The sequence below is a fragment of the Seriola dumerili genome, unplaced genomic scaffold (genome assembly GCF_002260705.1).
Source record: "Seriola dumerili isolate Sdu_G_001 unplaced genomic scaffold, Sdu_1.0 BDQW01000242.1, whole genome shotgun sequence".
Classification (NCBI taxonomy): domain Eukaryota; kingdom Metazoa; phylum Chordata; class Actinopteri; order Carangiformes; family Carangidae; genus Seriola; species Seriola dumerili.
The window spans coordinates 8,470,419-8,540,606 of NW_019174497.1; the positions used below are offsets into that span (position 1 = coordinate 8,470,419).

The 70,188-nt window shown below is 41.2% G+C and overlaps 2 protein-coding genes across 4 annotated transcripts; one reads left to right on the forward strand and one right to left on the reverse strand.

Moving 5' to 3' along the window:
- Window positions 1–1,047: 1,047 nt before the first annotated feature.
- Window positions 1,048–23,155, reverse strand: LOC111229560 (cryptochrome-2-like). Of its 2 annotated transcripts, XM_022755919.1 has the most exons (13): window positions 22,867–23,155; window positions 18,848–18,956; window positions 12,673–12,815; window positions 10,529–10,713; window positions 9,790–9,878; window positions 8,583–8,723; window positions 8,341–8,466; window positions 7,488–7,673; window positions 7,207–7,358; window positions 6,832–7,034; window positions 5,432–5,512; window positions 4,732–5,297; window positions 1,048–3,733 (listed from the first exon to the last, which is right to left on the reverse strand). In XM_022755919.1, the coding sequence occupies exons 1-12, from the start codon at window positions 23,022–23,024 to the stop codon at window positions 4,738–4,740; spliced, it is 2,133 nt and encodes a 710-aa protein (XP_022611640.1). In that variant the 5' UTR covers window positions 23,025–23,155; the 3' UTR covers window positions 1,048–3,733; window positions 4,732–4,737. The 2 variants fall into 2 exon arrangements, with proteins under 2 accessions (XP_022611640.1, XP_022611641.1); XM_022755920.1 differs by lacking the exon at window positions 5,432–5,512.
- An 8,298-nt stretch (window positions 23,156–31,453) lies between these two features.
- On the forward strand, window positions 31,454–59,960 carry tango6 (transport and golgi organization 6 homolog). Of its 2 annotated transcripts, XM_022756447.1 has the most exons (18): window positions 31,454–31,617; window positions 32,465–33,123; window positions 33,222–33,344; window positions 34,242–34,383; window positions 34,675–34,781; window positions 36,153–36,309; window positions 36,828–36,895; window positions 37,756–37,868; window positions 39,289–39,462; window positions 39,701–39,827; window positions 40,093–40,296; window positions 42,335–42,478; window positions 44,231–44,767; window positions 48,912–48,969; window positions 49,124–49,282; window positions 55,067–55,218; window positions 55,985–56,098; window positions 59,577–59,960. In XM_022756447.1, the coding sequence occupies exons 1-18, from the start codon at window positions 31,566–31,568 to the stop codon at window positions 59,751–59,753; spliced, it is 3,267 nt and encodes a 1,088-aa protein (XP_022612168.1). In that variant the 5' UTR covers window positions 31,454–31,565; the 3' UTR covers window positions 59,754–59,960. The 2 variants fall into 2 exon arrangements, with proteins under 2 accessions (XP_022612168.1, XP_022612169.1); XM_022756448.1 differs by lacking the exon at window positions 55,985–56,098.
- Window positions 59,961–70,188: the final 10,228 nt, after the last annotated feature.

Sequence of the window (70,188 nt, forward strand, 5' to 3'; positions counted from 1 at the left end):
TCCAGATGAAGTGAGAGTTCATCTCCCACCTTCTTTTTAAACTGCATTTTAGCCAGTTTTATGTCATTTTTCAACAACTCGTAAATATCTCCTCATTGGTGAACGTCACTCTGGTGGAAAACTAGCTGTTTCTGATTGAGGATATTATTAACCCAGAACTTATTATTTGGTTAGGATGTAATTTTTTTGTGGGAATAATCCATTTGCTCTAAGAAAGCAATGTAACTCCTCACAGTGAAAGTCAGTTCATCTAAGTCAGTAGAGTCTTAAGAGTCTTTAGAGGCTTCTTAAGACTGCAAGTGTTAAAAAAGAATAGAGCGCTGTATTTCTGATGGACAATAAAGATCCACCTGTGTGAAATCTGGGATTGGTGTATCGTCAAAGGGAGGGGTGTTTTGTAACTAGCACGCACTTCTGCTCATAACCCTGCTGACTTGTGCAATTAACACTGCTCCAGACTAGTGGTACAATATGTGATATGCTCATTTAAATAGTTAGTTTTTTGTTTGTTTATCCAAACACTGGACAGCTCTTACCATATATGGAGGGAATTAGGAAACAGACATGTACATATATCTTTACTCACTGGATAAATGGCTGTGTTTTAATCTTGGCTTTTAAACCTTCCTTGTGTGTTATTTTTATTAGTTTTGTTATTTGTATTGTTCGTTATTTAAAATGTATTGTAAATTATTTTGGACTATCTGTTCATGAATTGCTTTTATTTATTTATTTTTTATGTACATTCAGGAGACTTCTATCTCAATGGGATAAGATTCACCTGAATAAATAAGAAAGTAAATAAATGAACAAAATTCATAAATTGAACATTTTTCATTTCTTAAGGTGATGTGGCTCCATCAGGTTAAACCTCTGTAATACAACCAAGTACGAATGTATTGAAATTATAGAGTTAAATTTTGGCAAAATTGAGTAGGGACTGCTTTTCTGATTTACATGAATTCATAATACAATTTGAATGTGTTATGCCGGAAGTGGTAATGTAGCACGAACAGAAAGAAAACACACCCTGAACTCCCATTTCAATCACAATTCCTTCGGCAATTTTAATGAAAATAAACTCTTTTTGTACAATACAAAACAAATAAATATCCATGTAGCCCACAGCTCGCAGACAGACCTCCGGCCCTGCGGGGCATCATACTGTTGTTAGTTGGAATGTGCAGTAAAACACAAGCATCTGATTAGGGCTTGTGTTGTGTTCAGGGTAAGTGGGAAGTGTGAGCTTTTCTGACCTGTGGTTAGGCCAGTGTAGAGGAAGAGGCTGGACTGATTTGTCCTTTCACCTTCATGTTTTCAAACCTCACAGCTCCCACTTGTCCTGAACACCAACAGTAAGACACGTCCCACTGGCTACGAGGTTTGCCTTTAAAAATCTATGATCCCTCTTTGGGGAAACTTTGACCCATCCAGGCAACAATGAGGGGGTTTCACAAAGTCAGGCTGTTACTATGGCTTACTGATTACTTTCTACTGAGAGTTAAAGTTGGATTTTAAAAAAATTGCATTTAAACATATAAAATCACATTTGTATCTTTTTTTTTTAGTGTCCAGTTTTGGTTTGAAGGGCATCAAAAACTGATGTTAAAACATGATCACACCAGAAAAAAAAAATATGTGGCTCCTCCAGAAATAACCTTATGTGGTTGGTATGATTCCATGTTTTGAACCTCAGTGAAAAACCCATTAACAAATGTACATCTTTCTTTTTGTAAAGGATAAAAATTCAGTATAAACTACTTTCACCCAATTTTATGACAAAATATGAAATATTTTATTTGTCAACATTATAATTTACTGCTAACAAGAGTGAATCTGTAGAATCTTGTGCATGTTATTGCTGAAACTAATAGTCAATTAATCAATTAGTTGGTTGACAGAGAATTAATCTGCAGATTTTGATAATTCGGGTGATTTTTCAAGCAAAAAAAGGAAAACATTTGCTTTCCTGAAGTGAGTTTTTACTGCTCCTCTCTTTTTATGACAGTAAACTGAATATCTTTGCCCCAGACTGTTGTATGGTGCTTAGAGTGACCCTGAGAAATGATAATGGCCAGATTTCACTATTTTGTGAAATGTTACTGAATAATTATTAGTAAATACATTTTTAAATAATTGGCAGTTTCAGAGAATATGAAAATACTCTTTAATTTGCAGCCCTAGTAAATTTACCATGTACAGAATTTCCTGCATCTACCGCCCTCTAGTGGATGCTTCCAGTAAGAAACTTCCAGGCAGAAACAAGGTACAAGCCTTTATGAAACCCCCTAAATCACACCATTAGTAAACAGACAGGTTATGGTTTTTACATGTTTTATCACAAACTCTGTTACACGTATGGGGAGAACAACACGTGAGTTTTTCTCTACATTCTTTCCACACAAGCAGCATTTTCAATTGCCAGAGAAAAATATGGCAAATGCAAAAAAAACAACTTTTTTTTGGTCTCGCAGACTTACCTTCATTATCCCCTGTGCCACAGCTACAGTGTCTGTTATAATTAATTTGTCTCATTAAATTTACATGATTTCAATTAGCAATCTGCTATACCTTTAGAGATGTGTGACCCTCCAAAACAGACAGGGTATTTATGATTTAGGGTGGACTACAAAAAAAAGTTCCCTAATTCACCTCATCGCTGCTGCTAGCAAAAAGAAATTTTCCAAAACATTCACATCGGGCATTTACATATTAACATGTAGCTTTCTGTTTGTTTAAATGTGGTAAAGTCAGAACATGAAGAGAAATACCCTCCATCTCCCTGGAGCTAGACATAAACAAGAGCATTCTCCATCACTGTTCTCAATATAAATTATTGTCTCCTAAAGCAGGCCCAAAATGAACACAACTGTACAGTGAGGGGAACTACAACATAAAATGATGATTTAATACAGTTCACTGAAGGTCAGTAAATCCGTCTGAAGCTCTAGCAGTGCTCCTGCCTGCCTCTAAATAAGAACCATAGTCAGGTTTTGGCCTGGACAGGACCCAGGATCTGGTTCTGACCCTCACTCTGGGACTCTGTTATTAACCCACCACTTATTAAATCCCACAAACCACTACTATACAAAATCATTACAGCAGTATGCCAAAATACACTGCTTTATCAAATGACTTCATGAGTTAGTTTTCCTTCCCAGATCGTAGAACAGAGCGCAGAGCGAGTCTGCTGTACAGACAGGAGACAGTGTGACGTTCAGACTCCTGCACTACCTTTTTCTAAGAAGAGGACAGTTGTAGAAGCGGCAGGACAAGCAGAGGTGCTACTGCGGACAGCCACACTATGTCGTCTGGGTTCAACTTGGATATGTATATAAAGATTTGCAGTACATTACGTTGCTCCTTATTAGCTGTGTGTGTGTCAGAGATGGAACTGTACAAGAGAAGATTACTCATCACTCATCTTGAGAACTTTAGGATTATAACCTTCATTTCCTCAAATAAGAATTATTTTTTAATCATTTACAGTCACTGTGGACTGGTTCTGTTCTAACATGTCAAAATTAGTCTTTTTCCATGAGCTTATTTAATTGCTTGTCCAGACAATATTTTCTTTTGACTGGAGAAAATGTGAGTAAGATGCTTTTGTACTGCTTCCACTTGTGTTGGATATATGCTTATGCATGTACAGTATGTATGCTGTCCGCATGTTCATGTCACTGTTCCTTGTATGTCGTTATGTGTCCAGTTGTCCAGCGTGGATGTGAGACACCTGAAAGAGACACCAGAGCAGAAAACACTGTGTTAGCCTCTAACACAGAACCAGCTCTGATAATCCAGCAATTACACTACATGTCATCTATCAGGCAATGCACCAAACGCATCCCTCACTCTGAACTCTCACGTGTGACTGAGATTTGTTGAGATACTTTAGAGTTTAGGAACTGTAGCCTTTTTATTTGCTGACTTAACGCCTGGTCACAACAGAAAACGCAACCTGCGGGGCTTGATGGTGAGCCACTATGTACAGTATTGTGAGCTATCTGCTCACTTATACCATGCTTGCCCGTCAAGCTAGTTTGTAGACTGCCAGTTAGCTAGCTTTTTAAATGGTTTCAGTTATATAGACATATAAAAAAAAAAGCTAGCAAGCAGACTATCTATTTTCTGATTACGATCATATTCTAAAAGATGTGGATGCTACACAGCAGAATATTCCTCTTGTAACCACGGTGATAAGATGGCGTTCACAGTGAATCTTCGGGAGAAATGAATGCTTTCAAAAGGACAAAACTCTTAAATTTCCTCCATGGTGAATATCAAGGAAGAGAGAGCTGTACAATTGACGCAGTAAACGCCATGTTGGTGAAATTTTATGGATGATACTCTGATGTCCCGTTCCCATGAAGGCAGCATGGAGCTGACAGAAACACTGAAGTAAATAGTCGTTGCTCGGGAAATAAATAACCTAGTCACACTGGTATAAACTGGTTTTTATGTTGCAGACCACAGAGTTTCAACTCTTCTCATCGTGAATCTTTGGTGTAAAGTCACATTAAGCCTTTTTTTTAGCAGCCAGCAACAGTTTAGTATCAGCTTTTCCAGAAACCAGTAACCCCACTAAAATGAGTTTATATTATCAGGTACTGTATGTCCAAAGACATACCATAAACCTGGCAATGTTGCCATAGTAACAATCACACCCTGTAGAAAATGTTTTGTACATCATTTCTCTTTCTACACACACAATAAAGATGCTGTATATTGTACCTTGTATCACTGCTGAAGTCCTGCTAGTTTTTCAGAAGTCTCCTCTTCCATTCTCTCCTCATCCTGCTCGACATCCTCCTCCATCCTCTTATCCCCTCCTGTGTCCTCCCTCTCCTCTTCCTCCGCTCTTCTCTCTCCCTCCCTGCCTGATGGAGTGCAGATCTGTCGCCCTCGCTGCCTCTGGCTGCGACGCACTTTGCGGGCGAGGCTTTTCCTCTTCGGGAAAGTCTGAACCAGGGTCATAGCTGGACTGGAGGATGAGGACAAGGTGGGACATGAGGAGGATGGAGAGGAGGGTTTTGACCTTGACAGAGTGCCCTGGATTGGTGTTGAAGCTAGGGATGGAGAGGCTGCTAGGGACAGGGGGTGGTTGGCAGATGTAGATGTTACAGCTGCAGAGGCCTGTGTGTGTGAATAGGTGCAGGGTGTCTGGAATGGGCGACAGTTCAGTGTGTCCTCCAGGTCTGGATGTAGGGCAAAGGTGGAGGATGCACAGACTGTGGACGAATCAGGAGCTGTAGAGCAGCCAGCTGCTTCATTGTCCACAGGATCTCTGGGAGGAGAGTCTAAGGAAACATGAGAAAGAACAAACACATGTTGTGTAGTTTGACTGTGACACATGAGCCTCAGTAATAATTATGGGACATTTTCTAGATCCTTGATGGGAAAATACGAGTCTCGCTTTTGCGTTTCCTCCTACCAGGGCCACTGCTGGTCTGGGACTCATCGGTCATTGGTGGCTCTGCCTCTTCCTGAATCGTTGGTACTGATGCCAGTAAACCTGACACACGCACGCACGCGCACACACACACACACACACACACACACAGGCGCGCGTGCACACACACGCACGTGCACACAAACACACACACAAACACACACAAACAAACACACACAAACACACATAAATTCACTGTGATATAATTCTACCTACCATGGTATCTATACAAAAGTGCTACATTGACTTCAAGTCCTAAAACCACAAATCTGTGAAAAAAAAAATTACAAAAAATATCTCCCTCTCACCCCCACGTGGGTGGTGGTGGTGTGTGTCTTCGTCAAGTTTATGTCCTGGGAGTTTGAGGGTTCTGCGCAGTATCTTAGACTACATCCACACTACTACGTTTTCATTTTGAAATGCATCTCTTTTGCTACGTTTTCGCCTCCCGTCCACACTGCTCCGACGTTTTTGAGAACAGAAAACTGCGACTAATGGAAACGCTGCTGACCCTGTTTGAGTTTGAAAACTCCGGGGTTGTTGTTGTCTGGACGGGCGAAAACAGAGACCTGTGGAAACAATGACACTGACACCTATGGTCTCTCCCTGATTGGGTCTGATTAGCCTCGACTACTGGTGGTGAATACAACATGGATAATGAAATACAAGTGTTACTGACCTTGTTGTCTTTGCTAGCAGCTGTTGAGGAGTTAAATTCTGCATTTTAATGCTACAACTGTCTTTGCTGTTGCTCTTTTGTTGTATTCTTTGCAGCTAATCAACTGCAGAGGAGACAATCTGCTTCAACATTTAACATGACTGATCACAGGGAAAGTCAGAGATCACAGAGGACTGTCTTCTTAAGGCCAGGAACACAATGGTTGCATGGTGTGTCCGTGGCGGCTGCGTGGCATGATCTACAGATTCTGTGTTTCACCTAACATATCAGCAACATTACATAACACTGGCACCTTCTGGTGTGAGCTGCAGCAGTTCAGCGATGCATAGCAATGCAGGCAGAGTGTTCATGCCGTAACTCCAAGCAGAAGCACCTTCCATGTTTTCAATGGATTACATCCACCTGTGTTTTCTCCTGCTCATCAGCAGAGGATCACAGGCTTCAGACCTCACCACAATTCAGGAGAGAGAACAAAAATTGCCGCACATCAGTAGGATGAGTAGCTAATGTTTGTATAGTAAGGAGAATGGCTCACTGGTCCTTCTGTGGTTGTACTGTCACTGTCTGACCATTAGAAAGATAAACTATTCTAGCTAATCCAAATCAAACTGTTCATGAAAGTTTGCTGTGTTGACTATGCCCCTTTAAAACAATGGTAGTTTTGGTGATAACAGTAACAGAAATATGTTGTCAGTTGACTTACTGAGTCCTCTGTAATGGGAGAGTTGCTGGTAAACTTGTTTCATCCTTTCGATGTTGAGCCTGCTGCCCTCTGCGTGGTTGATCATGGGTTTGGGATAATCCACTCCCACCACACAGTTGGCTGCCTTCTGGACCAGCTCTGGGGCGTTCCATGGCTCATAGATGTACCGGTTCGGGTAGTCCTTTAAGATGGGGATGTAACGCCTGCAGGAAATTTCAAAAGAAAATCATTTGAACTTCCTCTCTGGTGACACTTCAAAGCAGATCCAGTTGTTTTACTGCTGAGCATACAGCTTAAAAACATGGAGGGAACAAAAAAGAGTAATATTAAGTAATGTGGTGGGAGATACTGAAGGAGCACCAGTTTAAAGTCTACCTAATGTAGTCTCCTGATGGGTCAGTTCTCCTTCCAAAGCCAACAGGACAATAGCAGTGGAAGAACTGCTGGAAGAAGGCACTGCAGGACAGCCACATCCAGCTGCCAGCGTTTACACTCCAGTCTGCATCCAGCAGCAGCTCCTCAAACACCTGCAGGGACACACAGATAAAAAAAATCTACATCATGTAGATCATGTACATCACTGCTGACAGGTGTTCTCCATCGGTCAAGACACCAGGTCCATGTTTGAGACTAAACAAAAAACTGGTCCGTCATACCTTCATGCCGCTCTCCCAGCTGATCCACAGGTCTCCCCTGGTGAGGAAACAGGCCACAGCGTGTCGGGCTAAGTGGTGGATCCAGCCCTCCTGTCTCAGCTGGGTCATGATGGCGTCAATCCAGGGAAAACCGGTCCGACCCTCCGCCCACTTGGCCAGTGCTTCTGGATTCTGGTCCCATGGGATCTGGACACAAATACAAGACATGGGAGAGAGATATTAACTATATACTCTTCTTTCTCTATACAGGAGACACATTCTTTTTTCTTTTTTTTTTAACTCTCAACAATCAGCCCTTACATGTACATGATGTGGGCACTAGTGCTAGTTGATACACTGCACAGGTTTTCATTCAGCTGTCACCTGAACAATTTCAATAATCAGTGACTGAATTCCACACTTCTGTGAGTTTTCTTTTACCAATGCATGAGTAGCATCATCGTAATCACTAATCACTATTGTTTTCAATAGGTTTGAGGGGGCAGTATGTGTCCTGTTGTCTCAGCTGTCTTCTCAGAATTGAGAAAAGTGTTCATGTCTGCACAGTTTACTCAAAAGATCAACGGTCTGTGTCTGAATGGCATAAGTGTGAATTTAAAAGGGTAGACAAGAGGCCACGATATTATCATGTAGCAAAGACTAACTGTAGAATAGTGTTGACAGACAGTAGACACACACTTTTGTATGTGTTGTATGTAGAGTATGTACACTTCAAACTCAGTTAACAGATGAACCACATATGTATAAGACAGTTGCTGGCCACAGCACTGAGCAGAAATAATGGTCGGTTCATAAGTTTCCTCTTTGTTGAGTGTGAAGTTCTTCTTTTGAGCAGAGTAGTGTGAAGACCCACCTGGACACAGATGGGGTTCCCCTCCATGCGGTCAAAGTTTGGGTTGTTGGTGGCAGCTGTGTAGAAAAACTCCCTCCATAACAACTGGCCGAACAGGGACAGAGGAGGACTGCAGCGCTTACGGAGCTGATGGAGAGAGCGAGAGCGAGGATGGTCAAAGAGAGCAGTGAATTATCAAAACTGTCAGAGAACAGAGGAAACAGCAGTGGGTGTTTGTATGGCTGATATGTCTGAGGCTGTACCTTCATGTACAGCTCTCTGAGGTTGTAGTACAGAACCCTACAGGACAGACAGCCAAAGCGCAGGTAGGGGCTGAGGCCGGTAGGACTGGCATACAGAGAGCATGTGTTGACCCGAGGGTGCTCAAGGTTGGCCACCCACACCTATACACAAAGACACAGTGAGGACGTTCAAGTGATCATCTGAGATATCATGTCATTTTTCCCAATTACAATGTTGTTGATTAAATATCTTTAATCATTAATATTAAATGAAATTAAATTCTCAAATAGTTGCCTTTGATTTGATTTATTTATTTGCACACATAAAATATTAAATATATTTCATATCTTTTTATAAAATGGATGTGCAGGTGAGGTAAGAAACTAGGGCTTATGTTAAACCTCACCTCAACGTAATTTTGATAATACAAAATGAAAAAAAGAAAGAAAAAAAATTTAATTATAATGATAATATAATAATAATGATAGTGATAAAAAAAAAAATAGAAAACAAACAAGTCAAAGACAATCAAAGACAACACAATATACACATTAAAAAGGGATACAAATATTTAAATGAATCCATAACGAACACACAATTAGTTTAGGAATTTTCAGGTACAGAAATATTGTTGGAAACATTCTGGTTTATTTCTGTTCCGTAAACTCACCCTGTGAATAAAAAATACATTATAGGGCGTTTATATTAAAAATGCAGAAGCAGATGGCTCCTTGGACTTTGAAAAGGTGGCTAACAAATTAATTTACCACAACTGCAGACTGGCCTTCAATTGAAATTATTATTATAATTTCTTCATAAAATTTTTATTTTTATAATAGAGACAAGCTTTTTCCCCCGTTCCCAATTTAAGAACATCTTATATTTTATTAAGAAGCCTCTCTGTTTTAATTTGCTGTTTATGTTGTTTGCTGTTAATGCAAAAGCAACAATTTACCAATGTTGACCTGATGTCTTGATGAATTCCCGTTGATTTAACTTTTCAACAAGAACGTTGAGTCAGATTCAAATCTATCTTCAAAATAGAGGAGATTTATCATCCTGTGACAGCATGAATGACAACAAGCTTGTGTGCCAACAACTCAAACTGAAACAAAACCAGTGAATAAGGTTGTAACCATAGTCGTGGACCGACCAATTTAGTATTAAACAATGAAAGCAAATTTGAAATATTATGTATTGGACCAGTAACGTCAGCTTCTGCTTTACCTTCTTATCCAGGTGTTTGTTGAGTCTGTCCAAGGCCTCTGATTCTCCTCCCCGCCACACAGCTGGAGGTAAACCCTCTGTCCTGAAACCTGGACACACATTTACACACAGAGACAAGGTTAAATACAAAGCAGCTACAACTTAATGAATCAAAGCCAAGTGCCAACTGTTCTAAGTGAGTAAGTAAAGTTTATTCAAATTGCATTTTTGCTTCACAGAGCCAAAAACTCGGTCGACATACATACAAACACACAACACAGAGATACAATAACGCATCCAATAAAATACATAAGAAAGCTGAGCCATATACTGAGCCATAAACAACTCAAATAATGTGGTATTTTAATGTGACTATTAAAAACTGTATGTCTAATAAGATTTGACTAAGGACTGTTGTGTGCTTCAACAGATAAATACAGTAACATTGAACGACTGAAATGTAATCATGAATTTGATCTTCATACAGAAGAGACACTAGAACTTCAGTTAATCTGGTGATATACACAGACAGTGTGTTAGGCACTGTATATTGGCCACTAGTACTCAGTTACACACAGTATCATAGAATTAACTGTCAAATCAAATCAAACCAAACCAAGCCTAATAAATCTAATCACGTCCTCTCTCTTAACTGACCTCAGTACACCCAGAGAACAACACAATGTAAAGCTACAGTGCTCATGAGCATCAGGAGTGCTACAGCTGTCATGTTCATTCATAGAAATGTAATGATGTGTACCTAGTTCTTCCAGTGAAGGTATACTGTAGAGCTGGTCGTGGTTGTCGGCTATTTTAGTGTGACATTTTTCCATCTGCTGCTGGGTGATAGGAAGCAGAGGTCTCCTGGGCAACTCCAGTCGGCTCACAATGGTCTGAAACCGCTTAAAGGTCAGCGGAGGACTGTTGTTGTTCATCTCTATTATCCTGTGATCAATACACAAAAGACAGAAAGGTTAAGGTTAGAATTACTGTATATACAGCAGAACTTATGTAACAGGTCCTGTCAGTGACAAAGCTCTGTTGAAATATCCTAAGCACACACTAATAAAAATATAATTACATAAAAGGTAAAAGTTGGACTTAATTAAGTCTTTTTTAGATTTCTGTCTACATCAGCTTTAACTATAATGAATTTTTGCCCAGCTCTGAGTGCTTCTGACCTGATAGTGGTGCTAAGTTCAGGGTTTATTAGAGGTTAACAGATCATTAGAACCTATACTCTGAGAACTGTGAATATTTACAGCAAAATTCATGATAAACTGGACGGTAGGTGTTGTGATATTCCTCGACTTAACAGGGTGGAATGAAGGGAAAACAGACAGACCGAGAGCCCACATCCAGCTGTACCCTGCTGTGCTGGACTGTAGCACAGTTTAAACAGCTGAAATGCATTTAAGAGTAACCGAAAACCACTTTTACCCAAAACCATCACTGAACTATTCTGTCATCAGTCTTTAGTAAAATAGGCCTCTTTTGTATTTCAGCCTCAATGGTTGCTTCTCAGGTTGTTTTGTCTGTGCAGCTGAGAGTGAAGCTTTGTATTTATAGTTTCTGTCTTATACAACTTGTCTATATCTGTGAGGCCGCTGTGGATCTTTGGTTGGTGGATTTGCAGCCGGGGCTGCTTCCTATTGGTTGGTTTACTGTGACTACTAGCACAGTAAGCTGAGCACATGTTTACAACTACACCCTGCAGCTGAGCGTGCACACACCCTGCAGCTTAACTCCCTCCTGCCTCGTCCACTCGACACAGTATTCTTACGCACACAGGCCATTAATGCTCTGTTTCATTACATAATACAGTGCTGTAACACTGTGTTGGTCTGGATGCTCTCCATGTAGAAGGCAAAACCCAACAAGGCTTGAATATGGAGAGACTCCCTCCACTCTGACTCATTCTGCCACCTGGTCCCATCACACGCACGGGGGTGTGACCTGCAGTAATATGAGAAGACCCCCCGGAGGGCTCTGCTGCATGTGATGCAAATAAAATAAAAACACTCTTTAGTGCTTTATTAAATCATTTTGCTTAAATCCTAACCTCAACAGTTCTCGATCTTAAGGGCTTGTGTCATTGTTTTTGCAGGTTTTAGACCATTCACTCCAAATCAGATTATTCATAACTGATTTCAGATGATAGAAATACAATTTGATTAAAAAAATACTCACGTACTGAGACAGCTAGAACAGCTGAGTAACAGCAGAAGTAGGGGTGTGGCAATATACCGGTATTGACGATAACCATATTTAAAAAGTGAAATATTGATATTGTGTTAATAACACATGGCAATATTGTGTTGGCACCTTGTTGCCTTTTCACTGTTCATTAAGTGTAATTGTTCTTTTTGTACACTTTTGTACAGTTGTGGTTACAGCCTCTCACCACCTCCCTACAATCGGATTTGAGTCTAATTAATCTGTGAAAAAGAGACAAAATAGACAATAAATGACAATAAAGTTAAAGATAGAAGAAGATAAATTTGGCTGATAGCATTATTATTTCTTTTTTTCAGATTGTCTACAGATATCGTGATAATATCGTTATTGTGAATTCTTTTGGCCATGGTGAAAATCTGATATTGTGACAGCCCTGAGCAGAAGTTGGGGCTCAACACCCCAATAAGGGCAACTGCAGGGGGTGGCAGGGAGATATCCCCAACTGCCCACTGCCCGCTCACTGGGACATGTACTGGTAGGTGGCGAAACATCAGTTAATGGTGGTTCCAGCTGTATAGCACATGATTTCTAGTTAAGGAGCTAAAACCTCCAAACACACTGGTATGGGCCTATACAGTGTAAGATCTGTGTATATGCAGGTGTGACAGATGTCAGTGTCTATGTCGACCAAACACAATGAAAAATAAGAGTGTATGTGCTACAAACCTATCCAGGTTGTAGAGGGTGTGTGAGTTTCTGACAATCGTCTCCACTCCAAACTCTTGGGCCATCTTGATAATGGCCCCATCCCTCTCCTTCCCATAAGGCTCTGGGTCATACTCAAATGTTAACCTGGTCACTTTCCACTCCTGCAGCAAAGCAGAGAAAGAAAAACAGACACAGAGCAAATTAATATTAATGAGAGAAGACAAAGAATTTGACAAGAGCAAGAGAAGAGCAGACTGTGCAGCAGGGCTGAGAGCTACAACTATGTTCAAACCAAACATAGAACAACACACACTGTGTTCGGATTCAACATGGTTCTCAGCACGTGTTTTCTGTAATCCAGTTCATCAAGATGCACTTTTGGACATTAAAACCAGGCTGCAGTTTGTACAATACATCCATTGAAGAAGCAGTTTTAAATACAGTAACTGTGGACGGTTTGGGTTGTTTTCTCACCTGTAGTTTGGTTCAGTTGGTCCAAACCAAGTAAAATAAAAAGATATTTTGATGTCTTTTAGTTCTGCACTGTTTAATGTTAACACTGACCATGACCAAGAATGGTAAAGATGAATTCAAATGATAGCACATCAGCTTAAAAACTAAATAAAAAGTGTAGCTTCAGTTTCCCCTTTTCTTCTTTTTTTTGTTAACTGTTTCACATCTCAACTGTTCATAACCATTTTTATAATAAATGATCTCAACACATCTTAACAATAGAACAGCGTTAACAACTCCTTTTCTCTTTTCTTTCCATCTTATATCCCACTCATTTCTCCAACTGTTGCCTCTCGTGTATATAAAAAGCTCTCGCCTCGTCTCTCCCCTCTGTGTGTATCTCACGCACTGACTCGAGCTGCAGTGATTGGCTGGGTGGAATCACGTTACCAGTGCTTTTAAGGCTAGAGAGGTTGCGCTGGTTAAAATGGAAACGCTCCGTCAAAATGTAATAATTCTCAATAATTTATAGCTTTTAGGTCTGGTTCCAGTTAAGATGGCGTCTGGGTCCACCTATTAGTGACCTCTAGACTATGACTATGAACTTTGACTGGTCTGCCTCATTTTTTCAAATCATAAAAAAACTGCTTCCACTGGGAACAAGACCAAGATATTCTTTTTCAAGCTGCCTTGCCACACCAGCCCAGACAAACAAACCTAACTGGGCACACACACCAAAGTTTGTTTGCATGAAAACAACCTAAGAGACAGAACTTCGGTAAAAAGCATTTTCTAAGGGCTTCTAAGGGCTCATAATGAAGGCTGGGAGAAAGATGTTGTGACAGTATCCTCATCATCATTATCTGCTCTAATTCATTACCTGCCAAGACAGTGTGACTGATATTGTTTTCTCCTGGTGTGTGTTTATGTCATCATGGCAAAATGAGGCCCTGGAGACAGCTACTGTAGTGGGAACTACAACAGAGGTGGTTTTGAGAACTTTGGCAGGTGTTTATATGTCTGTCTGTCTGTGGACAGATTTTGTCAATATAATAGCATCACAATTGTGCAAGATACAGTCATGAAACTTTACATATGTGTAGTTGATATCAAAGTGAAGACGGCGTTTGAAGATGGGTGTGGTGTAGTTTAGCATGAAAGGACTACCGACAGTTGAAAGTCAAACACATCCCAAGAAAACACACACAAGATCAGGTCATTCACATTTTCATTCCAATCAAACTCCGCAGTAGCACAATTAACTGTCTGATATGATGTGTAAAATGGCAGAGCTGTTGTTGTTGACTGTCTGTTTGGTCGAAAGGAAAACCTGCAGGCTCTTGGGTTTCCATAGCATATGATGTAAAATTAGCCGTGCGTTATGTAACGGCTGCGGCTGTATAGAGGTGGAGAGCGCCTGGTTTGCTCCTCCCACCCTGGAACTAAATCCTCCCGGGAATCTCCTCATAAATATTAACATAGTCTGCAGCTGCTTTAATATGAATCGGCGCTGTAAGATCATGTAAAGTACGACCATCTGTGAAGTGTTAACTGTATTTGGTGTAACTGGCCTGAAAATCAATGCAACTGATGCTGCTCAGTCATAAAAACCAAAGTAAAGATGTCTCTTGACTTGACTACAGTGATTATCACTCGCTAATGTCAATAAAAAAAAGGTTATTTCATCACTGTTACTGCATGTGTGGATACAGGTACAATAAAGTCCATTTCTGAACACACATAAATAATTGTTCTGTGAACAAACTTTGTGCCATTGAGCCACATGAACAACAGAAAAAGACAAATCTCTTCTTCATGTACACCTCCACCAACCAGTGAAGTTGAAGGAAATATGATCACAATTTCCTGTTCCTGAGTTACACCATTGAATAATGACCAGAGGTGTTTTGTAGAACATGTTGATGTCACAGTGAAGTTGACCATTGAATTATTGCATATAAAATGTCATCCCTTCATTTTATCTTTATAGATATGAGTTAAATTGTGTCATAATTAGTGAATGAATTTGTGAGTTATGGCCAAAAAGGTGTTTTGTGAGGTCACAGTGACCTCGAACTTTGACCTTGGACCACCAAATTCTAATCAGTTCATTCTTGAATCCAAATGAATGTTTGTGCCAAATTTGAAGAAGTTCCCTCAAGGCATTACCAAGATATCACATTCACAACATAATGCCTCTGACCCTGCCTGTGTTACTATCACTATCTGGTCGTGGTTGGACGGACAGCTCTCTCTATGGTCATTTTTTTGTGTTTAATAGTCAGGACTGGAGCATTAACTTCAGTTTACCGGTTCACTTATTTTCTTGAACTGTGGTCCATAGTAGATTTACATTGTTTCAGCCTCAAAACTAATGCCAACACAAAAAGCTCCAACAACCTCAAACCGCTGCATTAAAGATAAATACCTCAAATTACAGGCAACATGCTGATCCTGGCTGTGAGACGTTACTACACTGTTAGCCTACAAGCAGATGTTACATTGCTTCAACATGATTCAAAACAAACACGAGTGACGAGTTTACATTGTTTCTACTGCCACAAGTCGTGAGGTGAGGGTGAGGTGGAAAGACATAACTTTTCATTTTACTGTTTGGTCGTCATGCATATGGCTGGTCTGAATACTGTGACTGCAAACACCTACCCCACAACATCAAAAGCCCCCCACTGAGTGAGCAGTAGCCTGGGCAGGGGAGACTATTCAAGCAATGCAACAGGCAGTTAGTGAGTTACCCAACATGCAGGGTTACAGACTAACTTTTCAACTGGTGTCATTGGTGCTGCCAACTTTCTCAGCTGGTCGCAGCCTATTTTTGTGACTCTTTCACTATGTTATAAGCAGTGCTGAACTTGAAGACCATTTCGTTTTTCCTCCATTGAGCGATTACTCTCATCTAACCACTAATAAGAAGTGGGAGGGGCTAAGTGTTTCGGGTGATGCATTGGTCCCTGCAGGTTTTGTGCTTCTTACTGCTGTTTTGCAACTTCAAAGTTTCAAACTTAAACTGTGTTGACCTAGTAACAAGTTTAGAGTTTCCTGCAATGGACGAACCACATTGCCTACAATGCAAGCACAGCATAGCATTCCCCTCATACAGCAACAAGAGGTACTAGACTCAGTCGGTCTCTTGCTGCCTCCACCTCAACTGAGCCAGTGAAGAAGAAAAACTACTACTTTCAACCACAATGGCTAACGCAGCACCAGAACAGCCTACTGATCATCATGCATTTGCACAAAATGTGACCACGTGAGATTTGAGCTCACTCTCTCAAAGAATTGTCGCAGTCTGGAGCCATGGTATAAATATGTCCCACTAACTTTACTAACTGCATCATCTTCACACATGGCTGGTGGCTGGTAGAATTTAACATAGCCATGTAACAAAAGGTAACAAGTGGCCATCTTTCATTGAAGGGCTGGCAAATTAATGAAAGCAATTTGGATGCATCTGGTCATCAGGTCACTATTAGCTGTACTGTATCATTGTGACAAAATCCCAGATGTGCTACACTAAGAGATGGTTTGTGTAACTTAATGTTCCCAATGCTTCCGCTACATAAAACTGAGTCTGATGTTTGTTTACTTTGTAGCAAAAGTAAAAGCTTTATATGAGTCACTGAAAACCACCAAGTAATTTTACTGTATATTTCCTGTGCTACTGTGTATTGCACAATTGAGTTTCATAAATTTGTGGTATGTTGTTCTATATGAAGTATTTATCATTCTGTTTTGTTTTGTGTTTGACACGGCTACCCTTAGTTTTGAATCAGTTTTATATGTGAGAAAGCAGGCTAGTATTCTGCAGTGTTAGTCATCTGTATCAACTGTCTCCATTTTATGTATTTTGTTGTCAAAGGAACTGAGCCTGATCCCCCACCCCCGACACACACAGCTGATGGGTTTTTGTGCTTTACGAAATTCTTAACCAGGTATGGAGACATTTTAACAGTAGTCTATATTGTTAAGTGTGTTTAAAGGTTCATCAGTGAGGTCATAGTTATATTACAGAAAGCCTAATCAGTGTGACAGTTTTGTGATCATATCATATCATATTGTGGTATGTCAGATAAACTGAACCTGAATCTTATATTGAGACTGTAAATTGCTGTTATGATAAGTGTGGGTCAACTTGTGACCAGGTGCAGTTTATATACTTTGTGATTAGAATTTCAGATTAGAGCAGATAACCTCAGGGAGCAACGCCTGATACCACACACACACACACACATCTGATGATTTTTGTGATGAAGGACAATAAAGCCTCCTGATTTTTTATTTGCCACACAACAAAGACATCTACTGTGGGAGTGTTACACATCAGTTCACCATAGAGGTGGGCGATCTGATGATCTTGTATCATGGCCAATGTTACTTTGGCACATCATCTACTTCTCAGATGAATCGTACAGATCGTGTCATTAAAAGTTTCTATATTTAGATATTTAATTGTAAAAGTTCAATCATTGCTAATCAGCCTTTTGTTAACAGTTTAACAGCTAGCTCGCTAACTGTAGCTGGCGATGGCAGCTGTTGTTCTGCTCTGTAGATTCAGTGAGCTTGGTGTAGCGCCACATGTACCAATTCTTCACCTGAGCAGAACAAGAACCACCTCACTAGCTGCAGTCCAAGACCATGGAGTTACAGGAAACAGGAGGCGGGACAAGCCAGGGCAACAACTCAACTTTCTAATTAAAACACTTAACCTACCTATAGCACCTCATAAATAAATAACAGCGCTGACCAAACAAATACTCCACATGAACTAAGCAAAAACTGTGATTGGTTGAGACACGGTTTGTAAACAGAAGACAAGCGAGCAGACATACATCCGAAAGAAGCGTCAAAGTGGCAGAACGATCCGAATCACAACTTCCAGTCAGGATTGTCACAACAAACGGAAACAGAATGCTGATCATGATAAATCCAACTGATTACAATTCCATCCAAAAAGATCGTCATATAATCTTTTGGCAAGATCCCCCCCCCCCCCCATTACACAGTCACCCTCCTAGCACCAAACAGCAGACCTACACAGTTAGCAACAAACTGGTATAGTGGAGCATTTAGCAGCTAAAGAGCCAGATAATCAAGGGTCAATATTGAACTTTCACAAGATTGCCAAAAACACAATGCAAGTAAACAAAGTAAACAACCAAATCAACTCATTAGATGATGATATGTCACTGTTTGTTCACAACTTTTTTCCGCTGGCCCCAAGTAGCAGAAAAAAAAAGTAGTTACTCCAGATTTTAATAAACCTGTATCAATTTTACTCCAACTCCTGAATTCCCCATAGAGTCCCGCAGAGTTCACCCAATTAAATGTATACATTTCAATACCACATAGAATTCAATGTAATACATGTTTCACTATCATATCAGCTATGGTGAAAACCATGCAGTTATAACTGAGCTGAAAGTGGAAAATAGGAATTTTAGCCAGTTTTTATTCTCTTAACATGATTAACATTCCAGACTGGCCTAACATCAATAATAAAAGCAGGGTAAGATTCCTTAAACTACTCACACATTAGATGCTACTGGCAGGCAGGAGTCTATTTCACACACAGCTGTTTTTTTGAGTGAACACAGTAGTCAATAGTTTTCAGGCTTTGTTTCCAAAAGTCATACATCTGTATTATGTGGATCCTTCGGTCAGGAACCTTTGGTGTTTGTGTGGTTTAAGTTTCGAACTGTGACAGAGAGAAATGAGTACAGACCTTAAAGAGCCTTGGGAAAACATCAGTGGGCTGCCCTCTGATAACAAACAATCTTGAGTTGAGCTTCTTCAGACTGCTGTCCAGGTCCTCCAGAGCCTCCAGCAGAAACCTACACACACACACACACACACACACACACAAATAAAGGAAATGTAATTAGTAAGAAAGATTACTTTCCCACAAGGCAGGAGGGTGCTCAACTGTGATGTTACTGAATGTTTCTCATGACAGCAATAACATACAAAACCAATTCAGTACAGGACTAAAATGGTGTGGTGTTTTTATTGAAACTGAGTGACAGTAAAGGAATCCATGTTTTATTTTCCTATTTTAGCAAACAAATACTCTGATGTTCTTAACTAGTGAATAGATTAAACTAATATTACTCAGCCATTATCTATGATTTTCTGTTTAATTTCAATACAAACCAGTAGTAAGTGGTCTACTGTAAGGATAGAGAGTCTTGTGCATAAGTGTATTTAATAAGGTCATATTTTTTAATCGTCACCAAAGTAAACATGACAAGTAATCGTGATATTAATTTTAAGTGATACTGACCAGCCCTTGTATCAGCTAAAATCTTATTATAACGGTTTATTTAACTTTATTACATCACTATATTATTGGCCTATGGTCTACGACCTCTTAAGTGGGTTTCCTAAAGACAGATTTTTCATTAGCATGGCTTTAGGGCAGACCCAAGGGTTTTACAGCAAAGATGCTGCTGAAATAAAACTCAGAAAGACTGACTGACAATTGTTTTTGTAAACATGACTAATGATATACATAGTTTAAATAAAAGACAATTTAAATAATTATAAAGTGTATGATTCAAGTTTTACCCATGGACATGTTAAAAAAACAAGTGAACAAGAATAAATCAAAATTAAATCTTTAAAATAAATAAAGAAGAATAAATCAAAAATATCAAATCACAATACATCTCAATCCAGTCTCAATACATATTGAATCAGCATCCAAGTATCATGATAATATTGAATATCAAATATAAGTATACCTTCCAGCCCTAATAAGCAGGATCCAAACACATTGTTTTGACCAAGCGGCGGTTTTGACATGTATGGATTAAACAGCAGTTCACAACAGACAGTGGAGGGAAGCAGGAGAATGAAAACACTGACTATCCCAAGCCAGATTCAATCCAATGACCCTACAGTCACAAGGTGTGTGATTTAAGGCCAATCTACATGGAAAGTGTTTAGGTGTGTTTTTGACATCTATCACTTGGAATAGATGACTTCCTTTTTGTCAAATGTATCAATTCACACTGACTGAAATATGCTTTCTCCCTGTAGACACTGTTGCTGTGTGATGCTCTTTTTTTTTTTTTTAAAATCCGCTATGATATTTTTTTGCAGTAAGAGAACACATCTATTAACATTAGGTCAGCACAATAGACTGTACTGAGCTAACACTGATGCTAGCTTACGTCAGATTTTACTGTAGCTGACAGTCTAATGTCGAGTGCTGTGGGTTTTTAAGAGACAGTATCTCCCATGTAGAGAAAAAAAATAAGGATGCTTCACAGTGTTAAATATTATTCAAACAACACAGAGAGCAGTCTGAAAAAGTTATGGGACTTCTAAGGGCTGTGACTGGGATCAGATGAGAATTGTTAGCTACTTCCTAAACACATAGTGCCTGAAAGGGTGTGCTTTATTTATTGTTCCCGTCCTTACGTAATTTATGGACTGACTCATTATTCAAGATGGTGTTTGCATCAGGCAAGGACGGACAATAACAACAACAACAACAACATTGATGATGGCAGTGCTTCACCTACCTAATGTATTACACTGTAAGTGAATGATTGAAATACCTTTTTTTACTGTAAATGTTGCAATATAAGGCCCCTATAATTAATGAATTATGGAAAAAAAGGGTTGTCAAAATAATGTGTTAATTTCAAATCATTATTGATAGAAAAATAACATGTCAAAAAAAATTAAAGCTGATTAATCACACTCTATGTTGCCCCTTGACACCATCTGGACAATTCTGTGAGGGATGTCATCTACCACTGTCCGGTCTGTAAGTACTTTCGCTCGGCTCTCTGGGGATGATGAAATTAACTATTGATTGACTTTCCAAAAAAAAAAAAGAAGATCATTCACACTCTTTTGTGCCAGTGGAGTCACACATTCTGATGAGGAGAATTCAGACGAGGAATCAGCAGGTGATCTCGTGTTGAAAACAGTAAAGATCTGTTCTTTCTGACTGGAAAAGCTCACACAGTTTACATGGCTGAGATATTGTAAAGGAAGCAAGGCCATGCATTGTATGTACTGCTCTCAGTGTGGCCCAACATTTGCAGGGAAAACTAAAGTCAGTTTACAAACTCAGCTTAAAACTTAAAACAACAACAGCATAAAGCATAAACTCGGCGGGGACAGATGCAATGATGGAGTAGCAGTGCCACATACCTTACGTTCACATATTCTGAATTGTATTATTTGGTGGACTATTTATCTTGCTTCTCATGGCAAATATAAGCAATTAATATATATTAATTAATCACAGAGCATGTCAATGATTAGATTAATTTTTTCAATTGCTTTACAGCCCTAGTTATTTTCACCTTTTGGCTATCAGGCCAGTGAAATGAAAAGAGGGGCCAGTAAAACTGTTACATTGGACAGTGTATTGGGTAACTTTTTGAGCATTTCTGCTAGGAGTGCACAAAAAAATCATATTGTGAATATTTTGGCAGATATTGTAATTGTGATATGCAATTTCAGTTCAGATGATCGTTTTTGCATTTCATTTTCAAAAAATTTTAAAATGGTAATGATGTAATTTTTGTTAGGTCTTGTACATGTTTTGGTACATTTGGAGAATATGATTTTCTCAGTTTCTCAGATCCAGAAACATTTAGCAAAGGATAATAATAGGCACAAGTGGCTATAAGTGGGGTCCAAAAGTCTGAGACTGAAGTGGTCTGAGGGGACAAGTGGACCCAAACCCCCCACCCCCCCACCCCCACACCAGAGTCAGCTGGACCTGCTCAGCCTCCTCATACCTGCCACAGAGCATAACCAGATGTTATCTGCAGTGCACCTGTGTGGCGGCATCTGCATTCGCTGTGTTTCTCCACTCATTTGTTCAACTTTTTCCTTTAATATGACACCTGTCTGTTTATTATCCGTATTGGTGGATTTATTGTTTTTTTGCACAGTGTACGTTATCTTTACTATATGTACATAAGCTAGCACAGTAACGCGTTCGTTACAAAATTAACTAAGTCAATAATCCGTGTTTACCAATTACAACAATTAACAATGACCCTAATATTGCTACTATATGGACATTTTAAGGTTATATAGTTTACCTACTGTGACCTAAATGCATCAGATTTAACTTGGTCTTTTCAGCTTTGCATGCTACTGTTTACATGTTTCTGGATATATGCACCACATCTGACCACACCGTCGCTTAGCTTGTCGGCGACAAAGGTGAACGAAACACACCAAAACACTCCACATACTTCATGAATCCCAAATCATATACTACAACTTTATGCATTTACATAATTCATGTTGTTATTACCATGACCTTCTTTCAGTCTTTTCCACCAAACTGCAGCAGGGTAAGCTGAGCAGTAGTGACCAGAGTGGACCTCTTCTTTCTGTACTTTATGTAGCCTTGCCAGAAATGTTAACGGTAGCTTTACAGTTTGTGTGTAACAAACCAGTGGACAGTACTGACTCCATGAAATAAGCTCCTCTTCTAAGTGAGAACACTTTACAAACGACGATAACATTAAACTGTTTGTGCTATCCATGGCTGTTGGTATGTCATCCTCTCCATTTTAAGCTAGTGCTAGCTAACTGACGTGGAGAGGAGGCCCGGGCCTGAACTCAAAGCGCTGCACAAGCGCTTTATGAGGTAATGAATCATACAAATGGCGACGTGATAAACTGTGTTCACATAACACGTAATGTTCAACCAACGTTTAGTGTAACTTAAACGTGCTACAAATGGAGTTAGCGTTAACTTACCTCCATCGGTTGATTCCCACGTTAGCGGCGCCAGCAAACCACGGGTCTAGGATATAAACACAGCGCACTGTATCTGCTCCATTGAGGGCCTCCTGCAACGCCGGATTATCGTGCAACCGCAGACCTTTACGAAACCAGTGCACTGAATTCACCACCATTGTTACTTCTTATTCCATCGTTAGACAAAATTACAGGAGGACCAGTTGAAATGAAGCCAAAAATGCTGTAACAGTCCCGGGGACGGAGATTCCCAAGAAACTTTACTAGCTGTCAAAGGAAAACCAACACCAAGGGGGCGTGGTCAATACAGAGTGGGAGTGGCTAAACTGGTCAGCTGTGGGATGGATCAAGATTGTTATAAACTCAATTATTGCACCGCCATGATCATAATACCTACAGGATGGAAAATATTCATAGTCTTAGAAAGGTTCGCTACCGGAAGTGCATAAATGACTTTTTAAATTATATTTCCTTAAGTGGAAATTTAGAGTTATGAATTACAATCCTGAGTCAATGATTGCTGCATCCTGAATTATGTAGGTCAACACTGCACTCTTGAACAAAAGTCTCATGAATGTAAACTTTGTTGAAAATCTATGAATGAGCAACCCATACTACTACTACTTCAGACAAGCCCTTTAGTCTTCCAGTTCTGTAACTGCACTTTTCCAAAAAGATAAACTGTAAGTTGTTCAACTACACACACGCCTGTTCAATGTTAATGCAAACATAATTTCAATGTATCATTGTTGACATCCCCAAGATATTTTACCAAGCTGGAGAAAATACAAGTTGTTGTGGTGGAAAACTGGCTGTTTAACCAGAAAAAAAAATATTGCAAAACGTTTTTCACCTTGAACACGCCTCAGGTTTCATTGTTATCAGCTGTGCCCACTTAGCCATCAATTAACACAGCTTTGAGAATCCTTTAAAAGAAGCTCAGGAGGCTCATGAAGACATTGTGCTTGTGGAAGACGGTTGTGCCAGTAGTAGGTAAGCCACAGTTTTTGGCTGGGTTGCTTATTTTTTTTTTTTTTCATGTTACTTCAATGTTAAGAGGACCAATGTTGTCTGTGCTTTACCTCTATAGTTTCTTGGGAAAAATTGCAGGGCAGACATCCTGAGTTTATCCACCTACTGAACCAAAATGATGTAAGTAGATGACTGATGTTTCTTAAAATGAGTGTAATTAAACTTTATCCTAAAGCAAATGTGTTTGCAGGATGTTCTGGATTTCATGTCTACTGATTGGAAGCATCAGCTGTAGTCCTGTACCAAAAGGTAAGATGATTCCTACCCAACTCAAGACTATTGGCGTTGCTATTAAATTACTCATTTCTAATGTTCTTCCAGACTATGGATCACAAGCTGCTCCTGCAGCAGCCTCAGAACCTTTAGAGGTGCCACTCCCTTACCACCCTGGTAGCTGGACCAGATGGGTGAGTTCTATCGGCAGCAGCTCCCCTCAACCAAGTCTACCTAACCCAACCTCTGAAACTGGTGCTTCTGCCAGTGCTGACCCTGGAAGTTCCAGCAGCCGCTACTTGCCTGGGGGCAGTGAATTCAACAGTGGGTACCTTAGCTTCAGGGATGAGGCCTATAAAAGCCCTGAGGTCAGTTACTATGGGGTTTATGCAGCCTCTGCCCCTAGTGGATATGGCACTGCAAGTGGCATTTATACTGGTGGTTATGCTAGCTCAGCTAGTGGATATGATGGCAGTGCTCCAATTGGCAGTTATGCTAGCCCACCTAGTGGATATGATAGCAGTGCACCAAGTGGCACTTATACTGGTGGCTATGCTAGCTTAGCTAGTGGATATGATGGCAGTGCTCCAAGTGGCAGTTATACTGGTGGTTATGCTAGCCCAGCTAGTGGATATGGTAGCAGTGCACCAAGTGGCATGTATACTGGTGGCTATGCTAGCTCAGACAGTGGATATGCAGGGAGCAGCTCTTATGGGTTTGTTAGCCCTCAAGATGAGGCCAGCTCTGGATCTGCCACCAACACTGGTGCTGGTATTGAGACCCCTGAGCCAGTCTTCAGTGACGTGTCTGACCTGGAGCCAGTCTACTCCTTCAGCTCTCGTTCAAGCTACCAGCGAGGAAGAGAGGTGTTTGCTCAAACCCGATACACCCCAGGAGAGCCTGCTCCCCTTGTCATGCCAGTATCCAGACGCATCAGCAAAACAGCCACTCAAAGTGGCTCTGCTGGAGCTCCAGCTAAAGGTGGCTTCTAGAGATTTTCTGGTAAGGCACAGTTCACTGCATATCTGCTATAATTGCAGCATTTGCTTTCTCTTGACTGACTAATGCCTTTGTCTTTCAGGTCTCCATGATGTCTCACTGCTGCTTAGTTATAACCTGATACCAATAAACTGGTTTTCATCAAATTTTGTTTTGTGCATGGTGTTGACTTTACTGTCTTAAACTTGGCTGAGGTTGGGTTCAAGTGTTGAAGTTTAACTGACTTGACGTAGAAGCTTCTGCTGATGGGATGACAGTATATTTAGGCATGCAACAAAGTTTGTCGCATTAAATCCAAGGCTGGTTAATGTCACTAGGTACTAAATGGGATGAAGGTAACACAGGCTCTCAAACTGGCTTGTGGCATATTTCCTTGGGTTATTCTGTCTTCTCTCCAGGTCCCAGTGCTATGATTGCAGGGTATTTGATTGCAAATGGCTGTAATACTAGGATTATCAATACATGGCCCTGCTGCATGTCACTTAAACACAGCCATAAATCACTGGGGCTATTGCTATTGACTGCATTTTGCCCCATGTGATGTCAGACTCTGGTTCAGAAACCTGGGAAGGTGAAAACACTTTGGAACCTGTTATCATGCAGCAGTTTCTGTCTAAACCTTCTGCATGGAAAGAACTTGCATTAGGGGCTTTTCCAATCCATGCAGTGCTTTTAAAAAGGATCTAAAAATCTAATCTGTACTAAACAGGTAACCAATGGGAGGTCAGTACAGGGGAGATGAGGTCTTTCTGCAATTGAGGTAGGGGCTGAATGATGCCTACACAGAAAATTGCAGTAGTAAAGGCAAGAATAACCTGTCTTACTTGGTCTGATTGAGGTAGATGGGCTACAATAGAGGACCATGGTTGGGTTATGCTCTTCTCAGCCAAGAACAGAAACCTGAGGCTGCAGGCTCAACACTGGACGGAGCCGGGTCTGAATCTGGATTTCTGCTGAGGCTTGGAGAGAGGATGCAAGAGGCTGCTTGGAGCCCCCAGGGTAAACGTACATAAAGAGAATGCTTTTGTGCTGCCAGACTTTTGGCCCTAAACCCATGAGCCTGCATGGTGTTCAGGGTCACCAGCACAAAGTTTCTTTAAAATGTTGCAGTTTTGTTTCTCCATCTGAAATGGAATTGTCAGTGTCTGAATATTTGTTTTACTCTTTATCTGACATTTAACTGATTTTTGTTGCTTATTGCTGTTTGCATTCATTAAATGAGGCACATACAGTAACCTTTAAGTTTACTCACCATTATGTTCACCAATTATTTTATTTTCTTAATGGCTTTTAATTCATATTATTTATGTATTTATTTTAAGTTGTGTCTCATGTTTTATCTTTACACTATCCACATAGTTTTTGTGGTTGCAACTTCTGTGATAACATCAACAGACTGGAGAAGTGGGTAGGAATCAGAGATATGGCTTTAAACTGGTTCAGGTCCCATCTATCTAATAGATGTTTTCTGTGTCGCTGGCTTTCCCAGTCTCATCCTCCAATAACTCACCCTACGGTGTCCCCCAAGGCTCAATTCTGAGTCCGATTTTATTTTCCATTTATATGCTCCCACTCAGCGACATCTGTAAATTCAATGTTAATTTTCACTGCTACGCCCATGACACACAACTTTACCTACCAGTCAGACCCAGTAATAAGTCCAACATAGCAACCCTCCACAATTGTCTCACAGAAATAAAATACTGGATGTCAGACAACTTCTTACAATCAAATCAGACAAAATTGGAGGTCATCGTACTTGGTCCACCTGCAAAAAGAATCCAAATCAGTGAAAACTTAGGTCAATTAACAAACCACACTAAACCTTCAGCCAAAAATCTGGGAGTAATTTTTGATCAGGATCTGTGTTTTACACCCCAGGCGAAAAAAGTTGTTCAATCATGTTTTTATCATTTGAGTAACATAGCCAAGGTCAAGTCTCTAGTTTCTGGCACAGACTTATACACGTTTTTATTTCCTCCCACCTTGACTACTGCAACTCTCTCTACATCTGTCTCAATCAAAAATCAATCCAGCACCTACAGTTAGTTCAGAACGCTCTAGCTCATCTACTAACCCAGTTCACCAAATGTGCCTATATCACTCCAGCCCTTGCTTCCCTTCACTGGCTGCCTGTTTATTTTAGGATTGATTTTAAAGTTCTTTTAATTACTTTTAGGGCCAGACTTGGGCTGGCTGCTCCTTATATTTCTGAACTTTAACCCCTTATGGGCCAGGATGCAGTCTGAGATCCTCTGGTAGTTCGCTGCTGCCCATTCCAAAGTCTAGGTTAAAAACCAGAGGAGACGGGGCCTTTGCCGTCAGGGCCCCTAAACTTCGAAATAAGCTACCAGAGGAGATTAGACTTGCAGTGTCAGTTCCCCGTTTTATCCAACTTCTTAAGACACACTTTTTATAAAAATGCTTTTATTTTGTGATGTCTTTTAATTTCATTTGCATTTCACTTTGATTTTTTTGTTTGTATTTGATTCATGTGAAGCACTGTTATTTGTATTGAAAATTGATATACAAATAAACTATTATTATTATTATTATCATTATTATTATTATTATAACTCATGCTTTGTGCAGCACATTGTGCTTCCACCTGGAATGAAATGTACTATATAAATAAAACTTTGCTTGCTAGCTTCTCCTCAGTGAGTGGCCAGGTCAGGTCCACTGAAGGCTCATGCTGATAGCTCTAGGTTCAAAAATGTTCTTCACAATACATTAACTTTACACATGGTTCCACTGTGTTCCTGCTATGTTTGGTTGTCATGTTCACATTACTATTGATTCTCTCCAATCAGACACCACCTGACCCACCCCTGGTTTAAATACAGTATTAAAGCACCAATAATCTGAGTCATATTATTCATTATATCTCTGAAATCTACATGAAGGTTTAGAGTCACTACTATGAGATCATGTAAGTATGGCCCAGATAAACACCTACTGGCTGTGTAGTCACTCTGCTCAGTCTGTCATCAGTGGTTCTGACCAGTGTTGATTATTCTTTATTGTTTTTTGGCAACAGTGTGTTGTGGCTTACATGCAAAATAAACACACTGAAGTGATCTGGATTGATATTATTATGGTTCCCAGCTGTTTCAGAGCCACTTCAAAGCTGTGAGGATCTGATAGCCAATTTATGAAATTCACTTGTTTGTCTGACTTGAGATCAGAAAGCAGAGCAAATAAAAATTTAGATTAAATCATCAAAGTTAATACACTTCATTGTGTAAATAGTTCAATTCATTACAATCAACTACACACGCCTGTTCAATGTTAATGTAGTAATTATCGTAAATGTATGTAAGATATTTTACCAAGCAGGAGAAAACATGTTAGGTGTTGTTGGGGAAAACTGCCTGTTTTACCAGAAAAAAATATTGCAAAACGTTTTTCACCTTGAACACACCTCAGGTTTCATTGTTATCAGCTGTGCCCACTTAGCCATCAATTAACACAGCTTTGAGAATCCTTTAAAAGAAGCTCAGGAGGCTCATGAAGACATTGTGCTTGTGGAAGACGGTTGTGCCAGTAGTAGGTAAGCCACAGTTTTTGGCTGGGTTGCTTATTTTTTTATTGTTCATGTTACTTCAATGTTAAGAGGACCAATGTTGTCTGTGCTTTACCTCTATAGTTTCTTGGGAAAAATTGCAGGGCAGACATCCTGAGTTTATCCACCTACTGAACCAAAATGATGTAAGTAGATGACTGATGTTTCTTAAAATGAGTGTAATTAAACTTTATCCTAAAGCAAATGTGTTTGCAGGATGTTCTGGATTTCATGTCTACTGATTGGAAGTATCAGCTGTAGTCCTGTACCAAAAGGTAAGATGATTCCTACCCAACTCAAGACTGTTGGTGTTGCTATTAAATTACTCATTTCTAATGTTCTTCCAGACTATGGATCACAAGCTGCTCCTGCAGCAGCCTCAGAACCTTTAGAGGTGCCACTCCCTTACCACCCTGGTAGCTGGACCAGATGGGTGAGTTCTATCGGCAGCAGCTCCCCTCAACCAAGTCTACCTAACCCAACCTCTGAAACTGGTGCTTCTGCCAGTGCTGACCCTGGAAGTTCCAGCAGCCGCTACTTGCCTGGGGGCAGTGAATTCAACAGTGGGTACCTTAGCTTCAGGGATGAGGCCTATAAAAGCCCTGAGGTCAGTTACTATGGGGTTTATGCAGCCTCTGCCCCTAGTGGATATGGCACTGCAAGTGGCATTTATACTGGTGGTTATGCTAGCTCAGCTAGTGGATATGATGGCAGTGCTCCAAGTGGCAGTTATGCTAGCCCACCTAGTGGATATGATAGCAGTGCACCAAGTGGCACTTATACTGGTGGCTATGCTAGCTCAGCTAGTGGATATGATGGCAGTGCTCCAAGTGGTATTTATGCTAGCCCAGCTAGTGGATATGGTAGCAGTGCACCAAGTGGCATGTATACTGGTGGCTATGCTAGCTCAGACAGTGGATATGCAGGGAGCAGCTCTTATGGGTTTGTTAGCCCTCAAGATGAGGCCAGCTCTGGATCTGCCACCAACACTGGTGCTGGTATTGAGACCCCTGAGCCAGTCTTCAGTGACGTGTCTGACCTGGAGCCAGTCTACTCCTTCAGCTCTCGTTCAAGCTACCAGCGAGGAAGAGAGGTGTTTGCTCAAACCCGATACACCCCAGGAGAGCCTGCTCCCCTTGTCATGCCAGTATCCAGACGCATCAGCAAAACAGCCACTCAAAGTGGCTCTGCTGGAGCTCCAGCTAAAGGTGGCTTCTAGAGATTTTCTGGTAAGGCACAGTTCACTGCATATCTGCTATAATTGCAGCATTTGCTTTCTCTTGACTGACTAATGCCTTTGTCTTTCAGGTCTCCATGATGTCTCACTGCTGCTTAGTTATAACCTGATACCAATAAATTGGTTTTCATCAAATCTTGTCTTGTACATTATCTCCAATGTCTTACACATGACTATTGGGTTTAAGGATGAACATCTAATGCTGCTGACTTGAAGTAGAAGCTGCTGACACATGACAGTCTGGTAGCTTTTGGCATGCGACACCAAAGTTTATAATCTGTCCACTTTAACATTTGCTCTTCTGTTAGTTTGCTAATGGCAGGTTGACTATTATTATTATTATTATTATTATTATTATTATATCATTTATTATTTTAAGAGAAATGTCTGCATGAAAGAGGGTGATCTGATTCTGCTGGGTTATAGAGCATGAGTTGTGCATTTACTGTGCAGGAACAGTCTAACAAAAGTTACTACTGTTAATGGAGGAACCAGTGTTAAGAGCTTGACTTGTATAAGGACTAATGGTTCATTATGTGGCAAACCTCTTCTGCCTGGTGGGTGAAGGCAACTGACATGATGTCCAGCAGAGGGTGCTCCACTACAACCAGAAAATGGTCCTCCAATAAACTCAGGAGGTGCTGTAGGCCATGGCTCAGTCAACATGTTCTGTGCTCATGTATGTGTAAATCAAATGTCAGGTTTGTTTTCCAAAATATCTTGGTGTAGACCTATCCTCTCCATGGCAATTTAATACAACTTCCACTACCCTCCTACAGCACATAATGCTGAGACATGGTCACATGCAGTTGGTTTCATTCACTGAGGACTTGGAGTTTTCTGACTGAGTTATAGCTTTGACAGACTGGATGTGATTGAGACCTAGCTACCAGCAGCACAATCTGCAGATGTGTAATTTGTAAAACAGGGTGGGTTCAGCTGAAGATGGCCACTTTGGTAAATGCCCTGGGAACAATGACATTTTCTGATTTAGTTGGAAAGGTTTTTTTTAAGTGAGCTAGTGTATTTTAAACTAAAGCAAAGACAGCACTTTAAGAATTCAGTGACTACTAAACGTTTTTACCATGACACAATTTTGATTTATTTCATTTTTTTTCCCTCTTCCTGGCAGAAATGGGCTCTCACAGTTTCAGCACTTTACTACAAAGCACTCTGTTCTTTTGTAAGTCTCATAGAACTGAGAAATCATATGTGATTGTTTTGTCAGTATTAGTCATTCATACATACAAAGCGTTAGAGCCATGGGGAACTATCTAAATATAAAAATTAATCAAAGAACCCAAATCCACGGTTTTTTGCAGCTTTCTCATCTTATGACTTAAATAATTTTAATGCTCTGTTTTTTTCCAAATACTATAAAAGGTTTAGACTCGCTAAATTACTATTATGTTTGCAAGTGAAGGCTGTGTGTATTCTACTGCAGTGCTGTGGATGTAGCGTCAGCCAATCCCAAGATCCCAGTATGATGCGTGATGACGTATAATTTCAGCGCCATTTTGAGTTTTAGCCGACGGCGTAACGTGGGCATAACAACACAACATATTCATGGCTTGGCTAAGCTAATGTAGTTCGTATGAAAAACAAGTGCTGTAAGTCATATGCAGTAAAGTCGGTTGTTTGTGTGATGGCGACATGACTGCAGCTATTCTCTCAGCGATAAATACCCTCACGAAACCTCTTGGCGGTAAGTGGATAATATAAATATAACTAACTCAGATAAAAGGTAAGAGTAAATTTCCCGTTAGGTATGGCATGGTATGGGTGGTGTTTGTAAAATTTAATTCTGGCTGCTGTAAACCAACCTTTAATGATAAAAAAAAAAAAAAACAAGTTAAAGTAAGCACTTCATATTCACCCTTTTTTACAGGAGCATACATGTGTTTTCTGTATCAGTCACTGTGTTTAGACAGAGATACCAGTTCCTCACAAATTCACAAAGTGTTTTGTCAGAACAATGACAGGTAGCAACCTAGTAAACCTCTGCTGATCTCTTCTCATTCCTAGACACATTCATGTTCTTTATTATTTTCAACTGCCGAGGTTAACTAGGTTATCCATCCACTTGCTTGATAAGTTATTAAAGGTCCCATATATTATAAAGGTAGATCTCCATGTGTTGTTTGATTATAAAGTAGGTCTAGGTTCTATATTAATACTGTAAAAGTATCAAAGCGCTCAGTCCACAGAGAAATGCACACAGTCTGTATTCAGAAACTGAGCCTTGAAACGAGCTGTCAGGACTTCTGTAACTTTGTGATGTTACAACGAAGCAGTCACTGACTGCTCTCAGCCATGCCCCAAACCCTGCCCACCTTGACCCACCATCTAACCTTGCAGGATTGATTTCTCTGTGTTTACCTGAAATCTGCTATATTTTTATTCAATCACAACAACAGTCAGCCAATCAGAAGAGAGGCTCAGAGCCTCCTCTCTTCTGATTGGCTCACTGTCCTGTTGTTACTAGAGCTCCAGAGAGAAGCATTACTTGTACACAACCTTCTATGTTATATTCTTTGTGTCATTGTCTGCAGAGGCGTCTGTGCGTGATGATCAGTCCTCACAACAAGAGGCTCTGTTGGCCGTGCTGCGGACCAACAGGGCCCTCCTCCTCCAGCAGCTTCAGAGTGAGAGCAGCTTTGAGGAGGTGAGGAGGCTGAGGGAGGAGGTGTTGGTGGAGGCAGAATGGTTCTCCAGCGATACAGAAGATGCCACATGGGGCTTTGTGCAGGAGTGTCTCCTCCTGCTTCTCACCTTAGCACGACGCCTTTCTAATGACCTCGAACTTTTCAAGCAGACCTACGCTCCCTCTGCAGCTAAACAACACACCCCTGAGATGGCTCCACCATTACCTCCTGATGTTCTCAGTGTCACCCAGCAGAAGACGCTCGGAGCAGCTCTTCAGTTTGTGGTCTCTCTGGGGCTCTGTCCCTACTTGGCCCCTGGAGTGGGTGTGCCACTGGGTTGCAGGTCAGCTTTTGGAGCCATGGTGGAAAAACTTGTCCGTGGTGGAGAAGTGTCAGCAGAGGGACGCCGCCTTCTTGTCACCACAAATGTCCTGTTGAAGTTGGCAGAGCTGTCGTCTCTCGCCACGTTGGTGTTCACACAGCATCTGGGGGATGTGATGGCAGCACTGTGCCAGCTCGGCTACCAGCCACACCGGACAGAGAGAGGAGGCTCAGAGGAGGAGAAGGTAACACATCTGGATATGGATTTGTTGTTCCTTTTTTGCAAGGATAAGTCAAGAGAAATAAAACACATCTGTTTTCTTTCTTCTTGAAAACCTTGTAGATGCAGAAACTCAGTGCTGAGGAATGTCGAACTTGCAAGGAGGCCCTCAGAAGTCTTCTAGGAAAAGTCTACCAGCCAATTGTCATCAAGGAGCTGCTGATCCTCCAAGGTGCACCCAGACAGGTATGCATGTACCTGTCTGGCAGGGGGTTATACCAGGGACAGCTGGAATAAGGGGTGATAAGAGTGCATTGTTTTATTTGATATGTATTTGAAATTATAATATTATATTGTTGTTGCCCCGTAGTTAGATATGAAGTGTCCCAAGCCTGAAGCCTTCAAAATAAATAGATGATTTCTGGAAAAAAAAAGGACCATTTCAGATTAACTGAACTCACCTAAATACCAACTGCAACATAAGGAGTTTTATTTATTTATTTTCTTAAGTTCCATCTGGCTGTTGAAATGAAATGATTTTTTTGGCAGCTCGGGGACAGTGCAACAAGCTGTGAGCACAATACTGACCTTATTATCACCTTTGTAAAGTTGATCTGGTGAACATGTTAGCAGCACAGATATGTTATAGCAATATTTATAGCATTCATTTAGACAGGAGTTTCTGACCATCACATATATGCATTCTTATATTTACTCTCATTTTAGCTCTGTTTTTGTTTCCATCATTCAGAGAAAATATATCTTAGCTGTCTCTTTAGCTGCTAAATGCTGAATTATGCCAACTTTGCTAACTGCTGTGTGGTGCTTGACAGGTTGTGTACACTTAGATTATCAGAGCTTTTTTGGTGACAGCAGCTGCTGGAAACAACATTAATGATGAGAGCAATGAGACTGAACCAAAACAATAAAGTTACAGGTTGGAAAAATCAAAACGAGCTGAAAGATGCTGAAACACAGAGTAGAGAGGAACTGCATAATTCTTTTTATCTTCTTTGTTTGTGACTGAATATAAACCTATTGATTTGAAGAGATTTCAAGAATGGCAGTGTTCTCTGTTAAAAGTGCGTTTTCTTGTAAACTGGATTTCCCAGTTTAGTTTATTTGTACTGTCTGTCCTTCCAGTCTGGTGGCTCAAGCAGCAGGGCAGCTCTGGGATCAGCTCCGGCCTGGCTGAGGCGTCTGTGTGGTCAGCTGCTGTCTGAGCGCCTGATGCAGCCGAACGGTGTCCGGGCTGTAGTCAGAGCCATCCTGGAGGGTGGACCAGGTGAGCAGGAGGGGAGGTAAAGACGGCACAGTGGAGGAAGTAGTGAATAGCAGAGTCTGACTGAAACAAGTAGAGACTCAAATATTCACTCACACTTAATGCATTCAATCATAACAACACAAAGCAACACATTAATACCTGATAAGTTGTACTGATTTATTTGTGTCCTCCACACTGTGTTTGCCTCTATTGTATCATTTGCTTAATATCTTGTATTTTACATTTTGAATCTTTTTCTATAATAGAACTTTTGTGTGACGTGTACACTGAGACACTGTCTCTGTCCTGTAGGGGGCGAGTCAGACTGGAGGAAATGTGATGTTGTGGCCAGGATCCTGGTTGCCTGCCCTAAACAGTCTGCCTCAGCAAACAGCTACTACAGACAAATCTGTCCTCAGGTCAGCTCAACAGACACACACACACACACACACACACACTGGAATATGTACTAACTTCAGTCATTTTACATGCCTTTAAGAACATCCTGTCATTTTGAGAGATCATGTTACACAGGTGCAGTTAATTCATCAGATTACTGTAAATCTATATATAAATGCAGCAGGTCAGTTATCATATTTCTCCTCTACCTCCAACCTTATTCTGTCTTAACTTACCTTAACTATATTAATAGGGGAATATGCTGCTTCTTTCTTTTGATTTTGATTGTAGTGTGTGTGTGTGTGTGTGTGTGTGTGTGTGGGGGGGGGGGGGATTTTGGAGAGAGTGAGGGGATACACACACACACACACCCACACACACACACACACACACACACACAAATGAAAAAGAAACAGCTTTTCCTCACAGTGTGAATGTGCCCTAAATACAAATAGTAATAATAGAATTATTCTGAATACAAGGATCATTACTGTGTGCAGAGATCCTTCCTTTCATCCACTGGCTGTGCTGTCACAGCAGCAGTTACCCTGTCTTTGCACGACTCGCGCACAGTAAATGCAAATAAAAGCAGATTAGATATGGTATTTATAACCAAACACACAACACATCTCCAGGAGAAATCTGCTGGTGAAATGAGGTTTCTTTTATCCTCCACCCAAGCTTATCGTTTGATGTTTAAGAAGTCAGCTAAGTGAATAAATTCAACTGTAACCTGGTAACTTAAGTGTGTGTGAACAGCCTTTTTCTCTTTTCAGTCACTCCTTTAATGGTGTAGTTTGGGTGGATCAAACTACACTACACTACACCAAACAACAACACTACTGTGTTTGTAGTTTTAGCGACAGGATAATTCTGGTTTATTACAACCTGGATGTTATTGTTTCCATTCCACTAAGAGGAAGAGGTCAGAAATGGCAGTCAGGTGATCGGACAGTTTGTAAAACAAAAACCTACATCCATCACAGTTTACAGACCCTCCTTCTGATTCAGCTTCAACCTATTGTACTTAAGTAGTTGTGTGCACAGTTTTCCTGTGCAGTGACTCTACATTTTAGATGTGCTCACTTTCAGTTTGACCTCTAGATGAATTGGTTTAGGTCATTCGGATAAACTGTTGGCATGTGTGATTTGTCTAATCAGCTGACTGCTCATGTTTGTCGCTGTGTTCCCAAATCTCAGCAGTTAGTTTGCTCAGTATGATGTTACTACAGAGAAAGTGAAACAGCAAAAATGATCTTTCCAAATAAAATTGTGACTCAATCGCAATATCTGCCACAATAATCGTTTTTTTTTTTTGCATATCGTTCAGCCGTAATTTTTACACGTATTTGTTATTCTTTGTTGTATTTGTTGTTGTTGTTATTCTGTAGATCGTCGACCTCCTGCACTTCAAAGACAAGCTGACAGCCCAGCAGTTCCAGCGTGTGGCCACCAGGACGGCGCTCTCCATGGCGCAGGAGAAGCCCAGCTTTGCTCATCAGTACCTGCTCATTCCTCTGCTCGCACCTCGCTGCACCACTGCCTCCAGTCAGTAAAGTGGCGTCATATCGACATGTGTTAGATGTTAAATTCAAAGTAGATTTCATCAACTTTTTCCAGCTCTTCCTGTGGATCCTGAGATGTGCTGTGGGATGATCATAATTTAATTAAATCTTTAATGTACTTTAAAACACACAGGGAAATGCCCCAATTTGCTGTAATCAGCATATTTTGAGATGCATTTTACTCAGGTGTATCGTCTAAACTCCATGCTGGTTTTCATTTGTTTAAATCACTCTGCAGAAATTTATTATATATGCAATTATGTATTTATTTATTTATTACAAGAAATAATGCACATATTCACATATTTCCATCTGAAAGGCTGTTGAGCTTCCACGTTATGTACAAGGTGTGTTTATATAAATTTCTGTCCAGAGAACAGGCAGTAACTGTTGTGCTGTTTGTTCTGCCAGCGATCATCACCTCGTCACAGAAACAGCAGATAGTTGATAAGTCAGATCTCTGCAGGGCTGAACACCGTGGTGCTTGTGTGTGTTTTCCAGACGCCGGCCATTCCCAAGCTGCAGTGGAGGAGTGGGAGCTGACACGCTGTGTGGAGGATGTGTACAAGGTGAGGACACGCCCAGGCATCCACTAAACACTGCAGTGATGCGCCTCAAATACGCAGTAATGATCACAGCTCATGTCCTCGGTTAGGTCTCAAGGTGGGTTGGTGCACACCTTGAAGAGAATAGGAGAGAATGAAGCCACAATGACAGGACCATATGTGTGGTTGAAGACAGTAACAACCATGAAAATCTAAAGACACTGTTTTTGTAGTGATATAGGACTTGGGCTAATATTTAATATTATCACAATATTTCCCACCATATGCAAAATTTTTCATAATATCTGGATTTATTTATTTTTTGCAGTTTTGCACTCTGCTCTGCTGCCAAGTCTGACCCTCATTCCACTGCTTTGCTTACAGTACATTGAACCTTGGCATGTGACAAATAAAACATGAACTGCTGTTTAGTGGCAGCATCACTTATACCTGAAACAGAAAATATAATAATATGCTTATATATCATAAAAAAACAACAGAAACATGAAATACAAAAAATACAACAATATAAACATATTATAAAAAACCTCTCGCCCCCTGCAAAAAAAAAAAAAAACCAACACAACCCCCGTTATGAAATTCTGGGTATTGCCCAAACCTGTTTGCTAAAATATGCAAGAATCTGCTCTATGTTTATTGCTCTGCATGGGACCAAAACAATAATAAAACTTTAGCTTAATGATATTCATTGGATTTTAAATAAATGCTGTATTGATGCAGATGTTAGTGGTTATTAGGTTTTGGTTTAATATCTGCAGTAACGCTGATGTTCCCTGCTGACACTGTATTTGTCTTATTGTCTCTCATCCATATCATACCTCTCCTCTCAGTGTCTTTTATCTTGTGTCTCTTGTTGCTGTCAGATCTGGGTGGTTGGAAACAGTCCATCAGCTGCTCTACTCAAAGCTCTAGAAGAAGTTCTCCCTGTTATTTTCACACTCTTCTGTTTCACCAAGCAGAATGTCTCCCACCTACGGTAACGTCTTCTCTGTTATTAACTGGGGCTCTCAGAAATAATCACCGCAATACCCTCACTTCCACAAAGTAAATGTAGTGCACCAGTGCTTTAGTCCATTAACTGCAAACCATGTCTTTAATGGTTATTTTTAACCAATCTGTTCACAGTGATTTTCCACATATCAGACAGTCACAAGTGTCACTTCATTTCAGCAGTGTGACACTTCAAACCTGGTTGAAATGTAACTCATCAGTGTGAAGGTTTCCCTGGTCTTTTTTTATTTGGACAAAGTTAAACAAAGTTTTCAGACAGTAAATTGGTGGTTATTAAAAAACCTGGTTCTCTTACGCTGATGGTGTTATGTTGGTGGATAGTGTGTGTACAACACCTATCTACACCTATAGATATTATACATCACAATGCTCTAGGCCCATTTTCATGAGAATGATGCAAGAAAATAATGTTCATATCTATTAATATCTATTTCCAAAAAAGTTACAACCAGTAAATGAGCACTTCGGCTCAGTTTTTTACTGATTCACGCAAATTCCAAATGTAACATTGGGGGAAGAAAAAAATAATTTTGAAAGTATTCTGTTGTGAAAATGATCGATAACTGATAATGCAGATGTATGGAGGGACTGTGAGACGTTTAAAGGCATTCACACATTCTGCTTTGAGACTTGGTTGCTGAGAATCATTACAGCCACAGGCTATACTCTGAGAAATCAAGCCAGAAGGCAAAGATGAGCAAACATTGACATTAAGAAAAATTATATGACGACTAAGTTACATTTCTTCTATTTTAAGGATAAATCTGCTGATATTCTATATTTTTTTTTACTGTCCCTAAATCCCATAAAAACACAAAAACCAACGCTGACATTGATTCTGTTAACGAGAATCGTGTTTATCCAAAGCCTGATACATCTTACTCCTCTGTCTCATAGAGCTCCACTGTTATCAAAAACTATTAAAGGAGCTATTTGTAAGTTTTGTTATTGCTTGTAGCCAACGTTAGCATCTTACCAGTCCTGTCAAGAGCTTGAGCTGTCATTGCATTTACAGGACAAGAGGTTATGATACTTCCTCTGAGCAGCACTACTTCTTCAGGGCAGACTGGACACTACATTGACATGGTCAACAGTCCTAGCTTGAAACTGCATTATCATATCTCACGATACTGATGGAAAATTGAGTGACAGTATATAAATAGATAAGAAAACGGTCTCAATTTCTACCATGTTTGAAGTCTCTACCTGTTGATTTTTGTTGTGGAGTAAAAACTGAAACTGAAACCAAAGGCAGGAAATCATTTTAAAAATGTGTAGTCACCAGAAATGTGAATTATACATGATTCATGGTTAATTCGATTTTAAGTAGGATACTGAAGATGAGCCTTGTGTGTGTGTGTGTGTCCGTCCTGTGTGTCCTGCAGCGCTCCCTGCCAGGACATTTTATTGTGGTACCTGAGCCACACTGAGACACCTACAGCCCTGTCAGCACTGAGGCAACTCTCAGGCCTGCGGGGGCAGAGGGACGAGGCAGCAGAGTTCCACTTCACCCCAGGCAGTGATGGAGGAGCCAGGTTCAGCTCCAGAGAGAGCCTGAGGTGACAGACAAAGAAAAAAACATATTCTCACTAGTGATCTTTTCGTTTGTGAAGGATGCTCACAACAGAAGCATAACGAATAATGCAGAGTTAGGGCAGCTCCTCTGAGATGTCTCGGGCCAATCAGCAACAGTAAAATAACTTAATGTGTCTCATTTCACCTCCATCCCTTTTTATGTTTTGAGCAACTATGACTGTCAGTGTAATTTATGATTTCTTCTTTGTTCTTGTCTCTCAGTGATGAGAGCGATGCTCTGTATGAGAAGCTGTCAGCAGAGCAGTGGAGGCTCCAGTGTCTGATGCAGTTACTGGCTGAACTCAAAGACTCCGACTTGCCAGGAGACTTCTTCCTGGACCTGCTGCAGGTAAGCAGTACATACACACGCACACACCCACACACGCACACACACACACCTGTAAAACATAATTAAAGCCAGTGCATTTAATTTTCCCAGTCTGTTCAGTTTTGCTGAGACTGTTGCAGCGACATTTGTTTAACTCTGTGATAACTTTGAGGTTGTATTGTGTGTGTGGATTCTTTTGTTCAGTGTCTCTGTTGTTTGTTCTGACCCACCCAGTGGAGACAGTAACTTCAGTCGACGCTCCATCACGTCCTTGTTTCTCCTGCAGGAGCTGACCAGCTGGACAGCTGCAGCAGATGAGGTGAAGGATGATGAGGAGGAGCTGGACGTGTCAGCCATGACACTCCTGGAGGTGGAGCAGCAAGTGCTGGGTCGAGCTGCGAGGCAAAGCCAGAGACTGGTTTTACTTCAGCTGCTGGCTGTGATGGTGGAGTCTCTGCAGCATACGGTGCTGCTGAGGAAGACCACGCAGGTGAGCGGGGAGATAAGCTCCCCACAGAAGGAGCAGAAATGCTGAAGTGCAAAATGCATAGTCACGATGCCAGAATCAAAATAATAAAAAAAAAAAAAGACAGACAGACAAAGCAGCCATCTTTATGTCTGCTTTGTCCGTCTGTCTGTTTGTTTGGTTTTTTTCACAACTCTTAACTGGCCGCAGTTGGTCTTTGGTATTTGAACAGTTCACAGTTTCGAAGGACGTTAAGAGTTTGCCATTTAAATCACAAAATCAACAATTGTTGAGGCAATGTAGCTCATCTCATGTGTCACGCTATCCAACTTTAACAGCCCAGATTATCTTTACAGCCAGTTGCTCTTTTCTTATCCACAAACATAAACAGATCTTTTGTTGCACCTTGGTTTTGCTGAACGAGACAAACATCGATCAGGAAAAAGTGCTGCTGACTTTAGTTTGCAGATTAATGAGCTGCTTAGCTGTAGCACAGTGCTAACAAAGCACTGTCCTTTGCTAGTAAATTACAGTTACCTGTTTATGGCCACAGTTCCCCTCAGCTGACCAGCAGTCAGTCACACAGCTACACCAACCCACTTAGAGGTTGGGAGGTAAAATTTCTGATGTATTTCAAAATCATTTGATTTAATAGTAAAAAACTTACAATTTGGCGAGTGTGATTGATATTGTACTTAAAGATGATACTCTATCTTAGCGTAGTGATTGTTCAGTTCAGGCCTGGTATTAACATGCATCTTCAGTGATCAGATCACAAGTGGACGGCTCTGAGTACCTCAGAATACACCTGGATTTAACATCGAGCGACCACTTGTGATCAGATCTCACCTCCCTGCTAAACAGGTATGTGTTGTTGTTTTTAGCCAAGAGAGTCAAGGAGGGACTGAGCCAATCAATGCGCTGCTCTGAGCTCTACAATAAAATAAGGTTTTAGCCAGCCAGAGTAGCTGGTCCTTCAATGTGGCTTTTTGCGTTCACACTGCTAAAAGAATGTGTCCACATGTGGCCCAGAGTCCAGACCCCCTGAGAGTGTGGTCTGAGTGATCGGATATCAAATGTGTCCTCAATGAGTCTTGGGTGGTTCACACCTGAACTTAGAGCTGACCACTAGTGATTAGATCACCTGAGACAGATGTTAATACCAGGTCTGAACAGGGCCTTACTGGACAGACTGGCTGCTGTAGGGATCAAACCCATTAGTAACAGATACTGTGAACAACAAATTCAGCATTTATAGATACAGCAGATTTAACTGCAAATGACTTAATGTTTTGTGTCAGCGGTCACTCATTCATGACTGTAGAAAAACGCTTAGTAACCGCTTGTACTGGCAGTAAAACGTCAGCAAGCCCGCACAGGTGACACAAAACCTAAGCACATATCATAGAGGACTCTGCTTGCTTGTGTAGAACTGTATCACGTGCACTATATCTGTTCTCGTTGTGGCTGTCTGTGTCCCAAATTCATGTATTTTTAAGGATTACGTTTATCTGGGCAGATGCTGCAGGGTAAACTGCACTTTGTTGCGCTTTTATGTTGTGAACCTGCTCAGAGGAAAATCCCCGAAGTGCCGCCTCCACCCTGTGTGAGGTGTTCGCTCATCCCCTTGAGACCGCAACTATCTTTCTCTGGCATATTTTTAAATTAGTCCGTGTTCCTGTGGGAGCTCTTGTAATGAAAACAAGCCACACTGAGTCATGCTGCCACACTAAAATAGCCTATTATTTTTTTTGGGAGGGGTGTTGGCTGACTGGCTAGCTGGCATTTTAGGGCCAACAAACATTCCCTCACGGATTAAGAAACATCTCTGATAAAGTGGATAATGTCTTATTTTTAGATGTGTTACAACTGGATTTCTTTATAAGGACTGAAAAGCTTTGAAAAAGTGTCTGGGTTCTTATTTCCTGATACATTTTATTTGGTTAATCTTTGTCCTTGTACCATTTCCATCATGTTTTTTTTTTTTTTTCTCATGGTGAACACATCAGAATCTCTGTCAGGGTTTTATCTGTGTCCGTGATGCTGTTTGTCCTTTCTCCAGGTGGTGGACTTCATAGTGGCACTGATTCAGAGAGCCTGCGTGGGTCTGGATCAGGTCACTGACCCAAGTCTTGAGAACCCAGTGGAGAGCCAGACGCTGAGCATGGGGATGGGCCTGGTGGCCACTCTGCTGTCTGGACCTCAGGTACTCGCAGCCGAAAACTCCACACACCAACATGTTGCTCAGTAAACTGCGACCACGTTTATACTTTTAGTTTCTGTGGAACGGGAAACTGTTTGAATATTTATGATCGTGAGTGAACTTCATGGAGCCTCATGAATATGTTTTTGAGGTGAATCTAAGTTAAATTCATGCTCACTGGACAACCGTCACATTATTACACCTATACGCTCAGTTGGCAGTTTATTAGGTACACCTGGCTAAAACTACTTTAGCCCAATACAGGAGTCTTTTTCATGACAGTTATATTCAGTTTGTAATGAAACTTTATGGTGTCCACCCCATTTACATCAATGAGGAAAGGCTAAATAACAGAAACACCTGTCTGAATGATGCAGTACAGTCCAACAAAATCACAAACTGCATCATCCAAGATTCAACAGTTCTCTAAAACAAACACTGAACATTATACCCCCGATGAAGGAGGATATTAGTTGAATTAGACTGCATTAGTTTTAGCTAGGTGTTTCTAATAAACCGCTCACTGAGTGTACTCCACTGCAGCAAAGTGAGGAGCTCAACTACTGTCAGGTCAGAACCAGATTTCTGTTTGCTGTTTAAGGCACCATGAGGAGCAAACAGATAAACTGATATTCACCGCAACCCACTGTCTGTGTGTCTGTGTGTGTGTGTGTGTGTGTGAGTCCTAATAAACGTGTTCACTGCATTTCCTTCCCAATGAAACATTTGCACAGTGACTTTTGGAAGCATTTGAACTTAATCCTTGCTTACATCTGTGTTTGTTTGCTAGTGGCGTTTTCTTCTTCCCTGCCTTAGTCGGCTCGTCGCTGCGTTTCTTGGCACCAAATGTTGGACCATTAGCCAAATGCAGACCTAATCCTAGACTACACCTGCTCAAAACTCCACAGGGCTCCTTTTCAAAATACAGTTTTAATCTTGGAGGAATCTGCCTCTACCTTTTAACTCTTTCTAGCCACGTGGATACCTCTTGCTCTTTAATTGTTCTCTCTTGAGTTCACCAACACTCAATATAAGACATAACACAACCAGACTATAGAGAACAGTCAGACTGAACTCAAAGATAATATGAGACAAATCGAAAATTAAGAAATTAAGATTACATTATGAAAATAAGATAATCCTCTGATTAGTTTATTAGACGTTACTCCCAAAACACGCCCATGAATAATTAAGAGACCAAGTGCATCCCCTTTGAACTATGCGCCTGGTGCAGCGACCATTTTTCCCGCTGTTAAAATAGAAAAAATGATATAGACACACACTAAATGCACTTACGACACGCACTTCAGACCATTAAAATATAGCTCATTATGTTTTGCACAGTGTCAATAGTCACATATAAAGCAATTAGCGATTTTTTTTTCTTAAATCTGTGAAAGGTGTTATATCAATACTCACAACTATGATATTTAAATGGACCATGAGGAGTCTCAGAAATCAGTCCTTAAATGTCAGACAGTAGTTACCACTGCAGTCTGAACTGTGACTGGTGGAACCAAGTTCCACAGAGACAGGTTACAGGAGCTGTTATTACTGGTATCTGAGCTCCCTGGATTATACACCTCCAGCAGAGTTGTGCTCCGCTGCTGCCCGTTGCTGCTGAACACACATGTCAAAGGTGGCAGGTGCAGTGGTAACTACTGGCTATCTGAAAGCATCTGAAGTGTAAACCATGTAAGGTGATCAGCACACCCTGCTCTCTCCAACTGTCCTCTCCTCTTTTTAATCTTGCAGCTTAGCGCAGAGGACTACACTTCTATGTCGCGGTTGCTCCCTCCTCTGGAGACTGTGTCTCAGAAGCACAGTGACGTGGTCGTCCAGGAGCTGGCATCCAACCTCAGAACTGTCATCGCCACTCATGGTGCCTACTGGCCTGAAAATCTCACTGCTGCCCCTCAGGCCTCCAGAAAGGCTGAAACAACAGCGAGGAACAACAGCGAGTCCTCTAGGAAAAAGCAAATGATACAAGCTGAGGCAGATGCTGCACAGACTTGTCCACATCCATCTCCCACAGACACTAAGACACCCAGCAACACCCACAGCAGACAGCCAGTGTCCTCTGGAGCGTCTGCAGCAGGAAGAACTCCACACGCCGGAGGGAGGACCTCTGGCACAAGTGTCCCTCGCCCCTCTACTGAGTCCTTTCCTGAGTGGCTGCTGCAGGCGTGTGACCCGGACGTGCCAACCAGAGCGTGCGCCCTGAGGTTCCTGACACAGATGGTACAAAATGAAAACCCAGAGGCTGTCCAGGCCCAGGAGAAAGTGCTCACGGTGGGTGGCTTAGTTATTTACTTGTGTAACTTTTTTTGTTCTTGTTTCAGCATTTAGTCAATTATGAGGCCCTGAAAAATACTGATACAGAAGTATAGAAACCATTCCTCCACAGTATGTAAAAAAATATATGACATTCAGATACTCTGGGTATTTTTCTTCACATTTCAGCTGTAAGTGGATCGTAAATCCTAAGAAACATGTTAGTTAAAACCAGGGCTGGACTGGGACAAAAAATTGGCCCAGGCACTTTTGGCCCAGACCGGCCCCTTCTCAATCGGTTGAACACCATCCACCACACCTCCTTTGCAGTCCCCTTAAATATGCGTACTGGACTACAGCTGTGTTTTTTGTGCCATGGACAAGTGTACCAGTATACTCACTTGCTGTCTACTGCCTGCCTGTTGATCATGTGGCTGTGTTAATGTTATGATATGATGTATGATATAAGCTCTAACAATGCCAAGTAGCTTATGCTGCACTATTTGCCATTGATTGCCTGAGCATCAGCAGTAATGTTAGCTGATGGTGGTCTCGCTTTATGATACCGTCATCTTAATATTATCATCCACTTCAATGGAATTAACGTTACTCAGTCACAATGAAGCCTCTCTTCCTGTTCCTCTGTCTGCTCTCCTCCTTCCACCTGTTGCTGCACGATGGCACCTAAAGATGCCGTAGAAGTTGAGGCTGTTGCGGCCCCCTGAAGCAAACATATGATATGTGGGATTTTGGCACACTCGGCGGCCTCCGTATGCAAATTCTTTATATTGTGGGTTCGCAACTTCTCCGCACCTCCCTTCCATTTTTGCTGCTGCTGTCTGTCCACAGGTGTGTCGCTCTGAGCGGCGTGTGGCACAGGACACAGAGAGGACAGAGAGGGAGGGGTGGGGCCAGCACAGGAGGAGATGTGAATAGGCCAGTCTGGCGTCATAAGGCCGCTACCCCAGTAAAATGGGCCGGTCGTTGATGTTTGTGTATGTGTGTGTTTGTGTGGAGGGGTGTTTTCTTTTTTTAAAATAAATTATAAAAATTAAAATCATATCGGCCCCAAGGTGAGTCGGCCCACTGGGTAAAAAACCCCGGTATGAGAGATTACCAGTCCCGCCCTGGTTAAAACACATATTGGAGCCATTAGCAGGGTCAGATAGCTGCTGTGGAGGCTGCAGCTCCACCTGCTGGCCAGAGTGAAACACAGTTTACCTATTTTAATAATTTCCAAAAAAAAGTAACTACGTTTCTGTTCAAATGTGTGTGGATGTATTAATCCATTGTTGGTCAAATATAAGAAATACGGTAAATTTGAAGGATGAACATACACTCACTGACCTTTTTACTGGGAACACCTGTACACTTGCTTATTCATGAAAATATCCAATCAGTGCACTGCAAAACATCCTGCAGATACAGGTGAGGAGCTTCAGTTCATGTTCACATCAAACATCTGGATGAGGAAAAATGTGACTGCGACATGATTGTTGGTGTCAGACGCTGGTTTGAGTTTTTCTGGAGCTGCTGATCTCCACGACAGTCTCGAGAGTTTTTACTCTGAATGGAGCCAGAAACAAAAAGCTTCCAGTGAGCAGCAGCTCTGTGGAGGAAACACCTTGTTGGTGAGAGAGGTCAGAGGAGAATGGTCAGACCTGTTGGAGCTGACAGAAAGACTACGGTCACTCAGATAACCACTCTTTACAGCTGTGGTGAACAGAAAAGCTTCAGAGTGAACAACACCTCCAACCTACAACAGCAGAAGGTTCCACTTCCTGTCACCAAGACCAGAAACCTGAGGCTGCAGTGGACACAGACTCACCAACACTGGACACTTGAAAATTGGAGAAATGTAATGTCTGGTCTGATGGATCTGGATCACAATTTGTCAACGGCATGACTCCATGGACCCAACCTGCCTTGTGTCAACAGTCCAGGCTGCTGGTGGTGTGATGGTGTAGGGAATGTTTTCTTATCACACTTTGGGCCTTTAATACAAATCAGTCTTGGTCTGAGTGTCACAGTCTGTCAGAGTATTGTTGCTGACCATGTTCATCCCTTCATGGCCACAGTACCATCTGCTAAAGTCTACTTCCAGCAGGATAATGCTCCATGTCACAAAGCTAAAGTCACAAACATGGAGCAGAGTCTCAGAGGAAAGTTTCAACATCTTGAGGAATCTGTGACATGAAGACCTGAGGCTGTTTGAGAGCAAAGAGAGGACCTACCCAGTGTTAGTGTGGTGTTCCTAATAGTGCTCAGTGAGTGAACATCTGTTTCTGTGCTATCACCATAGCTAAAAGTTTAGTGGAGCTGCTAAGCTGAACTAAAAATGAGTCCAAAACCAACAAAGAAATAGGCTTAATGGGAAAAAGGGACACAGCGTCCAGTAGTGACACTGAGGCTACATGTGTTATCTGTTATCACCAGAGGTGCTGGCCTTTTTTTTACTCCCTCGTTACCATTGTGGTGGGTTATTCATCTTCAGTAGGTATTGCCAGCCTCTGCCGGCCAGATGGACGCTCCCTCTGTTAGAATCCTTTTATCTCTTCTGTGCACCGGCACACTGAAGGACCGTGCCAGCAGAGCTCTGGGTCTTTTACACAGGCTGTAGTCTTTGTTTCACTCTCAGGATCATGTACCACAGCTACATGTATTACAAGATGCGATGAGCTGTAACAAGCCAAGAAAGAAATGTAGGGAAGGTAGATTCAAGAATCTGATTTTAGAGAGTTTTTACAAACACTGTACAGACATGAATTTAGGAGAAAGCATTTTCAGCCATTGCTAGTGTGTCTTCTTTTGATCAATGTAGCCATCAGTGCTATACAGACATCGTGAACATTAATTACAAATGCACATTTTACATTAAAAGGTCCCATACTTGACACTTTTCTGGTGATTAATTTGTGGTTTTAAGATACAAAAACTCTCTCAGTGTAGTTTTACATCTCTCTCAGGCTTCTCTCTGGAGCTCTAGTAACAATAGGTCAGTGAGCCAATCAGAAGAGAGAAGGCTCTGAGTCTTTTCTTTTCTGAGTGATCCAATAAAAATATAGCAGATTTCAAGTAAACACTCAGAGAAACCAAAACCTGCAAGGTTGGATGGTGGGTCCATGTGGGCGGGGCTTGGGGCATGGCTGAGAGCGGTGACTGTTTTGTTGCGACATCACAAAGTTACAGAAGTTTTTAAGAAGGTTTTAAGGCTCAGTGTCTGAATATGGGCTGTGTGCATTTCTCTGTGGACTGAGGCTTTGATACTTTCACAGTATTAATATAGAACCTAGACCTGCTTTATAATCAAACAACACATGGACATCTACCTTTAGACTATATGGGACCTTTAATAATTAATTTGAAGGCTGTTAATTGTAAGTAACAAACACTACATAGATATCAAGGTAAATTCCATGATATATCCATGGTGAATTTTGCTGGGTTAAATTACAAGCTGAGTTGCCGTAGTGACCTATCAGACATTGTGCTGGTGTTGCATGTCCTGTACGTGTCCATCAGGACAGTGGAGGTAGTGGTTTTCTCTGGGCCTCCTGGGGCACTCTGAGCAAGCATGTATAATAAATAAGGCGATTGAACCCTCTTCCCCAGGGGAGTCAGGGGTAACAATGGTGTGCTCTGGGGACTTGTTAAGGTGGAATGGGCGAGAAAGAATAACAACTCATCTGGTATTCTCTGTAATCAGAAGCCCCCCACTGTGCACACCTCAGATAACCCTCAACCCACTTCGGTTACAGCAGCACCCTCATTGATTTTTCTCACTTTTGTTTTTTCACGGTTGGTTTGACATCTCCAATATTGTACAGGCCACCTTTCATATGTTCAATCTTCCCGTCTCATACTTCTCCCAAAATTCCAGCCCAACCCCTTGTTTTTACATTCCCCCCATTTTCCCCTCACCCACTCAAACCTATATCTTCAAGGGCCCTTAAAGCACATGGGGGTAATGTTTGGATTATTCCCTTTGATCTTATCACTTTGGTCTTATTGTTTTTAATATATTCCGTGTGCCAGTATTGATCCTTTTTTCTTGTATTGGCAAGATCCATATTTTTATTTGATGTTTTTCTCACAGAACTGGCAGAATATTCCCAGTGAGTAGAGCCAGAGACTAATGTTGCTGCATATCTGTTCTCTCCAGCTCTTTTTAGAAAACCTGGAGCATGAAGACTCGTTCATCTACCTGTCAGCCATTCAAGGTAATATAACGGTACCGTTTGGCCCAATAAGATAGATTTTTGCTATCATCAATCTCCAGAGGTATTCTGTTTCATACACTGATCATATTACCTGCCCAGCTGAAACAGTTGAGTACTCTTGAAGGCAGATAGACTGAGTGTAAACTTTCTGCAGGTCTTGCTGCATTGGCTGATTCCTACCCTGAGAGGATCTTGGAAAGGCTCCTGAAAGACTTTCAGCACGGTCCCTCCCTGCCCACATCCGACAAGGAGCACTCCCTGGAAACCCGCCTCAAACTGGGAGAGGTCCTGATGAGGGCGAGCAGAGCAATGGGTGAGCATCATTTTCTGTTCGTTCACATTCACGTTCGTAAGACCAGACTGGTGAGGACCTTGACTTGACACGCATTTCCTGACCCCTGATCAGGAGAGCTACTGCAGTTGTAGGTAAAACATAAAGGAGGTGGTTTCTTAAGCACAGTAACTTAATGTTATTCTCTGTAATGTCACCTGAGAAGACTTCTATCGACGTGTACATCCGGTCCACCTCACGCACTTTTTCCATCATTTCTCCTGCAAGTCAATCTTCCTCGACATATCGGGGATGTCCAACCAAAGTCATTAGCTTGTCACACAGTCGACTGGCCAATAGAAGCACATTATGGCACACCCACACACCTGATTGTGATTGAACCACAAAGTTTATGAACAACCAAGGACTTGAGCTCTGGCAAATAAGAAAAAAAAAAAAAAAAATGTGCACCAAGATTAAAGCTTGTGGGAGTGTAACTGACAATCTGCAAGCAAAGAGAAATGTGATGTTGACAATATAACTCTCAACTATATTATAAAAATAGCTGCTGAAGAACAGATGCAGCTGAAAGTGGTGCTGCCTGATGCTGTTTACATTTGGCATAAAAACTTCAAATAGTGATTTCAGAGGGATTTTATGTGCTGGCATTATTTCTTGGTAAACATCAGCCAGGTACAAGGATGTTGTTGGGTTTGCTGCCATCGTGACTGTACTGAGAACAAAACAAACACAGACTATCTGGCAACCTGCGCTGTAGCTGTAGATGCTGCACACAAGCGCTGGGTGAATGGATGAACTGTTACAGCATGTAAATCCAACCAAATCCATGAGAATTATCACCAACTCTGCAGTCACACTGTACACAGCTTTTAGTGTCTTTCAGCTCTTTGTTGTGGGTTTCCAGCCTCCGGTTTTACTGTTTTGGTTCAGTCTCACTGATCACATCGACTTTATTTACTTTAAAAGCAGGCAGCTGTTTTTAGTAAAAAATCTCTGTACACTACCTGTCCTGCACCAAACATGAGACAGACAAACATGGCGACGAGCTGGTGAACATGTTGGAGCAATTAGCAATCAGATATACAGAGCTGTGCAAAGGTTTTAGGCACTTCAGATTTTTACATTCTTGTCTATGGTACAACACCATCAAGTAGGGATCTGATCAGTCATCCTGCATGACAACCACAAGAGTTCCTGCAACAGATGATCTGACCTTCACAGAACCCCGATCTCAACATCAAGTTGTTATGAGATTACATGAAGAAACAGAAGACAATGAGACGGCCTAAATCCACAGAAGAACTCTGGCAAATTCTCCCAAGATGCTTGAAACAACTTCCCTGCCAAATTGGTTCTGCTTTAAAGGAGCTATTTGTGCGTTTTCTCTACCACCGAACGTGGTTTCTTCCCGGGAGCAGGCTTTAGTGATTTTTGCTTCACAAGAGCTTCAGCCATCGATGTGTTTACAAGACAAGAGGTTATAATACTCCCTCTGAGCAACACTACGTCTTCAGGGTAGATTGAAGGCTACAGTGAGTCGCTATTGAAAGTGAGGAAATGGGCCGAGGCTAGCTGGTTAGTGTGCTAACTTCAGTAGAAGAAAAATACGTGACAGAGACAAGCGCTAACATTGGTGTTTCTTTCCACCTCTGGAGACAGCTGTTGGTGAGTAAAGGAATGAAGTTTGATGCTAAACTCACAACATTTCTTCTAGACAGGTAATTAAACAGTTGTTAATGCTAACCTTAGCTATGTAACAATAGTAAAACTTACAAATAGCTCCTCTTATAGGCAAAGGGATGTCCCACCAAATATTGATTAGATTCAGGTTTAATCTGTTTGCTGCACTTTGTATGAGGTCAGTTGATCAATGAAATGGCACTCTTTTTGAAAGCATGTCTAAAACCTGCACAGTGCATGTAGTATGTTCATGCCAGGAACACACTGCCTGCATTGCGTGAGCGTGGCGGCTGACGTCTGCTGCAGAGAATCACATGTGATCCTCGTCTCTGCTGCTGAAGCTCTGTCTCTCTACATAGAGTTTGCAGGTTATTGGAATGTTTTCTTTTTTTTCCTTATAAATGAATTTTTTATTTATTTTTGATAGAAATGTCACTAAAATGTGACAGTCTCCACATGCAGCTGCTGAAATGGTTAAAAACTATATTTATATTTTTTCCATGTCTGTCATATTCATATTCAAACTAGACATAGACAACTATAGTGGAAGGAGTCAGATTTATGTAATGTTGCTGAATGATCAATCTGACATCAACAGGTCTTTTCTCAGTCTATTATTACTGGGACACGCGCGGCAGGAATGCATGCACTTAAAACATACACCATGTTGAGTGATTGTAGGCCCCATGTTCAACCCAGCATGCAGTTATTTAATGATGTTTGTGAGAGCAATAAAATCTTGTAGGACATCTAGAGAGAAATATTAATCTCAATAAGCAGCTCCAAATTTGTAATAACTCTAAAAGGACCTGTAGCTATTTATCCATATAATAATATATTTCTTATATAACATATGCCTGGGTTGGAGGATTCAGCAGTGTGATCCTGAAACTATCTGTGGCTAAACCTGACCTTTCACCTGTTGATGTTATTTGGCCAAAAGAACATAATGACAATTTGTGTGAGTGGTAAACGTTGTAAGAATGATAATATATGCTTGTTTATTTATGTGGCCATACTTGCTGACATATATCTGTCTGTGGAGCACAGTTATCAGCATGCAGCAACCACACACACAAAGGCCACAGTGCAGGCTTGTTTTCCATGCAGAGCTCTGTTCAGAAGGGACCCTGTGTATTAGAACTTATCCCTGATAGAAAACCCTATTTGGGTTTTTTTTCCCCCAGTCTCGTTTTATCTGCCAGATTGCCATCGTACCACTTCCCCGGAACAATCGGGGGGTTTATATCCTTGCTGAGAGATTGGATAGAACTTCAGTTTGCTGCACAGACATCCAGAGAGCCTCTGTGTTTGTGTTGAGCCCCCCGAGTGGCAAAGATTTGCCTTTTGCCAGGCTGTCATTTGTAAATAAGAGGGTTTTCTTAATTGACTCGCCTGGTCGAGTAAATGTTGAATAAATTAATGTTTGTCTCGGCTTTGCTTTGCTCCCAGTTGCCTTATTGCACTTGCAGAGAAGCACTTACAGACTCCCTTACTGTGCAACAATGGGCAGAAGATTTACTGAAAGAGAAGAATTCTGCACTGAATGACATTTCCCAGACATAAAGTTTATTTTCATATACAGGAAGGGGCTGTATAGACTAAACACATCAAATTTGGACATCTGTGGAAGTGTTGCATCAGTTTTCCCATGTGTATTTTGTGTGTGTGTGTGTGTGTATGCAGGCTGGTATTCCTGCTGACTCACACTCACTCACAGTGATTCTCTTTCATTAGGTCTATTAGAGCCATGACATGTCTATTGAGACATGAAAATGAATGTTAAGCGTGTATATGTGTGCGTCTCGAGTGTCTGGCTCTATGCGTGTTGTGGGTTTGAATCTTGTGATTGTGAGGAAGTGTTTGGCACTCTAAAAGGTAATCTAGAAAGTGATTTACAGACACACACGGGGGTCAAGCAGGTCTTACTACTACTAGTCAGTCAGCTGGTTGTCTCCTCTCCATGGAGGCGTCTGGCTCTCCTCCCTGCTGCTTGGCAGGAGCAGCTGTAGTTAGCAGTTGGCTCTGTTCTTTGTGTGACTGCCTATGTAACAGTGTCGCCCACAAACACAGCTTGTTAAACTGAATATGACTACACTGTAAACAACAATATCAGTCTTGTGTCAAGATGTGGATTTAAATGGCTGGATTTAACTGAAAGCTTGTTCTTCTGGTATCTGTGCTACTTTCAGAAAATCTCTTCTTGGCAAATCTCAGAGTGCTGCACTGCCCGCCTGCCTTCTGCAGGAATCACCTTGTGTGTCTTGTTTTTTGTCTTTTGAGTATTTTGTCTCTGGGCTGATCTGAGCTGTGTTCTCCCTTTTGAATTTGTCTGTTAAGGATTATTTCTCTGTCTGCAGTTAAATAGGGTTCAACAGGGTTCAACATCTGAAGATGATGGCATCAGAAGAAATTACATAATGCAGGCTCTATATTTATTTTTATTTCATGCCATTTTCAAGTAATTAAATGGATAACACAACAAGATGTGTTAGGATCTGAGTGACTCAGCTCATGTGTCAATGATTGATTGATCATATTGTTTGTTTCAGTGTCAGGACAAAAATAAAACCCTTACAGGAGCGAACAGCCCAGTCAGTGACATACAGATGTGTGAGACACCAGATTATTAAAGTCTAGAGACACTGTAGGGCTGTACTTAGGCACAGCAGTGTTTGAGCTAAATGTAATTGTTAACATGCTGATGTCAAGCGGATAGAAGCTACATCTACACTAATGTGTTTTAGTTTTAAAACGTTTTTGCTATTTTCACTTCTTGCTACGGAGGTTTCGAGCCCCTAAAAGAGAAACTTTTGGAAACGCTGTTGGCCCTGTTTTAGTTTTGACAAGTCTGGATGGACAGAAACTTTGACATTTGGAAACAATGACACAGGCAGCCATGTCCACTTTCTGATTGGGTCTTATCAGTCACAATATATCTTTCCCTGATTCGTCATGCTCCTACCTTGTAACTGTTTTCTGGAAGAAAAGAAACGGCAGCAGCCTCAGTGGTGAAAGCAAGATAGAAAACAAATTACAAGTGTTGCTAACCTTGTTGTCTTTGCTAGCAGCTGTTGTGCTGTCAAATTCTGCATTTTATAAAGTTACAACTGTCATTGCTGTTCTTTGTTTGTAGTATTTTCTGCAACTAAACAACCAACCACAGAGTATCTGCTTCCTGTTACAGCGGCATGCGCATGCCCAGTATTACCTGATTTTGTGATTTGATATCTGTTTTCAGGTGTTATTGTGGATGGAGATTATTTCTGATATGGAGCTAAAACACCCATCTGGACAGAGATTGCTTTTGTTCTAAAACGCTGTTTTAAAATGAACATGGTTGTGGACATAGCCATAATTGTGACCATGCTCACCATATTTGGTTTAGTGTGTTAGCATTCACTAAACACAAAGTAAAGTAGAAATGATAGAAATAAGACCAGAATTAGTTTTGCAGGTATTTAGTCATAAACCAGTTCATCCTGGGGGGAACATGAATGTGTCTACAAAAGATTTCATTGCAGTCCATCCAATAGTTGTTGAGACATTTCACTCAGTACTACAAATGTCAACCTGCTGCTGGTGCGAGAGAAAAAGTCAGGGGTATCACCAAAGTCATCAGGATTCATCCTCTGGGAACCATGAATGTCTGAACCAAACTGCATAACAATCCATTCAGCAGTTGTCAAGACATTTCATTTAAAACCAAACATGAACTTGTGTTAGAGGAAAAGTCAGGTGTTCATCAAAGTCAGTAGGATTCATCCTCTGAGGACCATGAACATTTTTACAAATAGCTGTTGGATTATTGTTGGATTTAACTTTGCTTCAGAAATCATTCAATGAACATTGATCATTGATTAGTATTTGATGTTAACGCCTGACAACACACACTATGACATCTGATAATAATGGCATATTTTTAAAGACATTCTTGCATTTTTGTATCTTCTGTAACATGGTACAACCTTATTTTGCTGATGATACTCTGTTTTTCATAGAGGATGACAGCTGCTGTCAGCCATATTACCCGTATTTAACCTGATAAATAATTAGCTCTGTGTGCATCTTAGTTGCACAACCTGAGAACTCACCAGGTCTCCCTCCCCTCTCTTCCTCCTCCAGGGGAACTGGCGCCCCACCTTGGCTGTCCTTTGGTGGGCGTCTTCCTGCAAGCAACCAGGGATCCAGACCAAAGCGTCAGGGCCAGCAGTCTGTCCAACCTGGGGGAGCTGTGTCAGAGACTGGACTATGCCCTCGGACCTCTGGCTCAAGAGGTGAGAAGCTGCACACTCAATGAAACATGTATGACCTTCTTGCAGCAGCACATAGAAAAACAGCACATATTGGCCAAAGAAACTTGTCCATCATAATCATTTACCAGGACACCTCAAGTATAGTTCCAGTCAGTTGTTGTTCTAAATATGTGCTAATGGAAGCTCATCTTTTGAATTTCCTCTTTGGGGGATCAATAAAGGTACATTTTATCTTATCTGGTTTAATCTGCAAGTAACCATAAGCCCATAAACATCTGTGTGGTGTATATGAAAAATCCAGAGCCTTCAGACTTTTATTGTTGACTGTGCAATTGTCATATTGCTGCCAGTGGTGTTTTCTGAAGTAGCTCCTCTGATAAGGACGTCCCTCTGTGCTTTTTTTTGCTAGTATTTTTGAGTTCACTGAAGGTGACTCTCTCTGCTCCGGCAGACACAACCTCTCAGCTGAGCATTCATATAGAGCATGTTGAGGCAAGATTTCTCTGTCATGATGCTTGTATTGTTTCAAAGTGGAAGCTGGTGGTTGTAAAATGTACACACACACAGCGAATAGCAACTTCTTAATCAAAACTATTTCATTAGAATCAAAAATGAAGTAGCTGCTGGACTAACTACAGCACAGCTCCAGATCCTCATGCGTTTCTTACCTTGAGACCTTGAGATGATTTCCTCACCTGTGTGTGTGTGTGTGTGTGTGTGTGTGTGTGTGTGTGTGCGTGTGTGTGTGTGTGTGTGTGCGTGTGTGTGCGTGTGTGTGCGTGTGCAGCTGAGCTCCTGTCTCATTGCTCTGATAAAGACAGAGAAGCAGGCAGAGGTGAGGAGAGCTGCTGTCCATGTAATTGCCCTGCTGCTTCGAGGCCTCAGCACCAAAACCACCCAGGTATATACACACACACACACACACACACACACACACACACACACACACACACACACACACACACACTGAGTATGCATTAACCCCCACCTATCCCTTTGACCTTCAGGTTAAACTGAATCCATCACTGAGTTTTCTCAGAGTGTTTGTTTTCCCTGTCACATCTACAAAGCACCTGCTCCCCCCTCCCCTCTGTGGTGTCTCACAGCTGGTAATACTCCATCAGGACACGTCAGGAGGTCTCAGAGACTCAGGGGTGGAGCATGAAACACAAAGTATAGCTGAAGATGTTGGGAATTTCATTAACCAAAGTAGAGTACAAAATAAAATTGGAAGCCACATACACTGTTAACTCATATAACTCATATATTCAAACAGCTGATCTACTAAGGCCTCTGCTAATTGCTTAGTGAACCTCCAGTGTATTTAGGTCAGTGATTACAGTGTGTCTGATGGAGAGGTCAGAGCAGTGTGTGGATACATGTTAGTCAGCTTTATACTTGATCATGTTTGTGTTCACTGTCGGTGTATCAACAAAGAGACAGGGCCAAAAGGTCAGAGTGGTTAGTGAGGACCTTCTCTGTCCCTGTGGTTTAAGAGCATCTCCTCTGTCAGAGCGAACAACTGAAAACAGCTGATTATAACTTACAAACTTCTGGAGGCAGTAGGACTCTGTTCTGACCTGCTCAGGTCCTGTAATCTAGTCCCAGTTCACCTGTGGTCATCACTGCGATTATAGATTAATTGTTAGCTTCTCTCCAAGAACAGGAAGGGCATTCGGTCACACTGAGGATCATGAAACAGAGAGAGGACTGAGTCGTTACTGCTGACTTCTTTGCTGTAGTTTTGCTGGGGTCCAGACTGATCACACCACACTTCTTTGGCCTCCTACAATGGACTGCCCCCATTTCCTAATTCACTGATGTGGTTTTGTGCACGTTTGAGGGCTAGTTCATGTATTCCTAACATTGTTAGACACTACTAATGAAGGAAATATGTGCATTGTGCTTGAATTATGAGACTTGTTTGTGAAGGTCCTCAGGGAATTTGATAAATGAATTCTACGAAATCTGCTCTGCACTCATGAAACCCCATTAGACATGGAATGAGGTCTAACAGTTTGAGCCAGAATAAGTCTTGTTTTCTCTTAGGGCTGCACAGTTAGTCAAAATATTATCAAAATCGCAGTATGGCCAAGTGCAATATCCAAATCGCAAGAGCTGCATTTATTTGATAAAGGTAAAATGCGTCACAACACGCCATAAATGAAGCATGGTGGTGCTACAGAGACGCCCCAGGAATAATCATATTCTCCAGATGTAAAGGAACATGTTTGGTTGGTACAAGCCCAACAAAAAATCACATCATCATAGTTTTTATATATTTTTTCAGTGAAAGTGACAGCTCCAACTAAAATCATGACTCATATCACAATCGCAGTATCTGCCAAAATAATCTCCTCGTTCTTTCTTTTTTTTCTTTTTTTTTTTTTTTAAATATTGCTCAGCCCTATTTTCTGTGGTGCATTTTGAAAAATAACAATTGTTTTTTATGATCTGGAGGTGGGTGCATGTGTGAGATTTTGCTCTGGTTCAGTTGACCCATGTCCATCTCTACATGTTCATAATGATGTTTAAAAAAAAAAAAAAAAAAAAGTGTTTAAGTGCAAGGATGTAATTTTAACTAGTTAAGCCAAATAAAACTGAATCATTCAAAGCTTTACTCACTGTCAGGTAGCTGTCAGCAGGAACAGCCCCTCACATGGACACATTTCAGTCCTCTCACAGTGGCACTAAATTCATTTAAATCTAAGATGCAGAGATGTTTGAGTCTTCTCAGTGAATGTAATGATGAGAAAAGATGAATTAACAGCCTGGCTACAGGTTAAATAAAACTAATGAACACAGTCTCTCATCTTTAGATCATGGTCTCATATAAGACCAGTAGCAGTGAAAACATTAAATACATTCACTGTTGCTCCTGTGCTAGCCCAGATGAAACACACCTACATGTGAGCTGCTGGCTGCTTGCTCCAGTGTGATGTGGCTCTTGACCCACTGCCACGACTGCAGTCAGCTGTCCAGCTGCTGGTCCCAGGCCAGGTCTTGTCATTACTGGAACAGCTGGAGCAGGGCAGAACCAGCTGTACAGGGCTAATGACACCCAGAGTGAATGAGAGCAGATGAGAGGGACCGAGCCAGGCAGACCGGAGCACAATGCTGAGGTCAAAGAGAAGAGGAGCGGTGTGATGGTGAAGGTGGTGGTGGAGGTGGAGGAGGTGAATAGATGCAGGAGTCAGGGAGTTCATCGATTTTTTTTTTTTTTTTTTTTGTGGTTCAATGCAGAACTTTTCCTATTGTGGTTATAAGAAGAATTGAATTGGCAACACCTGTGGTTACCGTGGTAACAGCAAGTGTGGTTTAATACCACAGCAAACACTCATTGAGCTGCTTTGTCAGAAATTCAACAAAAGAGCAGCTGATGTGTCTGTTGACAGCACAGCCAAACAAACTCCTCACAGTGTTCTGTTACAGAAGTCAGGCAGTGATCACAAAGATAATCTAGTTTCATGAGTGGTTCTTCACACAACAGCAGGACACAGTGACAGGAGCTGTGACCTGGCTGAGGTGTTGGAGGTGTTGGAGGTGTTGGAGGTGTGCAGCCTGTCACCTGCTGCTCTTTATCCAACAGCTTCCTCCATGACTCCTTGTGATATTTCAAACTGATCCTCTGTCCGAAAATGATCAGAACAACATTATGTTGTTTTGTAGACGTATTTTTTATGAACAGTTAAACTCAGCGCTAACTTCCGTGTTAAATACATTGTATTTCCTGTCACTGCTTTACAATAAAAGCCCCTCTGGGTTTTTATATGTCATCAAAATCTGAAGGATTATAACTTTTAAAATAATTGATAGGAATTGAAATGTTCACTTGTTAAGCGGTTAGTTTTTTTCCAAATTCTATTGTGAAGTGCCCATCACATTTTCCAGAGCTTGAACCTGGGTTAAATCTTTGAGTGGCAGTTCAGGACCCATTGCACATCGTGACGTAGGCAGGCGGCATGTTTTCCCTGACTGATTAAAAGAATTAATCAAATTAACAGTAGTATAGTATATATTATATATATATATATATATATTATAGCATAGATAGTATCAGATGTTTTTTAACTAACTGGTGTACCAACAGCCTTATCTGTCATGGGGGCCCTGTAAGAGTCACCAGATTTGTTTACAAAAACACAATTAAATAAATAATTTATTTCCTTTTTGTTTCCTTCCCCATCTGTACTGAACCAATCTTTGAACCAAAATCAAGTTACATACAGCTTGGCTCTCTTATATTAGAAGTTTTGCCCATCACTTCTATCAGTAATTACCAAGTTTGTTGAGTTGGATGAGAAAACATTGTTAGCATCATCACCTCTGCAGGCCAGTCTGAAGCGTTGTAACCTCTGTCCCTCCTGTGACGTTTCCAGGTTCTCAGTGATGTTCTGTTGGACCTGTACCGGGCTCTGAAGTGGGTGGTGCGCTCAGACCCGGATGACGTTGCAGTGCTGCATGCCCAGCTGGCTCTGGAGGAGCTCGATGATGTAATGAGGAGGTTCATCTTCCCGGAGCAGAAGCTGGAGAAGAAGATTGTCGTGTTGCCGTAGAACTTGAACTTTATGTCTGCGGCGCCTTTGAACTTACAGAAGACTTTATTTTTATATGATCTGCACATACAGTCCTGGCTCTGCCTCCATGTGATGTGGGCTTTGTGGTCAGACAGTCACCAAACAGCAGCGGTTCAGTCGTGTGTGCTGCAGACAGACAGACCAAGTCTTTCCTTAATGAAATATGTCTCATACTGTAACAGTCAACTTCCAAAATAAAAGTTTTAAACATATGTTCTTCTTTTTATACATCATATATAATGAATGTGAATTACTGTTTTGAAATTCCTGCCACTGTCTTACCCAGGATGCACTGCCCAATTCAAACAGCTTATTACTGATCACATATCAGCCAAGCAAGAAAACAGTTCAAGCTCCATATTTGACACTTCTTCTGTGTTTTATTTGAAGTGTTGATCCATAAGAAGAAAATCCAAGTCCTGCAAGGGTGGATGGTTGGTCCAGGTGGGCGTGGCTTGGGGCACAGGTGAGAGCGGTGACTGCTTTTTCAGTGACATCCCAAAGTTCCAGAACTCCTGATGGCTGGTTTTAAGGCTCAGTTTCTGAACACAGGCTGTGTGCATTTCTCTGTGGACTGAGGCTTTGATACTTTCATAGTATTAATATAGAACCTAGACCTGATCTATAATCAAACAACACATGGACATCTACCTTTAGACTATATGGGACCTTTAAGACAACAGTGTTGTCTTAACTATATAAAAGTGGCTCAATTCCAGTTCTAAGGAAACATCTTATTTTGGTGTGTTTCAGGCTTAAAGGAGCACTCCACAGATTTGAAATTTTAAAGTCACCTTGCTAGTCACTGCAAGTGCTATTCAGCCTGGAGACACAGTTGTACCAAGTCCTCTGTCACTCTGGAGGAGCTTTGCCAAGTGTAAGAAAAAAAAAACCTGATGGTGCTTTATGGGAAATGTAGGATCCACCATTTTAGGAGCTTAAAGTGACTAAGTTAGGATATCTCCTCCTCTGCTGCTTCGATGTAGACCCTCTTTTTCAATATCTCTCTAGTGCAGCATGCACTGATGAGTGTACCTTTAATATCTTACATCAACATCCATCAGGCTTCATCCTAGCAGAGGTTTGTGTACTAAAAACCTCTTTCTTTTTCCTGTGAGGTTCCATGTCACACTGAGTAAAGTCTTCCCTTAACTGGACAAACCTGTCACTAATGACTCATCTCTACTTGATGAAAACTACCTGTTGACGAGGAAATGCATGTTTGTGAGATTTGATCATTAGTTTAATCGATGGTCATAACTTCCTGTATAATGCTCCGTGTTTTTATGGGCACGTTACAGGAATGTTATCCAAGAGACTGTGGAGGTTGACGTCCTGCTGTGAGAAATCAGACAATAAAAACACGTATTCAGCAGTGTCTGTGTTTGTGTGAGGGGACATGAGAAAACGCTTCAGCTGAGCAGTGCTGCAATGTGACGGAAACAAAGAGAAGGTAGTTTGATGTGAAGCTGGATGACAAAAAATGTCTTTCTAATGACTGAGAGGAGACAGGCGAGGGGTAATAACAGTTACACTGTAGGTGAAGTTACACTGTGTGTCAGGACCAGCTGAGGACGCTCCCCTGGACAGTGTCCTGCATTAAGACTCAAACTGCTCCCGGATTGATAACATTTTCCAAACTGCGATCGAACTGTAGAAGTTATTTCGAAATACTGCCTTTTAAAAATAAGTACAATTTTTCAGTCCCAAGCCGTATGATGAGTCATGAATTTTAATAATAATATTTAATAATAAACTTTATTTATAGAGCACTTTTCTAGATCCACGTTACAAAGTGCTTTACACAAAGCAGCAGAATTACACATGCAGGTCGTATAAGGCAACAAGCAAATCAGAAATACGGTTAAAATGTATTAGTATTATATTAGAGTCCATTTTTTAGTTCATAATAAAGTAGGAATTGATAAATGTGACAAATTCTCTTAACTCACTGTTGTGCATGTTTAAGAATAACTCTCTACATATGTAAAATGCAAGTCACTGCAAGAGTTAAATGTTAATGCAGAATTTTTTGAACCCCTTGAGTCAACCCATACACAAATTAAATATGTGCAGATGTTGAATTTCCTTATGTGAAATATATTTACCTATAAAATAAAAACATGTAAAATTATACATAAAACCTGTTAGAAATAGGAACAGTTTCATGCATTGACATACATGTCTAGCCCATATGAATATGTATGTTTATGTATGTATTTACATATGTTACATGAATATATATCCATCCCAAAGCCTGTCAAAATATATTGATACATTGATATTATGTACAGCAGGGTCCAAAAGTGGAGACCACTTTCCCAGAATAGGAAGATAGACATTAAAATGAATAAGAAATCAATAAGAAAAGCATAAAGAATTTTTGTGTTTGTTATTTTAATAAACTTGCAAATATAAATTAAATATATATTGTTAACAGATATGCTTGCAACATGTCATACTATATAAAAAGTCATATATATTAAAATACAGTATGTTACAAACTTTTATAGAGAGGATGCATATATGTGATAATAATATATCCCCTTATAGTTAACATATATGGCAACATCACTCTTGATATATACAGTATATATATATATATCATATAGATATGTTACATTTCTGTATGGGTAATTGCAGGTTTTGGGTTGAAGCCATTCTACTTTAGATCTCACAGGTTCACCTGATGTAGTTATTTTGGTTTTCTACACAAACCTTTTTCAGAGCTGCAGTTGCATTTTCACATCTTTGAAAACACTGTGGCAGCAGTGGATTTATCTTTGGCACATATGAACTCTAACATGCAGCAGAAAGTGAGCAATAGCTGGGCTGCTCTATGTAAACAAGGCCAAATGGTTTCCAGCAAAAGGTTTGAACAGAGTCAGGCTTAAGGCTGGCAGACATTCCTTCCTTTGTCTCATCCATTGGGCAATCGGCGAACAGTGTATGAAGCATGACCTTCTCCGGCTCTGCCGCTGTGTGAACGTACAGCGGGCAAACACAAGGAGCTTCAGCCTTCGCAGTCCATGGATATTTTCTCCCACAGGGAGTCACGGTATCACCATGGCGGGCGGGGCCCAGATGCAGGCTCTTTCATCACGGTGGCAGATTTAGGCTTCTGCTCATGCAGCACCGTTGGCTCTCCAGTCACACCTGTGTTTACACTGAAGGTTGTGTTGTGTGTCAGTGAAGCTCCAAATGGCCTGCTGATTTCTAAAGAATAGATTTATTATTTTTCAAGTCATAAAGTTCCTTCTTTGTGTTTCCCCCAAACAGTGTTTCTTATTGAGCTGCAGTGGAGGGGCAGTAATAAAAAAAAGGGGGGGGATTTTATATTAAAAAGACTGTAACTCTCAAACAACTGAAGCCTCATATGAGCTACAGGGAAACTTAAGAACACACTTTGAACAGAATGACGGCTACGGACAACTGTGAACCTGTCCTTTACAGATTTGTAACATAAGTGGTTGCAATTTATTTCCACTTTAATTCTCAACTTATATGGAGCAGAAAGTGTGTTTCTTGTTACTGGATTGAACCTGTTTGAAGTTTTCAGGTGAGTAAAATCTAAATCACAAAGGCCTGAACTGGAGTGAAGTAAAAGAGAGCTGGGAGTTGACTGCAGCGCTTAAAGCGCATACCTTCAGTGGATGCTTACAGTTTATGGTGGAAAGCTTTCGAATTGACTGGACTGTATTTGAGATTGAGGCTTTGTGCAGTTACTTTGGATACAGCAAATGACAGTGATGCTCTGGTGAACCTGTTGTGTTGTTGTGACGATATATGAAGATACTACAAATGGAGAACTAAATCAGTTTTACACAAACACTTTGCAGCTCTGTGGTTGTAGTTTTTTGAATGAGAAGAAACACCAGAACGAGAGGCTTTAAACACAGAGTCACTGATTTTGGTTTAGTGTTTTTAGTGCCGCAGATTCTCCAGATCTTCCTTAAATGAAGCTCAGTGTAAGCTCAATCAGAAAGACTCTTTCACATTCACACTTCTCTCTCGCTCTCTCCCTTCCTCACCCCAATTCTTGTAATCAGCTGACTTAGGTGTTTTCCGTAACCAAGCCGATCTCGTCACGATCTCTACCAGCCAATCGCGTTGTCGCTTTGTCAAACTCTGTTCTCCAACATTACCATAGTGATGGTCCATCGTGATCTGTGAAGCCTTTTAAGCATCATTTATCTCATTGTTTCAGTTTTATCATTTAGTTCAGTCTCATCAGTGTCTCTTACATCAGCTGTCATTAAACCACTGCGCACTACCTCCCCAACACCGAGCAGCAACTAGCAGGTGGACACATGGAACCAGGTATTTATACACCTGAATAAGGTGATAGTTTGTCAGTGTTGTGTTCAGCTTGTTGCGACCAAGTGGCCAAAATCATTGAAGTTACAGCAATTAAATGACGGGTGTTGTAGCCAAAAACACCACCTACTACCACACACCTGAGCTCACTTTGGATGCACAGTATAGATGTGTTTTTTTTTTATACAATTATTTTCTGTGAAAAGAGGCAGTAGATGACTGCAATCCTGCAGCTCAACTTGACACTACTCCTGCCTGCACAGCTCTCATTATAGTGAAGGTGAAGAGAGCGACTGTGCCTCTGACATTGTCTGTTAATAGGATATTGTAGCGTTCTCTGTGTCATACAGGGTTTTACCATCAGCTTTGTCATCTACAATAGTAACAATAAAGAGTTAAAAAATGCTAAATGAAATGCTAATACATACAGTGGATCAGAGATTCAGTATTTTGACCAAGGTCATCCCTGCTTTGACACAGCTGGGCGTCCTGACATCCACAGCAAGAGTGAACTCTGCAGTAATTATGATGAAGAAAGACAAATTCTTTTACATTCCTACGTTTTGAATGAAATCAAACATGAGATAAATTGTGTTACTGTTGGATTTCAGCAACAAACCACTTGAGTAATGTAGCAAACATCAACCATCTGCAATCTCAGGACCCAAAAGCTTTGTGCACATTCACATCCTCAGCCTTGCCTTAGTCTCAAAATATATTTTAACTGCGCAAATTTGAAAGGACTTTTATTGGTTCATAACGGAAAAAAAAACACATTTCTCACGTACCTCTTGTGACATTGAACCGTGCAGGTGAAGTCGTTTTTAGGATATCCATCACAGATTTCTGCCTCCACCCCAACAGGATGGAGGTGAATGAGTTTTGTTTCCATACATTGACAAAATGACAAAAATCAGGTTATGATATTGGTTGGTACAGATTCCAGTCTGAGGAGTCTTTGTATAGAATGATGCTGAATGATTTAACTCTGGAAGTCGTCAACAAACCAGATTTTACACATTAAGCTCATTTTAAATGTCATGAGAACTACTAACCTGTGAAAACGGAACCTTTCTAAAAAAAAAAAAAAACACCCTCATAATTCAGTTTAGGGTTGAAGACTACAGACTTTTAACAGAAAGCAGTGACCTCCGTGTTTCCCGTTGTCGACCTGTTGACTGGAAATAAATTTACCTCAAAAGAGAAACACACGAGCACATGAGGCGATTCTTTTGTTTTTGGTCTCTGGAGTGGACAGAAAGTGTCAGTGTCACAAACTAAGGCTGACAGTTTCAAAGAATTTGGAAATTACCATCAGAGAGGGTCTAAACCCAGAACTACACCTGTCTGGGCTGCATGCAGGTAAACATACACAGGTGTGTCATTCAAGACGTGTTTGGATGTTTCTTTTACAGTGCGACTGGGGGTGAGGTGTGTGTGTCCACCAGGAAGCATGCGGTGTCAAGAAAATCCAGTGACAATGTAAACAAACCACTACATCCATGGATTAATCAGTGCAAATGTAAGTGCAGTTTTCAAATGTAACTATCCCCACTGGCAACACTGAATGAAATGAACACTTCATGTTTTACTCCTTTAAGATACCAGTTTTCCCGTGTTTCAGCCATGGTGAGGTTTCAGTGAGTGTCTGAGAAAATCCTTTTGTGCAGTTAACTCCGGTGGTCTGTCTCAAAGCCTTTAATATGGTCAGTTTACCCTCTGTGAGGGGGTGGGGGGGGTGGGGGGGTGGGGGTGGGGGGATGGAGAGTGAGCTGAAGCCATGAGAGGTTGGTTACAGTAATTACTATATCTCACCATGTGTCACAGTCAGGGAGCCCGAGAGGCAGCTGTTAGGCGACTGTGAGTCACTTCAGTGTTATTTCCTTACGGGAGTTTGTTTTAAATCAAATGCTTTCTATTACCTGACTTGAATGAAATGTGTTTGAGTGGTTTTGGCAGCCGTATATCGATTCTCAGGCACACTGCAATTTGTCTCCGGCTGCCAGCCCAGCGTGGTCATGGAACCTGCAGGATGTCAGCAGCTCAGCCGTGGAGCAGGAGAGGAGAGGGAGGGAGGGTAGGTAAATAAGCCCATAAAGGATGCTTTGAGTCAGGCGGAGAGAGAGGAGGAGAGGGGGCTCCGGTCAAACAGTCCCCAGGCTTGTTGGAGACTGCTGGCTGCATTGCAGAGAGATAGGGAGCTAGCTGGGGTGTTCAGGGAGGGGAGGGGAAGGGGTAGGGGAGGGAGGGGGGGGGGCAGGCAAGGAGAAGGAAGGGGGGTTAAAGGAGACAGAGAGAGGAGCTGTGGAGGAGAAGCTCAGCAGTGTTGGTCTGCCAGCCAGCCAGCCAAGCAGGACAGCGTGACAGAGGAGAGAGGGAGAGGAGGATTCGGGCTCTGCTGCAAACGGGATGCAGAGAGGAGCTGATACTGCAGAACGGGACAGAGGGAGAGGTGGTGACGAAACCCGGGGATGATTCACTGCAAAGGACAAAGGAGAAATTAAATTTAAGGACGAGGCCAAGATCAAGCTTTGGCCCTCAATCTTCTCCTGTGCCGTCGCTTTGGCCCCAGGCTCATGGTGGAAATCAAGAGCCGGGATGGAGAGCACCAGAGGCAGAGAGAAGACAAGCCGCAGCCCCCAACCTGTAATCTACAGATGTAAGACTGCCCCAGCATCAGCTGCTGGCTGAGCACCTCTGATCACATCACAAGTGGGGGGCTGGGGGGGGGGGGCTTCATGCCCTGGGAGAGTCCTGGTAGACCAAGGGAGGAGGTAGAGGAGGAGGAGGAGGAGGAGGAGGAGGAGGAGCAGGCAGCAGGGAGGCTGGCCCAGAGAAGTGGTGGAGGGTGGTGGTTTAAGCTGCCTGCTGTATTTTTGTATGTGGGATCTCCTGAATTAAGCAAGCAAGCGGGAATAAAGATGTAGTGTGAGCTGGTGGAAGGAGGGGGACGGAACAAGAAGTGTGCTGTGCTGAGGAGAGGGCTGGACGTCCTGGCTCGACGGACGGACCCGCCGGACGGAGATCTGAGGGGAAGACGAAGACAGAGGGTCCACTGGGTCAGGAAGGTAAAGGTTTTAATACTATGCTTTGCTAAGAGACAATGTCCTTGTGGTTTAAACTCCCCCCCCACAGGGACAGAAAAATAAGACTTTTGCTTCTTTTGCTGCTCCTCACTTCAGATTAACCTTTAAACTTGTGTTAAGGATTAAACTGAAATTGAACGTAATGCTTCAGGTTTGGCAGGAGGGTGTAAAGGTTTGGGAGAAGAGAATGAATGAAAGTATTCACATGAGAGAGGGACAGAGACAGGATGGAAAGTTTGAGTAAAATTTGGAATAAGCAAACCTTAAAGCTTAGTTAGAAATTGCAGAACAAAGAGTTGAGTGTGTTCAGGCTTGTGTGGTAAATGTGTTTGCAATGCGAGGTAGAGAAAATATTTTTTCTGCCTGACACTTTGAGTGTATATGTGAGTTTGTGAGTGAGTGAGTGAGTGAGTGAGTGAGTTAACTAATCACTTGAACAGGACTAAAGAAGTTCAGAACTGCTGCTCATTTTCACATTAATTGCTGGAGGAAGTTGTAAAATTGCTCAGTAAAAGTGAAGGAATAGGTGTGTATCTATGCTCCCTGCCTGTGTGTGTGTTGCCTCTGGCGTCCACCGCATGCGCTGCTTTTTTCCCCGTGTGGGGGCAGGCAGACAGTAACCGTTAGGAAACAGTTGACAGGAACGCCTCAGTGCGGCTGTTTGAAGGTTTCTGGCGTCTCCAAAGAAAACGCTGCTCTGTTTGATTTTCCATGGCATCACTGCCGTGCTGGACGTGCCTGAGTCTGGCGACGTTTGACACTAAACCTGCTGCTGTTTGACAGGCTGCTGCTGCACAGTGAGACCTCAGGTGAAGTGTTGTAGGTTAACATCCCACACCTTCTGGTCCAGTCACAAAGGATGAGTGATAACATCCAGCTGCTGGATTAAAGATGGCATGTGTATGTTTTGAAGGAAGAAATGACATATTCTTCCTCTTACAAATGAAACATTTAATTCATAAGTAATAAAACGCACCTTTGCTCATTTCAACAAAAGTTTACCTTGAGCACCTTCTTTTAAAAGTATTTAAGTATTCAAAAGTAGATTTTTTTTATGTGAATACAATGTTGTATTGTCCCACATTTACAGAACCTAATGACTCTGAAACAACCTGCTGACTGACTGACTGACTGACTGACTGACTGACTGACTGTAGAACCTGTAGAATAAAAAGCTTGTAGGATGGACTTCAGTCAGTAATTAACTCTGCATTTTCATTAACTAACAATTAGCAGGCTATGTGTTAGCAATGGATTCACACAGGACAAATATGACAACTTGGCAAATCCATAAGAAATCCATGAAAAGTCATTTGACCAACCATAGAATAAAAACAGCAGCTACTACAAGTCGACTGTTTAAATGTTTATCTGGCATTAAACCAATGTCACACACCCCGACATGCTTTCTCAAGGTGGACAGCAATTTTTTTTAGGCAGCCATGGAGAAAAAGAAAAAAAATCAATTAAGTATAGATACTTGAAAAATCTAAAGTACAGTACTCAAGTAAATGTATTTGGTTACTGTCCACCCCTGGGTGTGACCAATGTTTTATGGTGGCTAATGTTTGATAATGTTTGTCTTCAGATAATCGTGTAATTATGTTTTCAATTAAATATGTTTTCCCCTCAGTTTCACTGAGCTTCATAGACGCTTTCAATTTTTGTTTAGGTTTTACTGACATATAAATTAATCTTAATAAAACCACTGATAAACCCACTGTACAATTACTGCCCAACACCAAACACAATATACACTGCCAGTATAAAGGTGCTGTTCTTAAAGCTGAGACAGTAGTGTCCTAAATGGGAAGGATTCATCCTCTGATGAGTTTGAATAACGCAGCAAATTTCATGTTTTTTTTTTTAGATTTCTCTTTTAGATTTCTGTCTTGGATCAAAGACAGACTGAATAATATTGGGGTCACCATCATCAGGATATATGATTCATACAGAGATTTATGACTGGTCTCTATGATATGGTCTTAAATCCCATGTTAAAATGATGGAGGACCAGAAGCTGCACTGGGTCCACTTCAGTAGCAGGTAGTGTGAAATTACTGTGTGTGTGTGTGTGTGTGTGTGTGTGTGTGTGTGTGTGTGTGTGCTGTGAGGACTTCATTAGATTTTCCCTATAGCTACATCACTTGCCTCATTATGTAATGAGGTCTGTGTGTAAAAGAGGATTTTGTGTTAGACTCTGAGTGGAGACAGTGACTGAGCCCTCTAGTGGCAAATGACTCTGACATCCCACACACATTTCTACAGGTTTTTGTCTTCCTCATCACCACGTCAGCACAAGGTTTATCCAGGTTTCACAACATATCTCTGTGATGTGAGTTCTTCTCTGCTCAGCTTTGACCTTGCCTCATCTTATTGATGAAATCATGACTCACATCAGCAGGAAGTGAGGCTTCGGGGAGCTGACAGGTTTAATGGAATTAGAAAGAGCTGGTTTCATCAGTGAGAAAATGCAAGTCAATAAACAGTCTGCTCATCAGGCCGGACTGGATCACTTCTCTTTGTTTTTTTAATAACTGGATGAGACGCAGATGAAAATAAAGATCTGATTCGATATAAAACAGAGAAACATATTGACAAAAACGTGAGTAATTCATATTCACACACATTCAAGTTTGTTCATACAGAGAAAATGAACATGTTAGAGCCTGTTCTCCACTATATTCTCTTCTATGGTGCTCACCAACCACTGCCTCAATAGTCAGTTCCACTTGGTATACCTCTATAGACAGGCAACAAACTTTCTAGATAAAAATTTCGTTTTGAAAGACAAAGAGAAGAAGTGATCAGTAAAATTATAAAAAGGTTTTTACAGAAACAGTTTAGGTGTGAGCACAGCTAATAATTTCAGACAGCAGTTAGAAGACAGGGGATAACCTCCTCTAATGTGTCTTATTACAAACCATTGTCTTTTTAAATTGTAGTGTGGATCCTAAAGGTTTCCATACCAAGCATATTTAATTTAATTTATTTGATTCTGAGTAAATGTT

What these genes read in the sequence shown, in the direction of transcription:
- tango6 (XM_022756447.1), top strand. Translation starts at nt 31,566, where the DNA reads ATGACTGCAGCTATTCTCTCAGCGATAAATACCCTCACGAAACCTCTT. An exon ending in CAGAATGTCTCCCACCTACG is followed by an intron (nt 37,869 to 39,288) that starts GTAACGTCTTCT and finishes TGTGTCCTGCAG; the next exon opens with CGCTCCCTGCCAGGACATTT. An exon ending in AGCTCCAGAGAGAGCCTGAG is followed by an intron (nt 39,463 to 39,700) that starts GTGACAGACAAA and finishes CTTGTCTCTCAG; the next exon opens with TGATGAGAGCGATGCTCTGT.
- LOC111229560 (XM_022755919.1), bottom strand. Translation starts at nt 23,024, where the DNA reads ATGGTGGTGAATTCAGTGCACTGGTTTCGTAAAGGTCTGCGGTTGCAC. An exon ending in TTTTCCCAAGGCTCTTTAAG is followed by an intron (nt 12,816 to 18,847) that starts GTCTGTACTCAT and finishes GCTTTGCTGCAG; the next exon opens with GAGTGGAAAGTGACCAGGTT. An exon ending in CCATCAGGAGACTACATTAG is followed by an intron (nt 7,035 to 7,206) that starts GTAGACTTTAAA and finishes AATTTCCTGCAG; the next exon opens with GCGTTACATCCCCATCTTAA.